General features: G+C 41.5%; 4 protein-coding genes across 5 annotated transcripts in view; all 4 read right to left on the bottom strand.

Moving 5' to 3' along the window:
• Positions 1-16,357: 16,357 nt before the first annotated feature.
• Positions 16,358-17,816, bottom strand: TTC32 (tetratricopeptide repeat domain 32). The gene is made up of 3 exons (XM_072333076.1): positions 17,584-17,816; positions 17,345-17,505; positions 16,358-16,657 (listed from the first exon to the last, which is right to left on the bottom strand). The coding sequence occupies exons 1-3, from the start codon at positions 17,706-17,708 to the stop codon at positions 16,530-16,532; spliced, it is 414 nt and encodes a 137-aa protein (XP_072189177.1). The 5' UTR covers positions 17,709-17,816; the 3' UTR covers positions 16,358-16,529.
• A 6-nt stretch (positions 17,817-17,822) lies between these two features.
• Positions 17,823-51,890, bottom strand: WDR35 (WD repeat domain 35). Of its 2 annotated transcripts, XM_072333074.1 has the most exons (29): positions 51,851-51,890; positions 51,630-51,718; positions 51,148-51,265; positions 50,217-50,288; positions 47,928-48,020; positions 46,517-46,645; positions 46,172-46,305; positions 45,501-45,666; positions 45,259-45,404; positions 43,711-43,836; positions 42,092-42,277; positions 41,319-41,351; positions 39,406-39,466; positions 32,877-33,021; positions 31,894-31,963; positions 31,112-31,165; positions 30,336-30,445; positions 29,287-29,497; positions 28,625-28,705; positions 28,364-28,500; positions 27,064-27,267; positions 25,155-25,301; positions 23,842-23,974; positions 22,803-22,913; positions 22,445-22,609; positions 20,961-21,095; positions 20,031-20,187; positions 19,063-19,303; positions 17,823-18,127 (listed from the first exon to the last, which is right to left on the bottom strand). In XM_072333074.1, exons 2-29 carry the CDS (start codon positions 51,651-51,653, stop codon positions 17,980-17,982), a joined length of 3,537 nt encoding a protein of 1,178 aa, XP_072189175.1. In that variant the 5' UTR covers positions 51,654-51,718; positions 51,851-51,890; the 3' UTR covers positions 17,823-17,979. The 2 variants fall into 2 exon arrangements, with proteins under 2 accessions (XP_072189175.1, XP_072189176.1); XM_072333075.1 differs by lacking the exon at positions 41,319-41,351.
• A 1,578-nt stretch (positions 51,891-53,468) lies between these two features.
• MATN3 (matrilin 3) lies at positions 53,469-64,986 on the bottom strand. Its single transcript, XM_072333073.1, has 8 exons — positions 64,865-64,986; positions 63,302-63,871; positions 60,840-60,962; positions 60,631-60,753; positions 58,972-59,094; positions 57,427-57,549; positions 54,960-55,067; positions 53,469-53,895 (listed from the first exon to the last, which is right to left on the bottom strand). Exons 1-8 carry the CDS (start codon positions 64,983-64,985, stop codon positions 53,840-53,842), a joined length of 1,347 nt encoding a protein of 448 aa, XP_072189174.1. The 5' UTR covers position 64,986; the 3' UTR covers positions 53,469-53,839.
• Positions 64,987-66,792: 1,806 nt separating this feature from the next.
• Positions 66,793-71,428, bottom strand: part of LAPTM4A (lysosomal protein transmembrane 4 alpha) — a 13,068-nt gene continuing 8,432 nt past the window's right edge. Inside the window, exons 3-7 of the mRNA XM_072331742.1 lie at positions 71,056-71,132; positions 70,849-70,971; positions 69,285-69,380; positions 68,078-68,176; positions 66,793-67,577 (exon numbers count right to left, since the gene is read on the bottom strand). Coding sequence (XP_072187843.1) covers positions 67,503-67,577; positions 68,078-68,176; positions 69,285-69,380; positions 70,849-70,971; positions 71,056-71,132 — 470 coding nt within the window. The 3' untranslated portion in view covers positions 66,793-67,502. The remainder of the gene's footprint in view (positions 67,578-68,077; positions 68,177-69,284; positions 69,381-70,848; positions 70,972-71,055; positions 71,133-71,428) is intronic.

Raw genomic sequence — 71,428 nt, 5'->3', positions numbered from 1 at the left:
GCTTGAAAAAGCAACATTTGCAGTGCGATTCTGGCAGATTATTTCCTGGCTTAATTTGTGTGGTAATGTGCCTGTTAACACATGCCTAGGGACATAGATCACACACATCTATTAGACCCAAATTTGCCTGGTGTAACTTTAGCCATCTGAAAGATAACGTCTGGTCTAAACTAGTTTATGCTTCCACAATAGTCAATGGAGAGAATCAGGCATCTCCGGAAGGTGATTCACTCCTTCCTAAAATATGTATAAAGTTTTTGCCTGGATTTCTAATTCCTAAATGTTAGTCAAAACTAAATGAACCTAGAAACAGAACATACCAGAGAAAAACCTTCTTATCTTGCCCACATATTTTCTGGCTTGTCCTGAAAGCCCCAGAGAGAAAATAAGGTAAAAACGTATGGGGAAATCTTACATTAACATGAACGAGGGGTGCACACTGTGTTGCACAGTGACCAAGATTTTCAGACTGAACATTTTTTCAGAAGGGTTTTGCCTTTGTTTGCTTTTCTGTAGATAAATGTATTTCCACGTCAGATAGAAGCATAGTCTATGGCTTCACGTTCAGCTCCTGTAAGACTGAAGGATCAAGAAGACCTTGTAATGGAGCTAGTCAAGAGTAACACAAAACAGCATTTGTAAAACAGATCTGAGCTACTTAAGTCAAACTAAAACCTCTGGCACTTTGGCTCTGTGAGGAGGCAAACAGGCTGTCATGATATAGTCAATGAAGGCATCTTCCCCTGATTAGCTGTACTGTAATACTGGGGCAGGGATACAACAGAGATTAGACACGAGACACAGGCTGTAATTACTGAGAAAAGGTCTCTGGCTCAGAAAGCATGTAAACTGCTTAAGACAGGGCCACATTTTGGAGGAACTTTCACAGTAGCTTTGTATTCATCCTTGTAAACACATCTTCAGTGCTCCTCCAACCACTCAGGTCTTCTTCAGTCCTCTCAGAAACAAGACACTGGGGTGCATGGCCCTGTGCAGCTGCTCCTGGCAGTGTACAAGCATGTCTTTCTACACAACTGCTGAATCTCCATTTTCCTTCCCAGGCAGATGAGCTGTTTTCACTGACTGTGAACATTAAGGTCTCCTCATTTGCAAGCATGAGGGCAGCCGTGACCTACACCTACCCTATGTATTGCTCCTACTCTTCCTGGGCCTCAAGAGAAATTGTGTGTGAAGAAAACTACATGGAGGTAAAAGTTCTCCCACTACAGGCTAAGCCACATCCAAGCTCTCTGCCAAGCACAGCAAGCTCCACAAACTCCCATCACAAGCTGGTTTTACTCCATGCACAGGATGCACACTGCTATTCAGCATAGGGTGCAATTGTGGATGCTTATCAATAAAACATTTACCTGCCACAGGTATTTGCATGCAGTGAAATTCAGTTAAGTATACAGATGCTGCAAGCTTGACCCTATACGAAAATCAGCAGTGAGGCAGCCTGACCTCTTCATGACAATAATTTCATGTTATAGAGTGCTGCAGCACAAACAAGAATGTTAGCCTTTTATATGAAATATTGAAATCTGGAACCCATTGCACCACACAATCCAGAGGACACCCCTTGTGAGCTAGAGCCTGCCTATTTCTAGATCTGGCTGTTCAACCTTCTACCAGCATTTCTGGGTGCCCAGCCTGCACGGGAAAGGGGAACCAGTTCTGTTAAAGCAAGTTGCCTGTTTCCCTGTACATTCAGCAAGGAAAACTAGATGCCTCTGGAAGTCTCTACAGTATGATTTAGTCCATGGCTTGCCAATTATGACACAGGACCTTTGATTTACCTGGTTATACACAAAGATATTCCTCCTTCTGTGCATGCACCACAAAAAATGCAATGGTTTTGACCTCCAGTTTAAGGTGACAGAACTGAAAGGAGTAAAGAATCCTTTAGGACGCACTTTAATTACCCGCAGAGAAGGCAACTTGCTCAATCCATACAGATAATGGAAATCTGAAAGCCCTCTCCCTGCCTGCCATGCCTGCAATAATGCTGAAGATTTGTTTGTTTCCAAATAATCACCTCTGTGTTCCCAGGTGTCAGTGAAGACCGATGTCCCTGCGGTTTCAAATGACTACACCGTAGCATGGATGTCAGCACTGCCAGAGGTATGAAGGAGTCTTTTCTAACAGCTTCTAGCCTTTTTCTTCTAGGTAACCTCGTGAGTAATGCTCGGGGCACAGCTCCCATCTCTGTCAAAAAAAGGGATGCAACAAAGACGTCACCAAGTACTCAAAAACACTCTCTAGTTTTCTTAAGAGTTCTAGATTGCAAAAAGACATTTAGGAGGGAGAGCAGAGCCATATGCTTCTTATGTTAGTGGAAATGAGTACAAAACAGACAAAGGTAGTTCTTCGTGCAATAGGTAGTGAATCTGTCAAACAGCTTGCCAAAAGATGTGGCTTCTAAAATCTTGCTTGGTGTCAAGGATAGCCTGGAAATGTTCATGTAGGAGAAATCCAATAGGACATACAAAGAAGCTACAGAAAGCCCAAGAGTCTCTGAGCTGAAAATAATTTGAGGCTGGAAAGTATTAGGGGGCAAATCTATGTTTGTTCTATTTTTCTTACCTTTCACTTTCTTTATATGCCCATTTTTCCTTTCGGTTACCCCTCCCCCCACACATGGATACCATTTGAGAAGGAGACCATTGTAGACCTCTACAGACATTCCTCTCATCTTTGACACAGGGTGGCCACTTTTGATAAAAGGTATTCTGTAACGTGACCACTGGACTGCTCCTATAACTGACAGACACAATGGCAATCATTTTAATAACCGTGCAGGCATTTTTCCCAATGGGATGTGAACAAGGCCACCAATAGAACTCTACAGATTTTTTTTTTATATATCAAGCATGTTTCTTGCCTGGGTGGGCCAGTTGTGTGCTAGTAATAAAACAGATACCATGACATCACAGCTATTTATTAGATTCTGGTAGGCTTTGATCTGATGCAGCTCATCTCTCTCTCTCTTGCAGACTCAGAATGTTGCATACCAGGTATGGCAACTGATGTTTGTTTCTCCATCAGGGAGAAAGAGAATACTGGTAAGCGATGCCGCAAGGCTGGGCTACAGCTTCAATAATACGCTTTCCCGAGTGTACCTCCGTGCTCCCTACCACAGCAATGAATCTGAAATCAGTGTGGTGAGTTACTGCTCTCACTTGGAAACAAAACCGTGCTCTTCCACTGCCTCCCTAGCACATCTGTTTGTCTTTTTTCATGCATCCCAACAGGTCGGCGGTGTAGATATGAACATGATCACTTCCACTTCCATGTATAGGCAGCGGTGGTTGCTTTTGCTGATTGACATGACTGTTTCCTGTCCTCTTGGTAAGGTTTTCTTCCTTGCTCACCAAAAATTACTACCTAAGTAGCTAGTAAGAAACACAGTCTGTTTGCCTGTAACCTACTCTGTAAGAAAAAAGGTTTGCAAGCCGCCCTCTGAACAGCATGAACTAAGAGTCCATGGCCTCAGTCCTGGACAAACATGTTTGTTCCCTGATGTGACACATTACTTGTGTTCCTCGTGCAGTTTTGGCCCTTAATCTAGTTTCTCAGACTCCCACATTAGAGCTGGAGTCAAATAAAATTGCTGCAGAAAGTCCAGGGAGAATTCCCTGTTCTAACCTCAGCACCTTTGGCTCTTCACTGTCACATAACTCCGTCCATGGATGAAGCTCTCTGTCTTTGGGACTCACTTAGTCCGCTTCTGTAGAGATGCAGAGCTAGTCTGTCTTTTTACAGAATAGGGGCATCTGCACCTCCTGTCTCTCAGCTCAATCTGAACAAACGATCTGATCAATCAGAGAGGAAGAAGGATATCTTAAACTGTCACAACCTTGAAGCCAATACTTTTAAGAAAAAATCCAAGCAAGTGGCTCTGTGTCCCATTCCTCTGCCAGTAAAGTAAAACTTTGGGACAAAAAAGACAACAGGACAGACAAGGGGGAGCATGACTGTCCGTAATTAAGAAACTAGTTGCTCATTTAGAACTGGTAATTGAAGTCTACTATGAGTGCCAGGGTTCTGATGGCAGAAAAGCTATCAGTTGGTAATATCCTACAAGGTGTTTCATTAGTGAAATCTGTAGAGGTGCTCTAGTGGAAAAGAGTCAGGGAAAACAACCACTGCTGAGGGAAGGCTCACTAGTAACTCCAACTGCCCGGCCTTCTAGGACTGTCTATCTAACTCAACAGATGGTACCAGCTTCACTGATACTACTCTAACATGGACTGTGCCAAGTGTTATCCCCACGTTAGTGCTTCAAGAATCCACCTTTTTGTCTAAAACCATTTTAATGGGTGTCGACGGCCAACATATAGTGAACCCAGACAAGAACAACTACTTATTGGAGCACAACAAGACACACATTGGAATAACTATCCCTATTGGAGCAGAAGGAGGAAAACTAAAGGTTAGTATGAACCTGTCACAGACTAATACATTTTAGATGGATGGTGCACCATGGAAAACATTTCCAAGCCACGTTCCAAAAAAGTGATTGCTGTTTAAAATTCTCAGATACAAGAAATACCAGAAGACCTAGATACTCCCTATCTGTGTCTCAAAAGCACTTTCTCAAAAGTATCTCTGATTAGAAAGTATGGTAGATGCAAGAGACTGTACTTTCCTGATAATGTCTATGCTAATAAATTAGAAGGGACTCCTGGGTACTGCAGTTCAGTCATCTACAGTATTACATTAAGATCTGGTCCTGGAATACTTCTGGCCCAGTCAATGAGCAGCTTCCCAGACAACATCCATGCAGCCAGCATGAGTTAACGTGGAACAGGGTTTACTGCCAGAACACAGTTCAGGCCCAGCCACTTGTTTTGGACATCCTAGTATAATCTATGTCAATCTATGGTTACAGGCACAGCAGCAGAGACCAAATAAATGTTAAAAGTAATAACGGAGCTGGCAGTATTCTCACAAGACTCTTTACTAGTTAAGTTATGAATGTGACAGTGATGTGACTTTGACTTATCCTCCTCAGCAGTTAACTTCTTGGTGTATCGGTGTATACTTACATCACCATGGGCACAGTAGCACCAGACACACTCAGTCTGAAGAGCTGCTGGAAGCGCTGATAAACTTTCCAAGCAAAATGGGACAGAATGAGAGACGCAACTGATTGCCCAGTGACAGCTAAAAAGGAAAACACATGCAAATACTAAACTTACTAAATTTACTGAGGGTGTCCCAACCCCTATACCGCCTTACTAAGAATCTCAGCAGCATGTGAGCCAAACATGGACCTGACAAATGGGGCAGGCAAAGAAACAAACAAGATCCCAACAGAGCAAAATCCATCCCAAAATTCCCTACAGTACTATTTTCTCTTTCATATGCAAGAACTTAAACCTTATTCCATCATCCTTTCACTGGGCCTTTGAGTATTAAGGCCTAATCACAGATTTTACCTCCTAGAGTTCTGTATCTGGTGGTGTATACGGAATCATTTACAGCATTGACTTGTTCTTGGAGCACACGTGGACAGATGCAGACTGGCAGACCACTAAGTATACTGTCATCAAATCCATCACTACACCATTCATGCCACAAATACCAACTGTTATCAACAGTAAGTCATTCTTCTCATTGACTTTCCTGGTCTCATCCTTCTGCTGCAATATATGTTGCTCCATTTGACCTTTGCCACATGTTGACGCTCACCAGAATGTTCTCAACTCCCATGTCCAATTTGCTAGCCAAACTCAAGATTCAAGGTATTAAAAAACAAAACAAACCTTTAGCACAAGTAAGTGTAATTTATCTCCTGTCTTTATGAGATGAAACGACAGTTTTAAGCTGCTGATAAGAACATTTCTGTCACTCTAACCACCAGGTTTTTTCTCCAAGAATAAAGATCTAGAGTAAAGGTGCTGCATTATGCAATGATCACCCTGAGGGGGAGAGCTGTCTGAAGCCAGTGTCCATGAACGGCATTTTCTCCCCAAACCAGCTTGCATTTGTTATGTGAAAAATACTGAAATTGTCATGTAAAACAGTGGTGCAGAAATGGTGGTGTTTTTTTAAGTGATATTTTCCAGTGCACTAAGGCACTAGCCATCTTTCAGAGATATTTGGATAACTGATACTTAAAAGAAAATAAATTTTAAAAGAGCCCCTTAGCATATATTATCATAGTTTCCCCCTATTTTATGCAGCTGAACTAGATTCTAGATTCCACGGCTGGAAAGTCATTGCATGTCATAGTGCACCTCTAGAAAGTTACCAAACCCGCTTTCTATGAGGTTGTATATATGTATGTATTTGTTGTTAATCTCCTGCAGCTTGAAGCAATTCTCATGTACTCAGAGTATTTCAGATCTGACTAGAATACAAACAGTCATTAATCAGAGCCATTAAAGAGATGGCTGTTGGCTAAGTTTCCTGGAACATGAATGGGAGGCCACCCCAACTGTCTTAGTTACTTGATCCACATCAGCAATAATTTGATGTTCTCTCCCTACAGATACTCTGCCAGAGGAAAAGATATTTAATGTTGCATTTGGACACTTTCTTCCTGATGTCTCTCTGGTGGCAATAACAATAGGAAACGTGCCATTTACCCTCAGAGAAGCACAGCGCCATGGGTATAACATTTATGAAACTCCTTTTTCTAATGGAACGAAAGAATTTATCTTGGAAGTCTCTTTTGATGATCCATATGTTCTAAAGGAGGTAAGATACAGTAGATCTCTGCTGCGTGGAGGAGGTAGGGCAGTCCTTTTGCTGAACAAATGCCTGTCTCTTATTAATCAACAACCATTCCTTTATCTTAAAGGTGTCAGTGATCCTGAACTCATCTGAATAAAGATTAGAGGTTTGCATGTTGCATGTTGCTCTCCCTAAACCTCTGGGAGAAACGCAGCATCAAGTGTAGCTAGATAGCATGAAATATGACTTCCTTTAGTGTCTGTCAGCACAGCTAATTTCCAAGCACAATGTTGAGCAGGAAGAGGTTTGTCAAATCTCTGTTAAATGCTGTCCCATGAAACAGGAGAGCCTTGGAAAAATAAATCAATTACTGCAATCCTGCAAACCAGCCATTACCAGCATCTAGCAACTCCTGAACCTGCTGTTTATGCAGAGCTATTTGCCTGTTGGCATGGGGCAAGCACCACACGGATAGGTACAGGCTGACTCAGGTTATTCTAACTGTAATTTTGTTCAGCTTCAGGCCATTTGTAATCTAAATGTTTGTGAAAAGCATAAACTTGCAGAGGGAATTCAGCCTCTCATTTTAGTGGGATGACGCTGAGCTGCACCTCTGCCACCTTTCTGACCAAATCACGCAGAGCCGCAATGCTATTTTCTGTTACAAGGAGCAACATTGTGAACACACGGGAAATAATTTCAGGCTGCAGTCAAACCACAGTTAAATTGCATTAAGGAGCAAAGGAAGCCAAAGCATTTCAGCAAAGCTAAGTACTTCTTTCAGGTTGAACAGCAGGTTTAGTTTCGGGGGCACATTTACCGAAATAAATGAGAATATTGAGGAATTTCTCATAACGTCTCCTCGTATCTTCTACCGTACCAATTAATCATTCTCCTGCGTTCAGACCACGGTAAAGATACGGATTTGGACCTCTACGTCCCTCTTTGAGCTGTTTCATTAGCAGGCTTCTGCTTCCATTTTCTGAGCAGCACTACATTCTCCATATTTATGTTTGGCCAACGGAGCTGTTGAATCCAGTCCAGATTTCTGAATAGTTTTAGGCCAACAGTTTTGGAGAAAAGCTGTTTGTTAGGGAGAGGAGAGTGCTAGAATGATTATTCAGTGCTGCTCAGGATATGCATCCCTGTCTGTGCTGGAAGCCATTGCTACCACAGCCTCATACTTCTCTCTCTTTCAGTATGTGAATAGAAATGAAACAAAATATACCCTCCTTGTTAACTACACTATAAGCGTGGGTCCGGAGATGATACCCTATTATCATTCTGCAGAGGTGGAATGTGTGATTGCTGATATCGGTAAGTTTTGCCACAATATTAAATGGTTTGCATCAACGGCACGGATCAGATTTTCATTGAACTCACAGAGGAGTTAGGCTGAGGATGAGAGCTTTTGGGAAAACCCCACCCTTCAATAGCTCATTATTGGTAACGAGGCCAACTTGCTGCTTTTCTGATGGCAGCTCTTCTGCATACTGGCAAGACAATCTGCTCTCGAGACACTGAGAGCTATAAAAACCAGTGTGTAAAAGCAGTTGGCTAGCAAACTCAGTGAACAAGATGCCTCGTAACTTGAACATACATCTACTGGCAAAACTTTCAGACATTGCTACGAGTTTCAGTTTGTCCTCAAATGCAATTCTGCCTCTGCATCCAGGACAAATGCAAATGACTCAAATAAATTGCTGTGAACTCCAAAGACAGCATTTCTATGAAGAGAAAATCATCTGCTAAGAGCTGTATTTAGCAGCTTATTGAAACAGCCAGGAGGTCCAGTTGGTATTTTTTCAAACTTACTAGATCTTGGATGTCCCAAAGGTGACAGAGTCTCTTCACTGTCCTGTTCCATTTTTGATGTAGCTCTGAGCTCAACCTAAAGAAGGCAGACCAAAAAAATGAATTTACATGCATAGTCCATCTTGTGTTACTGAATCAGGGAGCAATCTTGGCAGCAAGCTGGCGGGCCAGGCTAAAATATGAGGATTCCAGATCCTGCTGACTGTGAGCTGTACATCCGTAGCACAGCCAACAGACCATAAGTGATGCCAGTACACGTGTACTATGCTGCAGTGCCAGTGCAAAACTGAGAGATGGAGATCAGTGCCTGAGGCAAACCCTCATTCACTACTAACTCTTTATCCCACCTCCTCCCACAGAAATACCAGAAGCAATTGGTTACTGCGATGAAGAAAACCTCTATCTTGCCATTCCTGGTTTTGGCCTGCACCAGTACTGGAACCTGTATCTTGGTACCAAGCTTCTGAACAGGCACACTGCACGCACAAATGGGTACCTCGCAACTACCAATGCTACCCATCTGATCCTGCAGATACCTCTGTTTGCTGTGGGAGTCATCTATGAGGTACATGAAATGCCTAACAGCCTTCTTTAAAGCACATAGGACTGTTTGCCCATACAGGTACAGTCACAGTGGCACAGCCTGTAGTGTCACTGTGTAACAGGTACAGGAAAACCTGTAGAGGGAATGACTCTAAGCCAGAACAAGGAGGACAAGAGTTATCAATAGAGACTCTTGTTAATGTTAATGTTAATGTTAATGTTAATGTTAATGTTAATGTTAATGTTAATGTTAATGTTAATGTTAATGTTAATGTTAATGTTAATGCCATGTTTTACATGATCTGCAGTGCTGTCGCTAAAAGACATGCACCAAGTGCTCAAAGCAGATCACTCGGTGTTAACAGTAAGAAGAGGCAAAATGTCCCATCCACACAAAGCCAGAAAATGTATTTCAACACAGCTTCGATGCTCCTTTTAAAGGAATGTTTGGTTTCAGAAATGTTAAAATTGACGTGGTAGTAAATATCTGGAGCATTCTACAATAATCAGCCAAAATGTATCTCTCTTTGACAGTGACAAATTAATTCATAGCAGAAAACTCCTGCCTCCACGCTGTGTCAGGCTTGAGTTGTCACACTGACATAACTCTCATGACTTTTTGGTATTCAAATGGCACAAGCTAAAGAGCAGAATTTTGGACATATTCATCACGTGCCTTAACAGATCTCTCCCATCCTCTCCTTCACAGGAAGTGTCACTCCAGAAAATTAAAGCAAGGTTTGATGTTGCCCTAAGGAAAGTGAGAACCATGGAGACCTTACAGACATTCTCCGTTAGCTGCAATTTTAATTCCCCAGAATTTATACGTAAGTTGTAAAAATGACCAATCAACAAACAGGTCTGTACTTCTCCCCTTGCGTTTATAACCAACTCTGATTTTCTCAGTGTGCTACCCAGATGGTACTGTAATTATATCTGCTCAAATGAAGACAGTTCCTGGCATTGATATGAGTAGAACCCAACTAAGGGATAGCTCATGCAAGCCTAAAGACTATAACAAAGAACATGCCTTCTTCAAGTTCCATGTCACCACCTGTGGCACTTCAGTAAGGGTAAGTCAGTGGCCAGAACAAATACATCTTCTGCCTCTGTCTCTTCTGCATTTTCTCTTTTGTTTCCTTGTCCCAGAATCTGAAATGATTCAGTTTTTAACGAGCTTCGTATATGCACAGTTTGAAGGTGATCACATTGTTTACGAAAATGAAATCTCTTATGAGAAAGAGACTCTTCCAGGACAGAGCCAGCCGACAATCACAAGAGATCCAGACTACAGGTAGGAGCAGCAACTGCTCACTGACAACACAATTGGCAGTGGAAGGAGAACACATATATTACCCTTTTTCCTGTTATAGATTAACAGTCTTGTGCTACTATCGAGCAAAAGAGACGGTGATGCTTGGTGCCTTCATTAGCAAGCCCTCCGCATCACATCCCTCCAGCTCTGGTACAATAGTGCCAAGGTCAAATTCTGCAGGTAGGCAATTATCTTTCTTCTTTTAATTAACTTTTTACTTGGGTAGGTAGTGATAGGACAAGGGGGAATAGTTTTAAGTTCAAGGAGGGAAGGTTTAGATTAGATGTCAGGGGGAAGTTCTTCACAGAGAGAATGGTGATGTGTTGGATTAGGCTGCCCAGAGAGGCTGTGGATGCCCCATCACTGGAGGTGTCCAAGACCAAGTTGGATGCTCTGGCCCTGGGCAGCCTGGTCTAGTTCCAGATCTGGAGGTTGGTGGCCCTGCCTGAGGCAGGGGGGTTGGAATGGATGATCCGTTGGGGTATCTTCCAACCCAAGCCATTCTGTGATTCTATGATCTCCCCACAATTTGGAACTACTGTGACTTTTTTACTCCTAATCTGCTTTCTACTAAAGAACATCAGCAACATTTCCTTTTCTGCAGTACACAGAAGGATAAGACAAGCCCTGAATGTAGTTTCAAGAGTGTCCAAAAGTAAGTCGCCTTCAAAATAACAAAAACAGAAAAATTCCAAATATGCTTTGATCTAAATAAAATTCTACCCAACAACAAAATCTCCTTATGTTTTCTAAAGGTGAATCTTTCGTGGATTTCTATGAGCCCAATGTGGCAATACTCAAGCGACCCACAGAGCCTGTGTTTCTTGAGGTGGAGCTGAAAGATGAGAGCCCTGATGCTGAGTTATACCTGGATAACTGTTGGGTGACGGGGTCTCTAGATTTCAACAGCACCCCAAGGTGGAACATCACTGTGGATGGGCAAGTAGTAACTGAATGACCAATGCGTTCATCAGAGGAACTATGATTTCTTCTAGATCTTTTGATCTGTTCTCTCAAATAGGTGTGAGATTAATGGCAGTGAGTATGTTGCAGAGTTCTGCTCAGTAGCTGCTAGCTCTAGAGTGAGACACCCTTCTCATTTCAAAAGGCTGGCAGTAAGGACCCTGACACATCGACTGGAACAGGTAAGATTAAGTAAAAGGCTCATCCACCACTCATGGACCTAATGTGTAGTACTTCTTAAGATCAATGAAAAACCTAGCCAATTTAAGCACCTCAGACCTTAATACCTACCCAATGTCCAGCCTGAGTAGCCTGACTGGTGTGTAGGTTTCTTTTAGTTCTCTTCTCCCCTCTGCAACATGATTCCAGTGACTTGAAATTGGACTGTCTGGAATAAACAAAGAAGTTTGGTATGTAAATATGATCTTTATGTGGTGTTCTTGAGTTTTTATAGGGACGTATTCACAGCACTTCAACTGAAAATGTCTAGAACAGAAAACTCAACTTTCGCACCATAACATACAACTAGAATTTGAGCCCTGTTGTCTCTCACCTGCCCAGCCAGTCAGACATGTCCTCAGAAGCCAGCCCAGTAGGCAGGGAAGCAGAGACACGTGTGTCTGGCCTTACATTTTGGAGAATATGTTTTCCTTCAACACTGTAAGAAGAGCAAAGAAAACCTGGGACAGTCACCTGGGAGTGCATTGTTCCTCAGGTACCCAGTTGAGTTGATTCTAGCTCAAGTCGTGGCAGCACCACTGTCCGTGCAGCTTAAGCACATGATTTTTTGACTTGGCCTTTTTTTGAGCTGTTCAACTTGTGAACTTGCTAGAAATGAACATGATGCAATTCTGGCATGTGCTACTTCCTAAACGGGCAGCTGCATCTAGCACAAGATTGAGTTTCTGTCTAGCTTTGATACTCAGCCTCACCGCGGCTCATGAGGTTTTCACTTCTCTCGTCCCAGCCTCTCAGTTACCAAACTGCCTGAGGGCTTCTTTGACACCAAATCTGAAATTCAAAGCAGGTTCAGCTAGAAGGTGTCATATGCAAGTGCTCAGACAAACCTGAGCCTACTCAGCTGTAACTTCTGGAAAAGGCGAACAAAAGGCAAAACAGTGCTCTGCAGGAGGGATCTCATATGGACCAAATGGTTCTTCTTCTTCTCAGGTGTACGTGCACTGTTCAGTGGCAGTCTGCTCTGCTGCCAACACACTGCCTGGTGTTCCCTGCAGAGGACAGTGCAGCCCAAGCACAGAGAGGAACGGTAAGTGCTCAGGAGAAAAAGATCCATTGCGAAGCACTCCTGGCCTGAGGATTTCAAGGGATTTAGGACTCTTGATTTTGGCATCTGAAATGTCTTGAATGTGGATTCTGTAACATTACCTCCAGCTCATAGTTTAATACATTAGCACTGAAGTACAGCACTTATATGTTCTTGAAAAGATACACAAATATGTGTCATTCTCAGCCTTTCCAGGTCACAATTCAGCCCACCTCAAGGGTTATGTACTTGCTGGACCAGTCAGGATTGTTGAACCAGACCTAAGATGAAGCACATAAATTGAACTTGGTAAGAACACTTGGCTCTGTGTACTCACTTAGGTCACCATGTTTTGAGTCACACATCTTACATACCATGTCTTATGAGACCTTAAGTTTCTGGGACACTGTCTCCATCTTGGCTGTGCTACCTTTTCAAAAGCATTTGGGACAAGAACTTGGGAATAGGCAGAGTATGTGGTCTCCTGGCCTAAGCCTGAACCCATTAGTTCAGAAGAAGGAGAGCTACCTGCTAAGCAAAACACAAGTGGTACAGTTCTAGAGAAGGTGCCAGCAGTAAAGCAGGGCATGCTGAAGTCAGGCTGTAGAAGGCAGTTTTAGAAACCTGGAAGATGCTATTTTAGCATGTTTTCAACCAGACTGTCTTCAGCAGTCACTGGGATTCAACTGAAAGAAAATGGATTCAAAATATTAGATACGAAGAGCAACAAAACATCATTGCATCCAAATCCCCCCAGAATGTTAGAGCACACCCCATAGCTTCATCTGTCTTTGGAGGACCAGAGCTATTCACCGAGTGCTCCAGCTTCACTCATCACTTTGCTGTGTGTCTCCAACAGCACCCAAAGGCTCTGCTGTGCTGGCTACTCTAAACGAGCATCCAGACACTGAAGCTACCTCTCAGTGATTACAAAACTATCTTGCTTGAAGTGAAAAGTTCAGACTGTGGGACTCAGGACAGCTCTACAACACTGGAAAGCACTAAGGTCTGCCAACAGGATTAGCAAATGGTGTAACCTGTTGTCTCTCTGAAGTGACTACAAAAAGAAAACGTACCAGAAAATAACCCCAAGCTTCAAAATAACACTTCTTGCTTCTTCCAGCTGTCGAAATACGGACTTGTAGATCACGAAAATTATTCTTCCAGCTGTTGAAATATGGATTTGCAGATAACTAAATGTATTCCAATCCTGATTATGGCTGCTTCTTGAAGTGACTGCCAATTCCTCCATGTGAATGTAAAGTGAAAATCTGAAAAGTCAAATAAAAATACATACAAACTAATATAAGCACAGAACATCCCTTTGCTAGCTTGCAACAGCAACCGGCTGGTGTTCTACCATTGGCTCCAAAGAGGTAGGCAATCTGCTACTTAGGGCTTCCTCCACATGCAACACAATGTCATACCAGTTGTTTTTTATTACAATACTGCATTGATCTGGGTTTCTCTGAAACGTGTTAGTTCCCTGCTTTTCTCTCCCCTAACTCTACAAAATGAGGGAGAACAGAAGCTCTAAGACCAGGGAAAGGAACAACTCGCTTGATTATTTATTGTCTTTGTGCACAGAAAACATTCTTTAAGAGAATAATAAAATACAAAGGGTTATTTTCCAGAGATCGGGGACGGATCAGATATGTAATCACCTGTAACTCATTCTCAGTTAGCCTGCGCTAACTAAAGGTGGGACTGCAGCATGACTCTGTGTTCAACAGCAGCAAAGATTTGTCAATTGCATTGATGCCAATTCAGACTGACAACACACACAAGTGTGGTATATGTCTGGTGGGTTTGTGCAGCTCATGCAGCCTGATAGATGTGGATGCTCCTCTCCAGCAGCAGCCTGGCAGATGTGTTCCTTTCTGCTGTACATGCACTGCGCTCTGCTGTCCAGTTCTAGCACTGCACAGCCCAGCTGGCCTACCATGTGTTTTCTGAGGCAACACAGTCCCCATTCTTGGTGCTCACAGCAGCTCATCACTTTGTTTTCACCTAAAAAGCATTTTGAAATCTATAAACCAGGGCTGAAGGTTAAATACAGATGAGTGAACATGAACTCCCCTTTTCTCCATGCACAGGGGACACCACCTGGTTCCACGCAGATGAGAATCATAGAGTAGAATCATAGAATGGCCTGAGTTAAAAAGGACCTCAAAGATCACCTAGTTTCAACCCCCCTGCAAAGTGCAAGGTCACCAACCACCAGACCAGGCTGCCCAGAGCATCAGGTCCCCCGAGGTTCGCTCACTATGCATCTGTGCAGCGAGTAGAATAACCCAGATCATTTCCTTTTAACATGGGAAGCCAGGAAGGTGTCCAGCGTTGCTCCCTACTTGTGCAGCCAACACTTGGCCAGCAGGGAGATAGTTCCCTCCCTGGCAGGCTGGGAGGGGACAGCAGGAGGTGAGATGCACCAGCATTCCTATTTCCACAAACATTTCAGGTTCCCACATTTGCAGAGATGCAGCAGAGAAATTCCACACTTTGCTTGCCTCCTCCTGGTCTGGTTGCTCTTCTTGGCATACAAACTTCTTAGTGCTCAATCACAAGCATGCTGGGTTTATGCACTCAGTTTAGATTTGAGTGCATCCTTCCAATGCTGTGCTTTAGTGAAGCAGCCAGACCTTCCAGCACATGTGAAAGTTACAGATCCAGCCTCTACCTCAGACCTACACTAATGCACTAACACACAAAATGCATCCTCCTTCTATCAGTAGTTTCAAGTTTGGAATGTTGTATTTGCCTTTTCGAACCTCTGCCTTTCCCATAGGGGCCAGCACTGCTGTACAGCTGAGCTGGGTTGCACAAAGGCAAATGACCCTCCTTGTCCTCCATGCTGCACCTCACATGAAACACTTCTCAGACTGTTCCATGCCCTGGTTTGGCCTGCTAGCCTTCTGTCCTCTTTTCCTACCTTGCTGCAAAAGCAAGGAAAGGCCTTTGCAGCACAAAACAGGCGAGCTGTGTGACTCCTCCCCGTGTCTCAGCAGAAGGAAAATCAGGGTACTAGGAAAAAGCACAGGATGATGTTATTCTTTGCCATATCCTCTGAACAAGTAAGATCTTGGAGGCTGCTGTTTTCCTTCAGTACCTGGAACGTTCTGTAATGCATCAGGGAAGTCAAGTCATTTTTCTTAACTTAGGGTATCACCGGGTGAGAAGAGTTACTTGTTGCCAAATTAATCCCAGATATGGGGAACAAACCACACGGTGGGACTGCCAATGAAGGCTACACGAAGGTAAGAATCAACAGGCTTTGGAGAGTAGGTTTATAGGTAGGAACCCCAGGAAAGTGGCTGTGAATTAGTCCCAAACTCCTAGAGCCACTTTCCAAACTGTGAACAGTTAAATTACGCCATCAAACATCATATTTACTTAATTTGTCCACTGCAGCTGTTAGTCACTCACCCCAGAGCTGAAAGCAATCTTGGTATGACTGCTAGGGAACCGCAGAAAGAAGGCAAACAAGTTCAGAGACCGGCATCTGCTCCCATAATGTTTCCACCACTAACTGCACAGGCTTCAGGATCATCCACATCACCACAGGATGGAGAATCATCATTAGGATCATTTGCTTGGGACTAAAAAAATAGGTATGTTCTGTTGCTATCTGTACAGGAAATGTAAAAGTAGCTCTAGAAGAGAATGAACTTATAAAGAGCTGAACTCCTTATGAAAGGTACATCTGGTCTCTCCTAAAAATGTCTGCAGTTCTTCTTAATACAGAAACAAACAAACAAAAAAAACACCCCAATATCCAAAAATAGTTTATTTTTAAAATTCTAATACATTTTTAACTTATTTACCCAAGAAGGACGTTTCTCCAGTAGCGCACAGCGATCGTAAATAAATGATCTTGTTTCATCCATCAGTGACAAAGATCATTTAAGTGTTCAGTAAAATACGTCCCCACTATTAGCTGAGTTTTCAATAACCTCGCTTTTGTTTTGCTTCCTTGTCAAGAATAGCCTGCTTTAGACTTAATGCAGCATCTTCAAACTGTGGGTTCAGCTCTAAAACTTTCCTGAAATCCTTCATGGCCTCATCAAAGCATCCTGCCCAAAAAGGAAAACAACAAAAAAAACCAGCTGTTAACTGCACCTACATAAAACAGAAGAAGGGCTTCTAATCATAGAATCGCTGAGGTTGGAAAAGACTTCTAAGATCACCTTGTCCAACCAACCACCCATCCCCACTATGCCGACTAACCACGGCCCTCATTGCCATCTCCTCTGCTCCTGAGCACCTCCAGGGATGGTGAGTCCACCACCCCCTGTGTGGCAGCCTGTGCCAATGCATCCTCACCACTTCCTTAGAGTAACCGTTTCCTAATATCAGACCTAATATCAGAACCTCCCCTGCTGCAACCTGAGGCCATTCCCTCTCATCCCATCACTGTTACCTGGGAGAAGAGGCCGACCCCCACCTCGCTACACCCTCCTTTCAAGGAGCTGCAGAGGGCAGTAACGTCTCCCCTGAGCCTCCTCCATTCTAACAATCCCCGTTCCCAGCCGCAGCCCCATCACACTGTAGTTCAAACCCCGCATCTCCCCAGTGCTTCCCCGACTCGACAGCCTGCAGGCTCCCGCAGGTGCAGCTCTCCAGCCCGGGCTGCCGCTCTGACAGCACAGCCTCCTCCCGGCTCGGAGCAGGGCTGAGGGGTCGCGGTCGGGTCGCCCCGCCCGACTGTGGTCAGGCTGCCCCGGGTCACCCGTGGAGGCGGTGCGGGTGGGAGGCCGTACCCAGCCGGTAGAGCACCAGACCCCGGTTGTAGTAGGGCACCTCGAAGGCGGGCTGGCTCTGGATGGCGGCCGTGTAATCCTCCATAGCTGCGTCGAAGTCCACCCGGAGGTATTTGATCTGCCCGCGATTGTTGAGGGCGGTGGCGAGATCGCGGCCGGTTCTGCGCGGAGACAGAGCGGCCTTCAGAGCCGTGAGGGCGGCTGTTGCCCCGCATCCCCCCACCCCCCCTCCGCCGTACCCCGCGCCCCCCGCGATGAAGCGGCTGTACAGCTCCTCCGCCGCAGCCAACTGCCGCGCCGCCAACTGCGCGTGCGCCGCCGCCAGCAGCTCGGCCGTGCCGTCAGCCGCCATCTTGGGCAGCATGGCGGGCTGTGTGGGGACTTCCGGGGCGGGCACGTCACCTCAGGGGAGCCGCCCCCCCTTGTGTGGGGGTAGAGTTGCGTGATTCAGAAAGGAGGCTCAGTTCACAACTGGAAAAGAATGTTGTTACCTTAAGCCTTTAATACAGAGGAAAAAAGGTTATTTTAAAGCTGTTACTGTAACAGTAGCGCTGTCTGTGCCAGTTTTGAAACGTCATACGTAGAAAAATAATCATTTTAGAAGGTCTTTTTCTGAGCTGAAACAGATACCTCCGTTACGCTGAGCAGTGGCACAGAGGACAGAAGTTGTAATTGCTTCTTTCTTTGGCTTTCATACAGTGCTTACACACGCTGCACATCCAGAATCGATACTCCAGGATTGGGTCTCCTGTTGCAACACAGACAGGAAGCTTCCCATCTCCGCTGTTTTAGAAGACATAAAGGATAAAAAAGCATGGTTTTAAAACACTAAAATAAATTACAGATACTTAAAGAAGTTGTGCTTCTCTATTCAGATATGTGCTTCTTCCTTATTAGAAGCTACTGCGTCACATAGCAGTATATGGTTAGCACAGCTAAGTATGTAAATCTTCACACAGCAGAATGCACACCCATGAACCATGCAGCCAACAAATTAGGACCAGCTGATCCAATGGCTAAGAGAAAAGCAGTGATGGATATATAAAGGTAAGATCCAATTAACACCTGCACTACTACTGAGTTTATTCCTCTGAAAATAATGTAAAAGCTGTAAGTGAGATTCTGAAAAGTTAAAAATCCTACTCACTGAATGGATCAAATGGATTCACAAGCAATTTCTGTACTCATATATTCACACTTTTTTGTCAGTGACAGCATTTGGGGTACAATCACTCCAAATTACCTTAATGTGATTACCTTAATGGCACGAGATACCTTATAGTAAAGGTACTAAAACTTCTGTGCTCAGTCTATGTATATTTCAAATTAAGACACTTATATCCTTCTGACCAGTTCCTGGAACACCAACAATCTCAATTCTCTCTGCACATTTTCCTTCCCCAATTTACAATAGAACAGGCTGCCCAGAGTGGCTATGGATGGATTCTTGGAGGCATTCAAGGCCAGGTTGGATGGGGCCCTGGGCAGCCTGGTCTGGTATTAAATGTGGAGGTTGGCAGCACCACCTGTGGTGGGGGGGTTGGAGGTTGGTGATCCTTGAGGTCCCTTCCAACCCAAGCCATTCTATGATCCTTTGATTCTCTCAAATAAAGCAATTTTTTATCACATTTTCTATGAACTGGCTAACACCTGCCCCAACCAAAACAAAACCCAAAAAAACATTAATATTTGTATAGTATCATACACGTATAACCCACCTCTCGAGAACATCATCCAGATCAGTTTTTTTGTTGTTCTTCGGACTATGTCTTGTGAATATCTCTAAAGCAAGATCTTCATACTGCTGCCTTTGCTCCTGGCTAAGAGTTTCCAAGGATTCTAGTTTAACAAAGGCTTTTGAACAAGTATCAAATGCTCTGTTTGCACAAGCACAGACGGCCAAAAGAGAATAGATTTCAACTGCAGGGATGATGTCTTCATAATCTCTCAAATGAAGAGCTAAGAAATAAGAAAAAGAAAATCCAAGGGCATCATTACACATCTCCTGAGAAATGCAAGCTTCTTTATGCAACAGTCACTATGTGTTAGTATTTAGATTACTGTTAGTCCAGCAAATAATTCCACTGAGCAACATAAACCCAAGTCTTTTCAGTGATATCATAATATAGTCTGTATTCATAATTCGACATATTTCAAAAAATAAACAGCAATAAAGGAAAACCAAGCGGATTTGAATGGCAACTAAAAGAATCTTGTTGAGGTTGATGCACTTCCCCTCCCTCAAACACACTGAAATAAATCAATCAATAAATAAGCCACATGCCAGAAGTATTTGAAATGGACCTTCACGACTTGGAGAAAGTAGAGGGCACTGTTTATTTCTCTGACTCCCACAGACACCTTAAGAAGCTGTCTACAAGAATGTCCAACATGAATTGAAAGAAAGGACTTGGACAGAAAGAAAACAGTCAATAGGATATATAAAGAGACTGTCCAATTTAACCAGGTAATACTTGGGAAGTTACATTTCCGTTGTATCCAAAAAGAAACTTCCCAAGTATCTCGACTGCAGCCAGATTCAGCTACAGTTTGTTACGTGGCTCTGTTTTAAATCCCATGGATCTAGCAACAGTAGAAATACATATTCTGTATAAACAAAAGTATGCCCTGTGCTAGCCTGTAAAATTAGAGCAGTTTCTTTACATGCTTAGAAATGAAATCCTACCTGTTTTAAGTGCTGCATCTACAGAACCTTTATAGAGCTGTCTTTGTGCAAGTATGAAAAAATGGTAAGCTTCTGCTCCTCGCCAAGCATTGTCTGCAAAGCGATTGGTTGAAGAAAGGACATCTTCTTCCAGCAAACCCGCCAGAGCTGAAGCAGTCTGAAAACAAAGCAGTATCACAAGTCATTTTTATACAGAAAACAGATACAGCGGGAAGTGGTGATACATGAAAAGAACTTCTCTGTATTTGGTGATTATACCAACTGTTTGTGTTAACTGGGGAAAGTATAAATACATGGACCTGAAATGAATGCTGTTAGGCATTTTATACAGTGCATAAGGAGAACATATGGTGCAGATGTGTATAAATATATTCTGTGCGCATCTGCAGACTAGTACATACTTTGGATTAACACTGCATTTCAACACCAGATCTCTTAAAACTTTGTTTAAACTCTTTCATTTGTGCATACAAAGATGAAAGTACAAGAGTGAAAAAAAAACAACCATCCATTTGCTTCCCCCCCATAACTGGAATAGCCTCCCTGCTGAATTACAGCCAACCTCATCTAATCACTAAATCTCACTGTGGGATTGATAGTTATTCCTAAACATCACTAAAGTCAGATTCTCAAAGGAAAAGAAAAATCTGCATTTCTTAGCATGATTTCTGTTGTTACCATGAAAATCTCAAGAAGAACACATTAACCTCAGGCAGAAAAATACCCATTAGTAGAAGTTATTTAAATGTTTTCAAACAGTACATTCAATGGTTTGTTTTCGTGGTAAATTTGCCTTAAAGACATAAATAAAATCTCTGTTCTAGAAAGAGTGCTATTAAAAAATAACCTCACGTTAGGGCAGTTTTATATATTCTGACTGGGAGCACATAAGAGTAAACGCACAGAACTTAAGAAAGGAAAAGGCTCTACCTCTGAACCTTTAGCTTTTCCTCTTTGTTCATTTTGCATTTGCTCGTGGCATTGTTCCATAAGTAAAGCTGATAATACATAAAGCTTTTTAACTCGCAAAGGCTTTGTTCTTTTCTTTGCCTCTTCATCTGCAATCTGAAAAACCCAACATGAAGCAATTTATTGTAGATACATATATATATATAAATGGGAAAAATAACAGTTCGCTTGGACAGCTACACAATTCTACAAACATCAAAATTTATGCCAAAAACAATTTAGCGTTTGAATGTAATAAATTAGACTGCAAACAGAACTATAAATGAATGTCTAAGTGAAGAATGCACATCATTCTTTATTTATTTAGCTAACAACTACGTGAAGCCAGATATTCAGAAAGAATAAATCAGTGTAACCATTATGTCTGTTGACAATAGACAAATATTGTTCAGTGGTGTAGGTTAAGAAATACATTGCTTTCAATGAGAAAGATGCATTCTGAAAGTAACATACATAGACAAAAGTACATATTCACTATAAAAATTGCACATCATTCTTACAGATTTTATAAGCTATGCACACAATCTCTGCAAATAAACCAAATAGAGGAAAAATCTGCATCTTGAAAGCACAAAATCATTTTTTAATTGAAGAAAGAGATACCAAAATTTAACTGGTACTTTACAACATTATTATTCTTGAAAATGAAGAGATTAAACCACAATGTAGACAATTGCATCCAGGCTGGCTTGCTATACCCCTTCATGTAGACAAGGACCTTTTCTGAGGTACAGTTCATTTAAGTCAGAAGAGATGGCCTCAGGTCAGATGGTCTGTGTTCCAAAATTCTCTTCATCACTGGCTAAAGAGAGCATCTCTATCTTAAAAAATTACCCTGGATATCTTAAACTTTAGAAATGGATTCATCCTGTCAGTTCCTGTTTAAGCATAGAATCACAAGGTTGGAAAGGACCTACGAGATCATCTAGTCCAACCATCCTCCCTTTACCATACTTACAGAAACCCACTAAACCATATCTGGTAACTCCTCATTCAGACACCTCTTAAACACTGACAGGGACTGTGACTCCACCACCTCCCTGGGCAGCCATTCCAGTGCCTGACCACTCTGAGAGAAAAAGTTCTTTCTTATGTCTAGTCTAAACTTCATCTGGTACAACTTGCAGCCATTCCTTCAGGTCCTGTTTGTTGCCTGGGAGAAGAGGCCCTCCTCATTACAACCTCCCTTCAGGAAGCTGTAGAGTGCAATGAGGTCTACCCTGAGCTTCCTCTTCTCCAGGCTAAACAATCCCAGCTCCCTCAGCCGCTCTTCATAAGACTTGTGCTCCAGACCCCTCACCAGTTTCATTGCCCTTTCCTGGACGAATGATACAATCTTGTACATTTTTTACAGCAGGATAACCCCAAGAAAATAAACAGCATGGAAATAACTGAGGTATTGGACTAGCTTTTGATACCTGATATAAAAATAAAATCTGCAATACCTTGAACATGAGCTTAGCAGCCTCGAAGAAATAATTGGCTTTACGATAGAGTTCTATTGCATCAAAGATTTTATTCTTTTCCAGTAAATGAGCTGGGTATCTTGCTAACAAGGATCCAATCTCTTTCATATTGTGATTTTTAGCCAGCTCCACAGCTTTATTCCACTAGAAATGAAAGCAAACATAAAAGATCAACCTACATTTTTCAATACACCCTGAGAACAAGCTTTCTAATGAATAATTTGCAACAGCTGTGCACAATTCTTCATTTCTATTTAGAATGACTGTGTTGTACAATTCAAATATGGTTAACTGGTATTGTGGTATTGCTAAAGCACATCAACAACTGTTGTCCCACCTGGTTAAGATGTACACAGGTATCTAATGCATCTTTTGGTCGATTACATTTCAGAAAGGCTGAAACAGCTTGTTCACACATCCCCACTCTTACAAACATATGAGCTATATCCTGAAAAGAAAGCAACAGCACGACATTAAATTAATTTCCATGTTCTTACTGCACTGCATGGAAACTACAACAGGTTTAGTTTTGTTTAGTTTAATTCCAAACTTTGGATAAGAAATTTTCTAATTAAATCATACCAGAAGGACTGTGTTCTTACTGTGTTTCGTCTACTTCACAAAGCTTTGCAATTACAGATTAAATAGAAAATGCAGTATCTTGCTTTATTACAGCTACTGAAAGTGACATTAAGTCAGGGTGTTTTACATTTTTCAAGCATTGTGGAGTAATGAATCATACTATAGCTTTAAATTAGCCATTGCACAGCAGGTCACGAACTTAGAATCACAGAATCACCAAGGTTGGAAAAGACCTAAAAGATCATTCAGTCCAACTGTTCACCTGTTACCAATTGCTCCCACTAAACCATGGCCCTCAACACAACATCCAGTCATTCCTTGAATACATGTTGTGTTGAGGGACTTCCTTCGTTTCAGCAAAGTATCTCCAGTTTTCATTGCACGTCAGCATTTCTACCAGAGTTACCATGTGAGAAGTTAAACCAGGAAGAATTTGAGGGGGAAAAAATAGCGTAGCTTTGATGACAAAATGAAAGCTTAAGTATCCATCCACAGGGAGTGAATTTTTAGATAAGTATAGCTATTTTAGAGACAAATGCCAGCAAAATGTAACTTTGCAGTGTGACCACAGAGCCTGATGACCAATAAGATCTATCTGTGGAAGTGGCCAATAATGAAAAGTAAGAATGATGGAGAATGAAAACAGTAGTATTTCAGATCAACACCAAAGTAGAATCATTATGTTTAAGTAGATCATATATACCGCATTCCTTGTTTTGCTTCTTCCCAAGATGGGATACTATAAATAAACAGTTGAGCATAAGACAGTGAAAAAAGAAATACTTCTCGCTTACAGGGAGTAACTTATTATTCTCTGGAAGTGAGTTAACCAGATTCTCTAGTCCTTGGTAGTCCTCTAGCATGTAGTAACACTCAGCTAAACGCTCCTGGTTTCGTCCTTGCTCATAATACTCTACAGCATTTGACCTAATAAGGAAAAAACATAAATGTGATATAATCAGACATACAGACACAAGCCAAACTTCAAACTGGGTAAGCCTTTTGTGTCTGTAAATTTAAAATGACCTTTTGAGTGGGTGACTTTGCTCAAGATCCTTAGTAACTGCAATTTCTCTCTGTTTCTAAAATGCACGACATGTTTCGCTTTTCAGAAACCACAATACTGAAGCAGCAGTAAGATTCATTTTCTGACTAGGATAGGGTTAGGATGTCAATGAACCTGAAAATCGAATTCCCACACCTGCACAGATAATGCCTGATAGTCAACAGCAGCTCAGAACAAACCTGAAAGTTGAGTACCTCTGTACATTAAAATGTGAGCACTAAGATCTCCAAAACCACCCCCCTCAAGTTGCCTAAATTATCTAGAAATAAACTTACAGAATCTATTTACAAGTTTTTAACTAATTTGGGACAAAGACTTTGTGGTAGTGCATTTTGCATAACTGTAATAAGTAGTGGAGCTGTGGAGTGGAGTGGAGCTGTGGATGAGGCAGAATGTTCTGGATGCTTACAGTACACCTAAGCTTAAAAAGTAACAAGAACAGTATATGAAAGTCTAATTGTCATTTATTAACTACTGAGACACCACTTCTGGCTCAGCTACATCCCCCACTGCAAAAAGCATTTTGGAGAAACACCATCTGCATTCATGAGTACCCAGCTTTGGAAATGTCTGGAGACACAGCCAGGTCAGGCAGACCTCTGGATGCCCAGATCTGAGAAGGTCCAGAATCTGCCTCAGATTTTAAGTGTTCTAGAAAATCTCTGTGTTTGAAACTCACTGTTATTTAGTACCTTTTGCCTGTTTGTCTGTTTTTTAATATTCCATATCCATGCTAGTATCTCTGTCTACATCAGGTCTTTCTTTTTGTTTTCCCTCCCTTCCTCCATCCCTTCTTTGAAGTGACCAGATTTCCGGCAATACTGCCTTTTTTTTTTTTTCCTTCATTCTTCAGACAGTTGATCAACAGCTCTCAAATGTAAAGGCTGTGATGGAATCATGGAGGTCAGAGTTAAATCTCGTCATTACAAAATCATCCAACGTATTACTCTGACTTTCCTGATATCTGCCCCTTCTCATAAAGCAAGTCCTGTCATCAGCTTTACCATTTCCTTTGCATTTTCCTTCCCCTACAGAACATACCATTTCTGACGGTCTGCAAAATAATCTCCAATAGCATTGTGTGCTTGTTCGAGAAGGGCATCGTCTGAGTCACCTGAGCCAGTTTTCAGTAGCTGCAGTACACGAAACCAATCTCCCAGTTTTATCCGCAGTCCAATGGCAAGATCTCTGGTATAAGCAGAAAACAGCAGGAAAAGACAATAAAATAGCTAACAAAAAATCTTGAGGGTCCAAAAATATTTTCACATTCATAACCCATACCACAGGTATCGCAGTGATACCTCGTGCAACTTCAACTATATTCCAAGTAAATAAATGAGCTCAAGAGAGCTCACAGATTACATCATACAAATACACTTTCCTATCAGTCATACTACTGCATGAAGTACAATGACTTAGCAGTTGGCAATGCAATTGCCAAATTTCAGGTCTCCTCTTGCTCCATATACCTTTCATCTTTGCTGTTGAAAAGCAGAAGGGAAGGGGGGAAGGAATGTGAATGATGAAGGATGACACGTAATAAGGCTCATTTCAAAGACTCAGTTCAAAATGACTCTGAAAGGAGAAAGACTTGGGAGTGAGTCCTTTTCATTCTTCATGCATATTTATGTGACCCACTCTGCATCTGTCTAGCACATTTCTCCTACCATGTAACACTAAAACTTTTTTTGTGTGAAAATGCAGTAATTCTTCATGTGGATAGAAAATAAGTGGGAAAGGTGCATAAACCCCATTTTAAAACACTCTAAATTTACCAGTGAGTTGAAGAATGGGACACCAAGTCAGCGCAGGCTGTTAAGGAAAAACCTCTATCAAAAATATTGCATTTGAAATATGTATTTCAGCCTAATCATGGTAGGTCTTCATCAAGAATTTTCTAATGGTGAACAGACACATGGGGCAATACAGAATTCTTGTAGCTGGAGAAATCAGTAAAATAAACAAATAAGGTCTGCCTTTGCCTCCTACAATCCGATATTAATCAAGTACCTCCTCAGGCACACATCAAGGAATACGTCATTGCTGGAAATCAGCATTTCTGGGCAAGTAAAGTACTTACAAGACATTCCACCTCTCCAAAACAACATACGTTCATGGGCTTGCTATATGAAAACCTTTCCATTACTAGGATCTAACATGCACTTTCCTCTAGCTTTTGCTTTTTCTCCTTCTCCATTTCATACTGGGGAAGAGGGACGTTCCTCATTCTTACATCATAAAAGAAGAATGACATTTTCCTTCAACATTCCCTTTTCTTTTTTTCATGACTTCATTAATCAAAGTTTAAACATTTCTTGTATTCAGAAGTGATTCATGTGCCTCTTCATGTCTGACCATCACCTACAGGCTGCATCACACAACTGTTGCTTCTTACATAAAAAGGACAGTGAGGAATACAGTGGTAAACCCAGTTACTAAGCAGTAATTTATATTTTTCAGTAAAACTGTCACTTAGTTTTGTCCTTGTTTTCATTCCTCAGCAAAAATTCTGCTGGCCCACAGTCCTTTCTGTCTCTCCTAAGATTAAAGTTAATTAGAAACTTCATTGTTTGTATATGTAATTCGAAAGAATGCGTGCTTGGCAACTAGCTAAGAGCAACAATACATAAATTAAATACTAGTTTTAAGACTTTTATTTGTATTTTTGGATTCCTAGATGAAACTTCTGCAAAATATTTTCTAAAACCATCTAGAAAAAAACAGCACTACCTTAGAGCAGCTCACAATTTTCAGACCAATGTGCTGGTTCACATAAGGAATTGCTTACATATCAATATACCAAATTTATTCCTGTCTGATTTTGTTCTATCTTTCCAGCAACTGCTGAAGAGTCCTCAGTGCTAAACCAGCCATTCCTTATAAGGGTGAGTGTTTGTTTTCCAAGACATTTTTTTCTTTATTTGCTGCTGAGATGACAACATGCAATTACCTTCTGTCCATATCCAGATACATTCTTTCAGCTTCTTCAAATCTGCTGAAATAGGCTGCCACTTCTGCTTGTTTCATTGACTCGCTCTGCAGGTTGCCGAGACGCTTCACAAATTTAATACCTGGATAATCCTTGCAGCGCACAAAAGCTTGTTCAGCAGTCTGCAGATCTAACTTCTGAAGGGCAGCTTCAGCCAGGAGACGCCTGTGTGAAAAACAAATACAACACATAGAAAAGCAGCTATAAATTAAATGTCTCATCAGAAATAGTTGAGGGAACTGGGATTGTTCAGTCTGGAACAGAGGCAGCTTAGGGTAGACCTTATCACTCTCTACAATTGCCTTAAAGAAGCCTGGAGCGAGGTGGGTGCCAGCCTTTTATCCCAAGTAACAGCAATAGTATGAGAGACAATGGCCTCAAGACAATGCCAGGGCAGGTTCAGGTTGGGTATAAGAAAATATTTCTTCTCCAAAGCAGTGTTGAGGCATTGGAACAGACTGCTCAGGAAGGTGTCATCATCCCTGGAGGCATTCAAGAACCATGGAGATGTGGCACTGAGGGCATGGTGGTGATAGGTCTGTGGTTGGACTAGATGATCTTAGAGGTCTCTTCCAACCTTAATGATTCTATTATTCTAACACCTGAGATATGGGACATTAACTAGATTTCCAGAACTGTTTTCACATGTTTATTCTTACAAGTTTGCTGTGCAGGATTTAAATTCAGTTTAATAGTCAAGTTTAAATAGTTAAACTTACTTAACAAAGTTATTTTCCTCAGATTATTTCATTTTGAAAGAATATAAGAAATTAGGATTGATGCGCCCTCCCCATTCTCACTTCTTTCCTTTACAGCCTGCCCTAAATAGTCCATGGTTAGTAATGCATGCTTAGGAGGAAAGACCTCTTTCTTGCCTTCTAGAAAAACATACCACACAGCCTGAAAACATACTAATTCCACAAGAGGCAGTGAGCCAGGCTTGCAGGGGGACTGCAAGGTTCTCTTCAGGTCTTACATCAGCACTATAAAATGCCTTTGTAGATGATTCAGCTACAATGTAAAGACATTCCCCTTTAGAACAAGAGGCCCTCAGACTGCAGCTGAGTACTGTTACTACTTATTATTATTTTCTTTTATTTTTAATAATGATTCTCATTAAATTGTAAGCTGGTTGGCTGCTCTCACTTTGAGGTTTTTTTCAGTTGGAAAGCCAGATCAGTTTGAATAAGAAGACTACAAAAGAAAGAAAACATTTAAACAAAGAAAGTTGGCTTATTGTGAGATTTTTGTTTTATTTTACCAAAGTCTGGGATGTGGATTATCTTCTATGAATTGGGAAGATTCCTCAATCCCAACTTCTTCAATCAGTGCTCGACTGTCTCGTAACGATCGAATCTCAAAATTGATGATGTAATCTTTGTTAGGACGTTCAGGATTCTGGCATAATGGATAAAGAAATACAACTTTATTCTGTTGTGTTTACTTTCACCCATCAATGATTCAACTGTTCAGATCACTGAGACACCAGCTACTCCTACAAAATAAAATTAATTAAACTTACCTTTAGTATTTCATCCAGAAGAACAGATTTGATTTCTAAATCTTCAAAATTGCAAATATATCCTGAAGTTTGTATAGGTTCCTTAAAGTAAAACAGTTAAAAGGGAATTAACTTGCATTCCAATTACATTCTAAACAAATCTATTAATGTATGTGAAGAGACTTTTCCCTCTTGTCCCAACTAGGATTTGACTGCTTTTCCAAGAGGAAATAAAGACTAAAAGCAGTGGTGTTACTGACCATCTCATATGCACAGACATAATTTAAAATCATGCTTTTTATAACCAGATTACGAGGAAAAGATAAAAGAGCAACATCCAGACTTGCCCAAACCACGCACTACAAATAACTGTATTAGAATTGGGTTTACTGTTTCTAAAGAACATTATTATTTTCAGGAGCATAATTTGTATAAGTGGAAGAATAGGATAGCTAGCATTTTTTAATCTTTGCAGGTCTGATAGTTTATTTCACACTTTTACATCTTAAACAAGACCCTCACACCAGAGTTGACGAGATATTGAGACATCCAGTTATTTATTTATATGAGGCTTATTGATATCAAAATACTTAACTAAACTGCATGCATAAATATAATTCTGTTCAACACAGAGCCATTAGCTTAGAGTGAATTTGTAAACTGAGTAATTTGTTTACATTTACCTCTGGATCCAAGTTTCTGAAAACATACATTCTTGTTTTCTCCATCACTGCAAACAAATCTGGATTATCTTTGGCCCATTTCATATCCCAGACATCTTTGCGTTCCAGTTTGAGCTGCTCGCCAATCACTTGCTGTCCATTACTGCTTATTACTCGTGCATCCAAGTCAAAGAAGGTCAAAACACCTGAAAGGTCTATGATAGCAACACGGCTACAGAACAGGGGAGGGAAAAAAAAAGAGTAACAAAGGAACTGGTCAGCCAAATAACACTACTCAAAGCTGCACTTCTGAAATACATCTCCTGAACTGGCACACTCAGGCCAAATTTCCCTCTAGAGCAATTCCTTGGCTTCAGCAAGATGCCCACGATTTTCATTTATCTGTACAGCAGAGAGAGACTAGAAACATGGAAAAGAGGTTTTCATCTTCTCCTACCAGATCTGGCCCTGGACTCTGCCAACCTGTGCCTGTTTTTTATCCAGCATTCTGAAGATGCTTAGCACTTCAGATAAAAAGTTTAGTAAAATACAGATCCAGCTCCTGACTAAACTGTTTTCTTGACAGAGCCTAACATTAAAAATTTAACCTATATATGCTTTTCATTATTTACTAGGAGGCAGATTCTTAAATTAAAAATACAGTGCAATGATCCAGAGTGTTCACCCCTAAAACAGGATTTCTAATATTACTACTAAGGATATTATTATTATAAGATAATAGTACATATAATCCAATGAATCTTCAACATCATTTATAATACAGGGAAAATACAATTTCTAAAGGGTTACGTTTGAAAATGTACAGTTACGTACATTATCAGTGTGTTTCCTTAAATACAGACCTTAAAGACTGTAGTACACAAGGAAGCTTTAGCAACTCAGCCGCTTAAAGTAGTCTGACCAGTAAGAAATAAAGAAACCACTAATAGCCAATAAAATAAGTAATTTATACTGAGGTAAAACTAGTGCACAATTACTAATATTTTCAGCAAATGTAGTGGTTTAGCATAAAATCATTTGTCTTTGTTAGAAGCAGACCTATAACTCACCTGGAGTTGCAATTCAAAGACAGCTGATGTGCCCGACAATTCAGGGTGTACTTCTGCATTATGCCAACATTAGGAAGACTGTATCTGTGAATAGTGCCGGATTCTCTTCCCTAGAGAAAAGCATTTTTGTTTTAAATTTTCTATGAATAAACAGCTTAACAAGGTTTTCTTGTTCTTGGATGAGTGGCTGAATAGATGTGAGAAGAGGGAACGTCATCACCCTGGAGTTCTTAGTTCTGCTATTTAAAGAAAATAATTTCTTAAGATGCTACAAATTTAAGCAGATCTTTAACAAGATGTTAAAACATAGTCATGTGAAACAGCACAGTCAGGTTATTTTATCTACTGCTGAAGCCTTATTTTGGAAGGTAGGCAATAGTTTTAAAGGCAGCCCAGACATCATTCCTTTCCTTTTTTTCCCCATACCCAAGTCAGAAAGATCCTCCTTGCCTTTCACATCTTTGACTCTTTTTGTGTATGTATACACTGTAAACAGAAAAGCAGATTTGGCTGGAAGAGTTAGAAAGATTTGACCACTGTAACAAGCATTACTGTATCAACTAATGACTTTCACACTTTCTCCATCTGTTTTCTTTCCTGCGTCTCAGTGTTTTTGTCTAATTCACTCAAAAGATATTAAAAATAAATAAATAAATCACTGGAGTAGGAGAATGGGAAAACATTTTAAATATGACTGCTCATGACTTAACACTGTGCAGGAGTCCTGACTATAAGAGCAAGTGGCAATTAGAAGTTGTTTTAATCCCCTGACTTACCACAAGTAGGATCTTATCGGATGCTGTTATTGCACAAATTGGATCTCTTGTTCCCTGAAAGCACACAAACAACATCAACACTCGTTTTAATACTGCAATAAGAATGAACCTCTACAGGAAAAAACAAAACAAAACAAACTTATGCTTAAATATCCAAGAATGCTGCCAAGTGATTAAACAAAAAGGGGCTATCAAACTTTGTCACTGTACAATAAATGGATGGTTTACGATATTAGTAGCCTTTGGTATGGGAAACATGGTAACAATAAGAGCTTCCTTTCTTCTCCTGTCCCTCTGTCCAGGAAAAAAATAAATAAAAGTATCAGATGTTTAACAGAAAACACAAGAAGGCAACTATTGCTCACTTGTGAGGCCTGTAATTAATTTCAGGCCTATCAATCCATGTATTCGCATCCACGCTTTCATAAAGTGAAACAGGCCAAAAAATACTAGGATCCATTGCAAGCACTGAGTTTCAACAACACGCTTATACTTCATTGAAGGAGCTCCTTCTGGGGCCCATTATTTCTCCAGAATAGAGAATACACCTTTTCCCTAAATTCTATACGGTTTGATGTACATTTCTAGTAATACATAATGATACAATAACATTTTACTAACCAGAAGCAACATAACATTTTTGTACAAAGGGTAGAAGTAAAAGAAAATAAAAAGACCACTTCCATTAATGAAAACTTAAGCAAATACATACAGCAATGCCAGCTACTACTCTTTCAAGCTACCAGTGATACCATAATAAACAAGTTAAAAAGAATGCTCACTTCAACAGCTTTACTGTAATCAAGGTGTCCACCTCCAGATCCCAAAGGAGTGTCATCAATATGATAAATCCTGTAGAGAAGGAGGGAGAAAAAGTGACTCTGAAGAAAGGGTCATTTTTGATAGGATACAGGTACTTTCAGTCTATGGAGAAGGAGCCACTGTAACCAGAAAAAACAGTATAAAAGCTAAGCCTGTTCTTGTGTTCCAGTAGTGCTCCTCCCAGTAACCCTGCTTTGAGTTGATACAGATATGGTACTTGATTTCACCTTCACTAGGCTGGTGTCCATAATGATCTACAGTCTTTCATTCTGCAACAAGAAGATCCTGCAAATGACCAATCTGTCTCCTTTCAAATACTCCTATCTTTTCCACATGCTCTTTTCCACACTGTTTCATTATCACATCCACAAAACTTATGTATTACTACATTCAAAACTTTATCAAAACTCTTCTGCCTTAAAAAGTAGCATTAGAAAGAGGAAGTTAATGTAACTATGTTAACATAACACACAGGAAGGGATTATTTTGCATGGGCAGATGATGATAACTTTGATTTGTTTAGTTTGAGAGAACAGGCCATACAGGATTAGAGGCCAAAGATATAGTAGGACACAAATGTATTCAGAGAATAGCTGGACAGAATATGCCCTACCAGCCACTGACACAGAAGTGTTGGTTAAAGTCATCAGAGTGAATGTAGTTGCTGAGAAATTAAGGGTACAGAGAAGGCAAAAAGCCACACATGTATCAGACATGCAGCTCTGTAAAAGAGGCATTCACAGGTCACTAACAGTGACAGTAAGCAGAAAACTGATCGAAAAACAGTCTAAGAGAACTGTGCATTTGTCATGAAAAACCACACTTCACAATTTTGAGTATGAAAACAATAATGAGGAGTTTATATTTTAGGTATGGGAAAATCCACCCTTATCAAAATCATATTGATGCAAAAGAAAGTACATAAAAAAGCCTGGAGACAAACCTTTCCCTGCCTTCTTTTCTGGTCCGTGCTACCTGATTAATCTCCATTGCTGTGAGCTTCTTGGCGACGCGGTATTGCCAGATGTAAAATGCTTCTTTCGAAGCTGCTATCACATGCGTTTTGGTCATTGTGACAAACAGCGGCCCTGTTACGAAATCCAAATGGTTGTAAAATTAGAGCAGCAAGCACTGAACTCGATACTAACTTGCCACTTTTGTTTCCAAATGTGTGAAACCAAATGAAGAACTTCTTTCAAGGCGTTGCTCTTATAATTAATACTTTCTCCCCATTATTCCAGCAGCTTTCCTTCTCCTTAATGTAAGTCCAACTCCCCTGCAATGAACAGAGACACCACAGCTAGATCAGGTAGCCCAGGGCCCTATCCAGCCTTGCCCTGAATGTCTCCATGGACAGGGCATCCAGCCTAACACCAGGTAACTTGTTCCAGTGCCTCACCACACTCACTGTAAAAGGTTTTTTCCCTTTATCTAACCTAAATCTGCCCTCTTTAAGCTTGAAGCCAGTTTCCCTTGTTCTGTCGCCACAGACCCTGCTAGAGACTGTCCCCTTCTTTCCTGTAGCATCCATTCAGATACTGAAAGGTATCCAGATATCACTGCATAGAGAAAGCAGAGGTCCTGTTTTATTTTAACCTTAAAACCATTTAGAATGCACAGCTAAAGGCAATGTCTCATTCCTGCTGCCAATGTTTGTGGACATACACACTCCAAACATTGCATTACCCTTTGTACTACACTGTCTTGGTTGTATTATGTCTTTTTCTTTCACATTTTATTTCCGAAAATCTGAATCCGCACATAAAACACATGGAAAAAAATCAGAAATCAACAAATAAATCCCTCAGTGTCTTCAAACTTGATGCTTTAATCAGCATGCCAGCAGACAAGCTGAGCTAATTCCATTTTACAGCCCTGTCTGTTAGTGAATGGTGCTGCAGATAACACGGTGTAAGAACACAATCCAATTGTTTTACAATTAATCTCTTCACTTCTTCCTTACATTAGCACAAGATGGAACTCTGGGGGGTGCTATAGGCCTGCTGTAAGGTAGAATAGTACTACGATGGACAGATTGGTGAAGACTGGTTGAACAGACTTTATTTCTCTGAAACCAAGAGGATTATGATGAGCTACTAACAGCCGTTTAATACTTTTTAGTATAAATGTCAGTACTGGATGAGAAGGCTTAGAGGTGATGTTTAACGTGTGAGTATTAGCATAGATACAGCAGTTGTTTACATTTCATGAAATCAATGTATTTCATTTGCTTATAATGTAATAATTAGTTTTGTGCTCACACATGAAGAATACAGTCTCAGGTTCAATAAATTCATAAATTATGTGTATTTGTTGTAATCCTCTTATTAACCTGCAGCTGTATCCATCGAAACAACCAAAACTGAGCTGCTTCCCACCCAACAAACCCTCACACTTCCCTGGCAATTTTAATCAGCTCTAGGAGAAGCTTGGCCACACAGTAAATTGGATCAGTTTGCTGATTGATCTGGTCGAAAACTAACCCCAAAATTAAATAAATAAAAGATTAGTTTAAGTTGGATTAAATAATCACAAATGATGGAGCTAACATAAAGAGGAGAGCAGGAATGAGAAGATAACATGACGGGCATGAACCTTCTCTTCTTTGCAACAGCAGGGCAATTGGAGTTGGGGTTTATATCAAATGGGAAAACACAGGGAGAAGAGTAACATACACAGCATAGAGAGTTATCAGGATCAGACTGATACAAACAAACATCTGGGAGAGATGCATCTGTACGTGAGATGTTGGCTGCATAACAGCATAGCTTCAAAAGAAAAGGATGCCCCGCTGTTATGGCTTCGTGATTTTTGATTACTGGTATCCCACATCATAACATCATGTAGTGCACTGGGAGTTCAAGTGTTAATGCTCCAGTTCCAGGTACCTGTCTGGAAGAGAAGAAGAACTACATTCCCCATGGGGGTTCTGGGGTCAGAGAGGAGACAGACAGAACTCCTGGCAAGGTCACCTGATTGGGCTTTTCGTCGCTCTTCTCCTTCACCTTTCCTCGCTGCTGCCCGTCCCAACTGCGCACATCACTTCAGTATTACTAATGCCTACAGCTTTCAGATACTCTCTCATTATACTTGATATATTAGCTTCAATTCTATTTACACTGTATTATAGTGTGTTATCTTGCCTTTTGATACCATATTTAGTAAATTAGTTTGTTTCTCCTCTGATTTTTTAATTATTTTTAATTAAATGTTAATGTTAATTAAATGCTCTTTTTAATTATTTTGGGGTCCCCTGTTTCCCTTTTCTTTTCGCAAAATCCCTCCACCCCATTAGTCATAGAACCAGGCTGAACCAGCCCATAAACTATTGACACCCACTCTCTCCATGTTTGGGTTGACACAGAGGCAGGGAAGGAAGGAATGGTATACATCCTTTGTGGGAAGGGAAAGATGCTTATTTCAGTTCTCTCATGCTGAGGAAGATCTAGAATCCCTTTCTAGGCAGTTAGTCTAACTACTTAGTTTCCTATTATTCCTATTACTTCATTTTAACAGCATTTACCCTTTGGAACCATCAGTCCCCTCTAAAGAATTTGTACTCTTAGTTGTAGAGAAATGCAAGCACCTTAAGTCAGAAGCAGGCAAGGTAATTGGATACTCCTCTGCACAGCATTTCTACTACACAGCAGCTTTCCATGCTGGGTGCAGACTTCTTCAATTCTGTAGTCCCTCCCATTGATTTTGGATGGCTAACTTCAGTATTAAGGTCCTGCTTTTTCAGAATTTGAAAATATGTATGAACAGCATTTAGACAGGTGCCTTAATTTTCACTAACAAAATACTTAAAGGGATAAAACACACTATGCCATCAAAACAACAGCAACATATAAAAGAATAATCCTCTAAGCTTTCTTTGCCCCTTCTTTCTCTTCCTCACTCTTTCATCGTAATACCTCCTCCCTGAAGGAAAGAAGCTTTATTTTTTAGTACCCAAGAAACAGAAAACACCTGCTTTCATGTCTAATCTTCTGACAAAAATAGTAGATAGAAAAGACACTTGATCCGTGACTGTATTACTTTGCTGCATGAAAAAGCTGAGACACTTTTTAGTGCCTGAAATAGGATACAGAAACACAAGAGACAAGTAATCCCACTTAAATCTGATGGAAAGGAAGTGATCTGACAGAGACAGGGATGAATAAATTCTGTTTTCACATAAACCTGTCACATCTGCAATATCCAAAGAAACCGTAACTAACTTAGTCCAAAGAATAACATCTACCTAACTTCACAGTTTGATTAAAATGTCTCTGGAGGTGTTAGCTCACAAAGAGAAGGAAATCGTCAGGCAAGAGCAGGAACAGCTGAACTGCACACGGAAGAGCTGACAGTCCAGCACACTGAGGAACTCCAAAATTCAGTTATAGTTCACTTGAAATAATCAGCTGTAAATAAAAGCAATTCAAGTGCTGCTTCAGCCACCACTACTGAGGTAGTAAGGAGGGAGGCAAGACAGATGGCTGATGTCCCATACCCATCAGTGAGGCATTTGGACAATGCCCTCAACAACACGCCTTAACTTTTGGCCAGCCCCAAAGTGGTCCGGCAGTGGAACTGGAAGGTCCCTTCCAACTGAACTTTTCTATCACAACACAGTCCTGACTCCATCAGCTCTCTGCCTTTAGCCCACCTATGTGCTGATCAGGCTGTTCCGTGCATTACACTGGGCATTAGTACACACATGAAAGATGGTAACATAACAATGTCAGTGCTTCTATGCACAGGTAAGGTGATATAACCCAGTCTGAGTGATATTTTCTTAGCAGATACCATCTGTTGTCTTTCCATTGAAAAGATATTATAAAACAAGGTATCTGACCATCTGTAATTTGTATTTAGTTACTCACAAAAGGACTTTGACAGAAAGCCTGCAAGCCTATGTTGGTTAATTTTTCAGTAGGATGGGATATAATGCCAGACAATGAAGAGAAAATCAATTTGAAGGCTAGCAAACATTAGCTGCCCTACGAACACAGCAAACAAAGGAAAAAGATGCGTTAGACAAAATAAACAGGAAAATTAGGTAGAGCTTTAAGGTGTAACCATCCCTCAGTGCCTACAGGCAAACATGAGAAATCTAATGACGTAATTTAAAAACCAAGAGAATAAAGGGAATAATCAGTAGTTTTTGTGAACTCATCTTAAGCTACTGGTTTAGAGCCCAGCAATGTCAGATTTGCAGTTCCAGAGGAAGAAATGAACACTGCGTGATTTCAGTTACTCTGTCATTACAAAATTAGTATTGCTTTGTAAAAATAATTTTACAAACCGTTAGAAAAATTAACAATGCACAGATGTTGTGTTTTAACACACGTTCTCAGATGCATCCTTGGAACACTCTGTCAACTACTTAACATCCTTATTAGAAATCTTTCTTCTTTGGCACCAGTTTCCTACCAGGCTGCAGCCCTGGAGTCCTATAGGATACCAAAGACTCACGAAATAAATGTTTATGCTCTGTAGGGCTCTGGGTGTTTGCTACTCTAGCAAGAGACACTCTGGCAAAAGCAAAGTTACTGCCTGTTCAGTATGTAATAACTGACAAAGTCACTCAGAAAAACGTAGCTCAGACTCACGGTAGTCAAAAGTGCTCACTTACAGCCTCCAAGGATTTACAAGGTCTCCCCTCTGTACTGATCTCAGCAAGGCAAGCCAGCTGCTTAAGTTCAGCACCCTGTAAAACTGGAACAACTGCACCTCTTCCTGCCATGAAGCACCAACTGTGATAAATAGCATGATATACTGTATATAAAGACCCTGACTATATACAAAGATCATAGAATCACAGAATCATAGAATCACAAGGTTGGAAAGGACCTACAAGATCATCTAGTCCAACCGTCCTCCTATTCCCATTGCTGCCACAAGCTACTAAACCACATCTCGTAGCTCCTCATCCAGATGCCTCTTGAACACTGCCAGGGACGGTGACTCCACCACCTCCCTGGGCAGCCATTCCAGTGCCTGACCACTCACACATATCTATATATTACAAGATCAGTTTGTGCAAGGAAATATTTCAAGTTATTCTATAAAGCTGTATCTTCAAAGGTTACAACAAAGGAAAGTAACTATGATAAAACCAGCATGTAATATAATCCAAAAATGTTTCATTTACAGATGTTGGGTTCTCACTCTCACCTGCGATCTCTAAGTTTGGTTAACCAACTTTAAAGGAGCCTTAAGGGAGTCACATTTAAAAAAAAGAAGTTGTATCTTTGGCTGTGTTTACCATACACTAATGAAAGACTTGCTTGTTACATTTGAAGTACCAAGACTACAAAAATTCTTTGGGACTCAAGAATGCAAATAATCCCAACCTCAAATATTCGCCCTCCTATGAAGATGAAGGCTCTAAAACCTAAGATTTTCACACATGAAGATTGTGAGCCTATGCACCACATTCATCAACTGACACTGAAAGAAAGCAGACCATGGAAAACTTAGTTAAGCTAAAGGAATGAGAGAAGTTTATTTCCTATTGTTTCTTCTCTTTAAGACAATTCAAATGCAGTTGCAATAACATCATCTTCTCTTAAATTAAATGGCATTTCTCCTTAGCTGTTTTTAGTCACCGAAGAAAATGGCTTTCTTTTTTAGAGTCAGTTCTAGGAGACAGGTATTAACGGGGAAAAGCAAAAACCGCTACCTTAATTTTACTTAATTACATTATAAACAATCAGAGATAGATTTAGAAAGCTTGCAAGCAGAACACCAGAAAATGAAAAGGAAAAACTTTAAAAGGAGAGTTAGAGATGCACACACAAAGCTCATTTTGATTGTTTGAGTGGGATCCATCTCATCTAATTGTAGACAACTCTAACAGAGTTGAGCACATTCGAGCTGGTTGCCCTGAGCTTCTTTGTAGCCAACACAGAGCAAATAGGCCTCTTCTGGGAATCATTCTCTGAACTTATTTTAGATGCCAGCTGCAGAAATGAGATTAAATGTGGCCTATAAGTCCCCAGTTCTTCTCCCCCCCACCTCAGACTCACCTATTAAGTGAAGTCCTAGAGACTGATAAACAGTAAGCAATGCAGCCAGCTGATGGTAGGTGGGAGAGGCAGGGAAGGGACAACAACTTCTACACACGACCACATAATCAGACTTCAGTGCTCAGCCATTTTTGTTTGGTTTTCTTCCCTCTGACCACTGTAAAATTTGTGTATTGAATTCCTTGGTCATTTTATTCCTGAAGATTCCAACATACCACCACTCATGTAACAAGTGGCAACAGAGAATCGAATTGATGAACAAAAATTATGAGGCTAAAAAGTACCACAATATTTCATATTCCATAGTACAAGTCAGTCACTTATTAGAGCAGGACAGTCTACACTTCAATTGTGATCTACAATATAGGACATGAATATTGCAATATGTTATTTGACTCACAGCTGACTTCCTATTACGACGACCAAAAAGCTGAACAGGTGTCACAAGGTGCTTACCAATATCGATGTATTTTGGGTCCAAGGGAGTGCCAATAGAATTGCAGAGAACCAGCACATACTGTAAGGAAATAAAAGTGTTATTAATACTACCTTTTTCTGTAAGTTAGTAAGCTGCACAAGGCTTTCAGTGAAGGCATATCTCATAGCCCACATTTCACACAATCTAACGCTGAACAGCAACAGAAAACAGGAAGACCACGGCTGCAGAAAATACAAAGATGTTTAAGCATGATAGCAATGGCGTATTTGCTTATTAACACTGTAGATGAAGCCAAGCAGAAAACAGGAAGGTGATCAGCTGTTTTAAGCAGATAAACAAATCTATCAGACAGAATACATTAGGTAGGACGTACTAACAGTGGGATCCACAGATAAGATGCTGATGAGACAGCCAGTCTCACCCCCTGCTTTGGAGAGCACAAACTGCACTCAGCATGACAGACACACCACTATTTTCTGATCAACTCTTCTCTAGTTGTTCAAGCATGGGATAATGTGAGAAATGGCAGCAGGCCCCTAACTCCCAGAGATGTATGGGCTCTTGTTCTATTCTTAGGAAAACCTACTTGATCTGGAACCTCCTGAGGGCTGCCTCCAGGGGGCAACTGGGAGTGAGGCTATTCCTCCACAATGCTCTAACACAGATGTCACAAAACAGACAGGTTTTGTAAGTTTTGCCCTTCTTGTAATTCTACTCTGGAAAGCTTTAATCAGTACCGATAACTCAGGCTGGTCTGTTAAACTCAGGAAGATTTAAAGAAGAAAGAAAGAAGAGACATCAACATTTAATTGGTTGCCTCCAAGCACCAACGCATGTACTTTTCCAGATGTAAATCAAGGATTAAATAGCTTTATCATGATTACACAGGGAAATAAGAATGTTTTGAATAAGAAATGTGGAAATTAAATAGTAATTTCTACTGCAGGCTCTTTAGATTCAAAGAACAGCTTTGCTAGACATTGAATCACTCAAGAGCTGGCATCCTGACTCCCCCCAGGTAATGGAAAACTGTTAGTTGATCATTAGTTCTTTCACTTCCTAACCAATTCATGTAATTGAGATAGCAGACCACTAGAGCTGTACAGTTTCCCCCTATATGTGGCCTCTGCAGAAGCCCCTATCTGACATTTTAACCTCTCTAACTGTATAATGTTTGTTCCTGCTATATTTATATTAATTCTTCTTCAGCCCTCACTCTATTTGATTTCTCTTTTATGCTCTTTTTACTTGTTTCTGAGACTCTAAATCAGTCTACCTGAGACTACCGAGGAGTACTGGAGTGACAGTATCCAAGACAGACGGCATGAGCAACACAGCATGGCGGGGTAAGGACCAAGGACTTTGCATTGTCCCATTCCATGGAGCAGAAAGCTCACGGTGGTTATCAAAATCGAGTTCTTCATGACTTACTGATACTGACTTCCTCTCACAATACAACAGTTCCTGCCAAAATTCAGCTTGTTTGCCCCAGCAGCTACTGCTATACATTCTGCGCTCCTGAAATCACAATTCCATCCATTGAAATCTATTGCAGAATAGGTGTGTTTTTCAGAAAGCACCTCTAATGAATGAACTGCTATCAAAAGGATAAGCTTGTCTGCTTCAGTTCCTAAAATCTGCCTCCCACCTAGCATTAATAATTCGACTGCAGCCATTCAGAAAGAATTGAAAGAAAAATACTATTATGTAATTTTCAGGTGATAAATCCCATCTCTTATTTATCCTCCAGAAAGTTACACTAAATCTCACCACTCTTTATCTCACATTTTTAAAATGCAACCCAGAAAATCTCATTACTTTGTACTTAATTTCACCAAATGTCTCTGTTCACATATATCATATCTTCAGATCGTATCACAGCACACCATCTATTGCACACTACAACACAGCAGCACCAAGACATCTTTACCGTTGCACCAATTGACTCCATCTCATGTTCCTCCTTTGTAAGCAATGCAAGTGATACAGAAGATAATTCAGAAATGAATCCAATAAGAAAAACTGTGTGACAGTAATATTAATGTTAACTGAATGCATATTAACCAAAGAATACGTCTATCATATAATCTATCACCAAAATTAAGAAGGTTGCAATAAATAATGCATTTATATCATCCAAAAACTGTCCCTTTCTTACATTTCATTTTTCCATTTCCAACTGATTAAGTAAGTCTTAATGTTCTGGTCTTCTACATTTTGTTCATCTGTGGAAAAATATGTCCAAAGAAACAGTAATCCTGAAGTCTGTGGCCTTCATGAAGTTCTTAGTGGCATTAATTAAAGGCAGTTAGTAGGTTCTCAACATTTATCTGGCATTTTGGTTGGTTTCTTAGCTTCATTGGGGTCCATTGCATTCATAGAGTAGAATCACAAGGTTGGAAAGGACTTACAAGATCATCTAGTCCAACCTTACTCCCTTTACCATACCTACAGAAAAGCACTAAACCGTATCTCCTAGCTCCCTATCCAGATGCCAAATAAACCATTTAAACATGGAGCCTGTTCAGTGCCCTTCCATCAAAGGACAGTTAATGACACACACTGAAAAATATTCAGGATGATTATTTCATTTGTAAAGCTCTGACAGATTATTTATATAAAACACTGAAAGATTATTTCATTTGTAAAGTGCTGACACATGCACTACAGTGTTTCAAATGACATTTACAAAAAAGTCCTTACCTGAGGTTGATCTTCATCTGCTTTGGTTGCTAACACACAGAAGTCTCCATAGGTTGTGATGGACATCAGACTCTTGACATATTTCACATACTTCTCGTTGTTTTTTGTGTCCCAGAAAACAACACAATACTCTGGACGGTCAGGTCGGGTGTACGCATAAACCACAGTATTGGAGCAGTAACCCCACTGCCGAGAGAAACAACTCTGAGAAATTCTACCAGAAATGGGACTAAGTCAATATACATTCTTTCATGAATGTGTTTACTTCATATCGGCACATAATACAATCACTATTCAATGTTCTTTACCTGTCATGTGATGAACTTGTTTATAAAAAGAATGGGAAGAGAGCCCTGGTAATACCTTATTTCCATACTGTTAACATGTAAAAAGCTGCCTTCCCATCACCAGAAACTGACCCAATCAGAACTGGAGAATCATTCTCAAAATGAGAATAAACTTTATTCCATGTTTCTTCTTTATTCAGAGAGAGCAGAAATACTTACTGTGATGATGGCTTTTACCATGACAATGCTTTCCTTGACAAGTGATTTGGAAACACAACATCTGTTTCCCAATGGAAGATAATAAACACCTTAAACAGTGCACTTCCGGCAGCAGTCCAAATAAGCAATTATATTACAGCACTGAAGTAACTTCTATCCCCCTTCTTCTGTATTAGTAGCATGAGAAAAGCCCTCTCATCCCCCCAGAAGAAGCATTGATATAGAACAAGGAGGAAAAAAGGCAAAAAGAGAAATAGAACATTCAAACACTATAAAAATTATGAAGATTTTTTTAAATTGCATTCAACAAAAATGTAGAAGTTAATAGAAAGCCTTTCCGAACCAGAAACTGAAAACACCTCTGAAAGGGAGGTGAGGCTGATAAGCAAACAAGATATAGAGAACCACTTCTGGATGACAACAGCACTGACCTGGTACAGAGGAAGTATTTCTAGTATGCTTCAATAAACACTGACCCAACCAAGCTAATAGCATGGAACAACTCCAGAAGGAAAGAGTGAAAGTGAACCCATGGCACAACCGTGAGATTTCTGTTCTTCACACCCTGGTCTCCTCACAGTTTTAGTGTTGGAAGACTGTTTTGCGGTGGGAATAAAATGTATTGATTATAGAATGCTCTCCTTATCATTAACTAGGTCTGTATCCAAGCTTTGCCTTTGGAAAGCCACAAAGCAATTCAAGAGAGAGCTCAGCAATGAGATCACAACTGGTGAACGCACTACGTGATGTTCCAGTGCTCTACTATTGCTTCTGTTTGTGAAGCTGTGTAAATGTGCCCATAGAAACTAATCACATAGTTAAAAAAACAAATAAGCATATAAAAAAGAGTCTGTAATACCATAATTTGGGTCTCTCCTTTACAGTGTTTACAGGATGGAAAAAACTATTTCCTGCCCAATGAAAAGAAAATCTGTCAGTATAAAAAAAAAACTACTGTATTTTTCATTTTCTATGAATCAATTCTGCATCCTCTCCAATGAGCTCAGAAATCCATTTATCACCTCACTATCCTTTTATCCTGTATTTAAGCATCATCTTCTTCGGCTTTCAACTAAATCTGCTAGTCAAATTAAGTGCCACATAACCACTTACCTTGTAATCTGGCCGAATGTTTGCAAAATATATGTAAGAATCAACAGCTAGTGCAATTTTCAGTCCACCTCCCTCCCAAGACAAGGCTGATATCTGCTTGCCAGGAACTTTCAGCGTGCGCAAGTGCTTGTTTAAAAACAAGAGAAGAAAAATATACTGAATATCATAGGAAGACTGCCCTGAAGTACATAAACAACAGTGCTGCTGGTTGATGAAATACAAGCGGATACACCTTCTCTAGAGTACCCTATAATAATTCCCCAATTGACATACACATGCTAGCAAGGTTTGACAATTTGTTATGCACTATAATAAATCATGCATCATTTTTTTCTATTTTCTTTTGCTCTCTTCAGAAAGAGAAATGTTTAATTTACAGACTACATTTTAAAACCTGGAAAAAATTAAACAATAGAGAATGACAGACTATTTTTCCTTACGTATGGTAATCTGAACCACCTTTACTATTTCAATTACTATTCAACAGCATTGATAACTGACATGACTCAGATTTCACTGTTACTGGCAGTAAGTGTATAAATTATATTAGCCAGCTGACCTTTAACTACAGCCAATAGGTCGGGGAGATATTTTTATTCATTTAAACTATGTCAAGGGTGTAAACTGAATCAGCTGCATTGGTACACGATCTGCAGTGAGGCAATGGATGTTTTCTTTGTCTCTATACCTCCTTCCCCTTCCAAAAAGTCTAAGAAAAGCCCTTAGATGTGAATCTATAATTTAAGAGCTCACAAACTTCCCTTTTTATGAATATCATTTTATGGCACCTTGATTGAAGAATAAATTAAATAAAAATTAACGTTTCTGAAAACACAGCCATTGTCCCACAGACCGTTTGTTTGTGGGAAACTTTCTGGTTGCAAAGTATAGATATGGATGTAATAAAGGACACCTCTACTCTTTAATGTAACACTTGGCTTACATAAAATACACCTCTTTAGGGAGCAGAGCACTGATACTTGTGCTTTCATCTAGCCTTCCTTCTGAAAGTATGACTTCACGCCTAAAGAAACCACTGTCAATAAGCTTACATAATATAGTGCCTAGTTCATGGGTTTGATCAGTTACTGTAGCCAGCTGTAAATCCAGGACTGGTTACACACTATTCACAGCAGACACCATCTTCCAAAAGGTTAACCCACAACTTGACTATCACAACCAGCACAAAACCAACCTAATACCCAGGCTGACTGTTGACTTTAAACTCTAGATACAAACACCTGTTTCTAGAGGTCTGGAGACCCCTAGGTCTTACACAGTGGAGAAAGACAAGTAAGTCCAGATTTGATACATACATACTAGGTTAACATCCTAGCTGCTGCCTAAGCATTCAAAATTGCTCACTGACTCTAGGAGGAAATTCTTTACTCAGAAAGTGTGAGGCCCTGGCACAGCTGCACAGAGAAACTGGGGATGCCCCATCTCTGGAGGTATTTAAGGTCGGGTGAAGACTTGAGAAACCCACACAGAAAAAAATACACTAAAATAAAGCAAATGGAGGTTGCATTAGTGTATTAAATATTTTACCTCACCAAATGGAGTGTAGAACTGCACAACATTTACATCTTTATCTGGAGATGTTCCTTTTAGGGAGCCTGCCAGTGCCAATACGCTTCCACAGTGGTTCCACTGAATACACACTATATTCATACCAGTGTCAATCAAAACAGGATCTAGGTTTTGAAAAACACATATTGAAAATCTAAAGATTAGTAGACATTTTAGGTCAATAAGAGCTCAGTACTTAGCATCCCACGTTCTGTACTTACTGTGGTCATTCTCATCTCTCATGATCTGGCATCTTCCATTTTCATAACAGACAGCAAGACAAGGACAATCTGGTTCAACGTAGCCTTCTGTACCATGGTACCAATGTATTCCAGCAATGCGGAAAGTTCCCGTTAAGTTCACCAAACAACTCAGCTTCATTTTCACCTAGGCAAGAATGGTTAAGTACGGAAAGTCATGTATAACTCTCTGTGTAGAGGAACAATTTATATCTACACAGAGAGCTTGCAAGAGACCGGATATATGTACGCAAGACTGTTCTCCTGAGCCAAGGAAAAAACTGGCATAAAAATTTAAGAGTTTGAAAGAACTCTTTATTCAATGTTGGATCAGACATATGAGAACGCATCTTTTAATTACAAAGAAGTATTTCGGTTCTGGCATTTTTACTCTTTGAAAAGTATCCTAGAAAATAAACACATACACACAAAAGCCACTCACTACCACAATAGAACTTTGCAAAAAAATAAAACTTTTTGTTATTATTTTCATTACAAAATTGAAACTGCATAAATCCTGCATTAAAATGTTACAAAGAACATTGTCCCTAACTGAACTCCTCCAACTAAATGAGTATAAAATAACCTAAAGAGGAAATAAATGTTTATGTGCATTACATTTAATACTTTTATGACAACAAATATGAACTTACAATGAAGTTTCCATTACTGTCATAAATGTGGACTTCTCCATTTGCCATTCCAAAGAGCAAGACTTTGCTATCAGAGGACCAGGCCACATGGCACAGGTGTGTACCTTTCAAGTCTTTACCCCAGATGCGGTTGCCTGTAACAGAGCACTGATTGTACTTCATAACCATACCACAGAACTAAAGAAAGGATGCAATCCCATACAAAAACCAAAGCTGCTAAAGAATTTAAGCAACAACTTTTAAAGTTAAACTATTAATTGTAATTATATAGAGAAAGAGTTACTATGCACATACTTCTGGAAAATGAAAGCAATCTAACAAGACAACAATTAGCAAAGCTTTTACCATCCACAGATCCAACAATCACAGCTCCATCTTCATACACAATACAAATCTTCTGCCCATCAGCATTCCAGCTCATGCTTCGAACAACAGATTTATTTCTGTTGTTTATCATCTCTTCAAACCAAGAACCTATTAGTAATGAATCAAAAATTGAGTTACACTTCTGATCTAATAATCCTCTCGTCAATTCAAGACTAATCACCAAATTTAAAGAATAAAACTACCTTCAATTAAAGGATATTCAAATAGGATACCAATGAGATGCTAATGACATTTCTTAACAATATAATTTCAAGAAGATGCTAAAAACAAATACAACATAATACAGAAACAGAAGAAGTTTATTAAAATTACCAATGAATCAACGTAGAGATTCAATGAAATGGAAAAATATTTGAAGTGCCTGCTTTTAATCAAAAATGAGATACAAGTTAATGTGACTCTGAAAAGCAATAAAGAGATGTAGAAATATTCTGTTTTGGAAATAAATTAAAGAGAACCTTGTTCCAATCTTTTAGTGAAACTTCAGAACGACTACAGCACTATGTGAAACCCAGTGTTTTGGTGTGGTTTTCTTATTCCCAAAAAGATACAAATAAGAAATAAGAGAGGGATGCCAAAGTTTGAGAGGGGCCCAATAGGAAGGAATCTACGCTTAGATAACTTCAAGACTCCAAAATATAGAGGGAAATAAACAGAAGAAACAAGAAAATCAAAGAAACAACTGTCACTGATAAAATTAAGTACTAATTAATTTAGAGATTCTTCTCCCAAACTAGAATCACAGAATGGCCTGGGTTGAAAAGAACCACAGTGATCATCTAGTGTCAACCCCCCCTGCTATGTGCAGGGTCACCAACCACCAGACCAGGCTGCCCAGAGCCACATCCAGCCTGGCCTTGAATGCCTCCAAGGATGGGGCATCCACAACCTCCTTGGGCAACCTGTTCCAGTGCATCACCACCCTCTGGGTGAAAAACTTTCTCCTAATATTTAACCTAAACCTTCCCTGTCGTTAAGACTGTTAAGACCGTTCCCCCTCATCCTATCACTATCCACCCTCCTAAACAGCCATTAAACTAAAGGAGATTACTCGTGTGCTTTTATTTATTGTACAGAATGCTATTCTTCTCCAAGGAAATAAAGTAAAAGACATTTAAAATAAGACATTTGGAGAGCTTTACCAAGCAAATGGCTAAAAGTTGGTATCTTTTCCTTAAACAACTCTGCAGGACAAACACCTTTTTATAAGCAGCGCTATAAAAATTCAGACAATTACAATAAAAACTTGAAAAATGTTTTAAACCTATTTTGACTTTTTCAGAAGTCTGAAAAAGAATTATTAAAATCGCTAGAAAAGATTCCCCACCATATGGATTATTATCCAATCGCGAAGTTGTCTGCGGAGTACCTTTATATATGATCCACACAATGATGAGCCCGTTTTGATCGCTGGTTGTTAATTTGTGGTACTGTTCATTCCAGGTCACCACCTGCACAGAACCTAGAAAATTACAGACTTCTTGTGTTTATGTCATTTAAAGAAGTTAATGGAAAGCATGACATATAAATTGATTTCCCTGGAGTTCACAGAAATTTCTACTGCTGACACTGATTTCATTTTAGACATTCTTCTGTACCATTCCTTTCCTCTTCCAAAATTCTGCTAAGTGCCTCCCTTTGCTCCTTTAATCGCCAACCTCAGCAACTCCTTCTCCAAATTCTAGCCAAAATATTGTTTCAGTATGCAAAACCCAAATCATACTTCGGTACTTTCTGACTGTCTCAGGGATATCTGGGAACTTGACAAAACTTTACTGTCATAAGTAGGCTTTTTGGTGCTCTTTTCTTTTTCCTCTTCATAGAAATAGTTTGATCCTCAGTAGTGCTGTAGGTTTAAAAGCAAACATCCCTCCTGCTTACCAAAAAGCACATTTTCCACACTACTTCAGACCTTCGGGTCTCACAGAGGAACCTCCTTGCAAATGTTTAATTTGACACACAGAATCTTAGAATGACCTCAGTTGAAAAGGACCACAATGATCACCTGGTTTCAACCCCCTGCTCTGTGCAGGGTCGCCAACCACCAGGCCAGGCTTCCCAGAGCCACATCCACATCCAGCCTGGCCTTGAATGCCTCCAGGGATGGTGCATCCACAGCCTGCCTGGGCAACCTGTTCCCATGAGTCACCACCCTCTGTGTGGAAAAATTCCTCCTAAGATCTAACCTAAATCTCCCCTGTCTCAGTTTAAGACCATTCCCCCGTATCCTATAATCTTCAAACAGTTTCTAATATTAGTTCATATCAGTCTAATACTGGATATGAATTTGATCACTTCAAGCATCACACTAATTCAGTTCTTCATCGGTGGTTATCCATTTCCTCTTTATCCTTTCTATTTCTCTTTATTTCAGTCATAAGCTTTACTGACAATCAAAGATATACTGAGTGAAGTGTAAATGTAACCTATTTCAGAATCAAAGACATCAATTTAAACAGCATACATAAATTCTTCAAAATTAACTTTTCTAACTTACTTAATTAGGCCCCTAAGATAAACTGCTATCAAGTTTCAAAGACAAAGCTTCATAAAGAGATCATTTCTCCATCTAAGGATTTCAGCATCCCCTTCTTATCTCACTGTCCATAGATAATGGCTATTGATCATGTAAGACTCCAATTCCTCCCTCATTTCCCTGCATTCAGTTTCTACTTTCAAGCACTTTATCCTTCCGTAACCTGTTCTCTAACCTCTCTGAACTCCATCAGCTGTAGCCAACATACATCCTATGATTTGTCAACAAACAGGAAATGAAGACAAATATTTAAGAGAGTGATGAGATTTACTAAACTAACTGTGACTCCTTTAGAAAGCATTAAGCTACCACAACACGTAGCATCTTCCACTTCAATATAAATCAAAACACCTTTCCCTGAATAATGAATAATTAATTTCCAAGGAATTAAGAAAAAGTCAAAACTGAAGCAATAAAAAATTAGGCTGTAAGGTGAAAGTTCACAGGCCTAACTATGAAGAACTCACGAACAAACTTTAAGCATTAGAGTCAGGCTTGGTTAGTGCAGCATGCATTCTGCATCATGTGTAGCATACCAGCCAGAAGAACAGGGCTGACAGATCAGTTTGATTCTTAACCCAGTAATTCAACAACAGATCGTGAAAGATTAACTCTAGGTATTTCATCAGGTACCTTAACAGAAAGTAGATAGCCAAGCTGTTACATGTCTGATTATAATACTGTTATCTTTATTTAGGACTTTGTAATTAAAGCTTTGAGAAAAAATACTCCAAACATTTTCCCAAATCTTGTATTTTTTATCATAATTATAGTGGAACCCCAGGATCACAGCCTGAACCAATGGGTGAGCTATGTGAGTACATGAGTGCCTGGAGTGGCAGTGGGGAGGGGAAGGGGGGTCTGGAGCCACCCTACTTCCTTGCAATCTGAATCTGCATGGGTTCCCCCTTCCCCCTGCAGCACAACTGTATGAATGGGGAAGGGTCACATTCCTCAGCTCGTCCCTTTCTCCAAACTGTTATCGGGAGGGGTGAGTTAATTCCTTTTTGATATCTTTTCCTACAGAGTCTATTTGTCAAAGAAAGACTCTGTCATTGCCCACATTTGCTCTACAGTAATTAAAGAAAAACAAACAAACATAAAACACCCAAGAAGACTTACCGCTATGACCTTCAAGATTCTGATTCATAGAAAGATTGCTAGGAGCTGCCAGTCCCTTTATTTTTGCTTCATCTAAAAATAACAAAAAAACCCATAAAATAAACCTAGCAAAGTAAAGTTATTACTGTCTGTAACAGTACTTCAGTTCTAATGAGCATTTATATAAATGAAATTATAAAGGCGTATCTGTAGGATGGATTTTTCCAGCCCACAGTTCAACGTGTTTGTCATCCAAATCCAGACTGGTCATTATGCTTGAGGAACTTTCAGGGAAACCAAACAAAATAAAAAGAAAAACCTATGAAAAGAAAACCATAAAGAAGTATATAAGAATCGAAGAATCCATCAGAATTCACTTTTTCTCTGAACACGTTTAACTCACTTCAAAGAAATACACAACTTTCTTGCTAGAATAATGCAGATTGTAGAAAACGTTTAAAAATAGGGAAGAAATAATGAAATTCATTTCAAAACAAACAAATTATTAAATCATAGAATGGCCTGGGTTGAAAAGGACCACAATGATCATGTAGTTTCAACCCCACTGCTATGTGCAGGGTCACCAACCACCAGACCAGGCTGCCCAGAGCCACATCTATGTATAAAAATGTCTATATTAAAATAACAAAAATGAAACTTATGCTCAGAAAGAAGATGCGCTGGAAGTTCAGTGCGTGTAAAGCTCAATAAATGACAAGCGTGCCACGTAAGGCAATCCAAAGAAAAACAGTGGAAAATGGCAGTGCTTCTAATGCGAATATATAACCATCTGCAATAGATTTAAAACATATGCAGTGTTGTCAAGTAACTTCTGTAGAGGGCTGTGCTTTCTGAATTTTGAACTGCAGTGCATTCTATTCTTTTAAAAAAGATATATATATACATATATATATTTAAAAGATATATATATATATATTTAACTGTGAATTACCTGTCTGTGTTTCTAACTTTAAAACTTTCAGCAATCCATCCTCTCCACCGCAGGCTATGAAGCCTTCATCCTTGTTCCAGGAAATACATCTTAATCGGACGTTACCGGGGATTGCAATCTGAAAACAAAACGTGTTTTATTTGTACGCGGTAGCAAAGAACCTTTTATTTAACGTTAGAATATTCTAAGAAGGCCTCAAAATACCTACAGGGACACCTCCTTCTAGACCTGGTTGCTCACAGCCTCATCCAGGCTGACTTAGAATGCTTACAAGTAGGGGGCATTCACAGACTCGCTGGGCAACCCGTTTCAGTGCCTCACCGCTCTCACAGTAAAGAATTCATGCACAGCTGCTGAGAGGACAGCCGAGCCGAACCCGAACCGAACCCGAACCGAACCCGAACCCCCTCAGGGCCCCCCGCGTCGCCGCTCTCTGGGAGCCCCGTGAGCCGCCCGCCGCCCCCTCCGTAGGCCGGCAGCACCTTCTTGCACAAGTAGATGAACATCCCGGGAGCAGCAGGCACGGCTCGGCCCGCTCCGAACAGCGGCTCGGCCCGCTCCGAACAGCGGCTCGGCCCGCTCCGAACAGCGGCTCGGCCCGCTCCGAACAGCGGCTCGGCCCGCTCCGAACAGCGGCTCGGCCCGCTCCGAACAGCGGCTCGGCCCGCTCCGAACAGCGGCTCGGCCCGCTCCGAACAGCGACACACCGCCACAGGCCTGTGGAAACCTCTTTGGTTGCCTTGGCAACCGCCGCCGGAAGCGCTCTCTTGGCGCTTACCTTCTACGTCCGGGACAGCAGCGCACCGTCCCGCTGCGGCCGTAGTGATGGCGCTGAGTCGGTATCTGGGCTCGGTGTGTTAAAGGTGTAAGGGAGCCCTTCAGACAGAGATGGGTGCTGGGTTATTTTTCATAGCAGTTCCCTGCACTGAAGTTATGCGGCCTCAGTAGTTAAAATGATATAACTACTCATCCATAAAACAAGAATATCTGTATTTAAAATGAAGGTTTAGGAATTCACTCAATAGGACACGCTCTTACGTCTTGTTTCCTTTACAAAAAAACATTTGCTCATATCACCTTGGATTTTTATCCAGTGCTTACAAAGTGAGATGAGACAAACGCTCAGAGGAATTAAATGTTAGATACTATCATCTGCAAGGTGGAATAGCATTATGAATGCACATGGAACAAAGCTGGTCCAGCTGACAGCTTGTGAGGCAGATCTGGCCCCCGGGACAATTTTCCACTACCATATAAAATCATGCATCTCATTTGACAGCCAGCCCTGGTGTAAGTAGGATTACTGTAATACGCTCCCAGCTGACACAAAGCTGACAAGTCTTGCATGAGATTCACAACCAGTTTGCGGACTCATTTTCAGTTCTTGCTGAAGTTTTGTCCCCTGTTCATCTCTGCTATTTCGAATTTCATTCCAACTTAACATTATTGGACAGACATCCCTGAAGGCTCTCTCATATATACAGCCTTTCATTCTGTTGTACTATTTCAGAACACAAGTACGTGAGAGATTAGGATGAAGCACACCGTGTTTTCATCCCACCGAACGATCTTCAGCTTTTCACCCTTCTGTTTTACCTACATTACCATTAACAAGGTGAACCTCTATCCAACAGCATTCACTCAAAAATCACACACGCTAAGTGAACTCCAGTCCTCTGACTTTCCTTGAAATAGTTTGTATCTACTAAGCACAGGGTGTGACATGAGCACCGGTGTTGTTACAGCACGTCCTTGGCACACCAACTACCAGTTTAATACTTTGTGTAATTAAATATCGTTTTAGAACCGTTTGCATGATTGCACACGCAAGTGTGCAGAATAAGTGGATTTTCTTTGACGGAACATGTTTTGTTGTGCAGGCCCAACTGAGACCAGTAGGCCCGGGAGAGCTTGTGGAATGACAACAGCAGAGGTTGATTGCTTGCATAACTCTTACAAGGTAAAAACCTTAAAGTGGAGCAGATATTTTACCCAAGTGCAGAACCTTGAAATGACCGTTAAGTCTTCTACAGACATTAGCAAGGAGTCAGAGGTTTCAAAGTCAAACTGTTCATTTCCCAGCTGTGTGACTCAGGAGCAGTGTTTAATGATGCAGATTTCTGCCATTTATGCCTCTTTAATCGTTGAGCTTTTGTTTCCTCGTCTTGTTAAACTATTCTGTAACACACATACTTTAAGTGGTGTTAAAAAAAACAAACACTTCCAACATCAGTGTGCTTGATCATACTTTATTTTATCAAAATAAGTTACAAGACCCTAGATTACTTTCCCTTTTAATGGACAGATTCCATAGGCACACTTACACTCTGCCTTGCCATTTCACAGCTTTATATGAGTGAATACTGTACCCATTCTTTTTTTTTTTCCTTGTATTTCTTTTAAATAAGACAATAAAAAATGCAGTTACTGCAGAACAGAAATACCTGCTGTACTCCTTACAGTACAGATCAAAGCAGGAATAGGTGGCTTTATGGTTACAAAATGAATGTACATGAAGACCCTCAGGGTCACTGTACTTTCAAGACCGTTGTCTTCCTGAAGCCTTGTTGACACTTGCCAGTAATAACAACCAACTGCTCTTCTGTAAGCTGCGCAACAAAATAAAGCTTGCTGAACACAATAAAAAGAACTGCTTATGAAAGATCATCTTGAAGGTGGGTAGGATGCTGGCTCAGACAACCTGCTGTCTGTCTTGATAGGCTTGCAGCTTCTGAGACACTTCATCTAGTGGTCAGGTGTTAAGGGTGATATAATAAGTCGCTACCAGGTTTGGTTTATTTATAATATTTCTCAGTTACTGCATTTCACACAGAAAAACTGCCAATATCTACCTCTGATGTCGTGGGCTGACATCATAAAATGGGAGGTGTTACTTTTGGAGCAGCCCTCATATTTTAATCCAAGGAAAAATCAGATTTCTTTCCAAAGCAGATGTATTCAATTCAAGGGACCCTAAGAGAAGAGGGATTTACCCTTAAAGCTATAAAAATAACTCTGAATTTATTCAAGAGCTGGGAAACTCTTGTGTCCATGGTAGTGGACTTCATTAATCAGTACAAACATTAATACAGAAAACTCATTAGTATCCTGCTTTGATTAATCCAAAGCATCCCCCTCTTTGTTGATTCTGAATCCCTAGTTATCAGAATGACAACCACAGGCCCAGTCCTCCCCTGCGTTCACTCCTACTTGAACAAGAGCTCCTTTCACAGAAAAACAAGCATGCGGTCTCAGAAGTTTCCAGTGCTGCAGACCTACCACAACCCTTGGTAAACTGTCACTGCCATCAACCACTCTCCCTTTTAAAGACTGTGCCTTCTGCTGAATCACAGCTTGTCCAACTTCCCGTCAGTAGCTCTTGTCGTTCCATCTGAGGGCATTTATTCCAGCATTCGAGTTTGCTACCACACCACAGAATTCACCACTTGCTGGCTCTGAAGGGCCCTCAGAAATGTTGGGACATACACAAGCTACTAATAGGAGTGCTGTAATGTGAGCATGTGCCGTCAACATCACCTTAAAGAATTACAAACAGAGCAACATTTGATGTCCCACATAGTGAATATAGTCCAGGTGACCTGGGAGTGCTCATTTTATCTGTACCTTTTTAGGAAAACCCTTCAGGGAAATGTGAAAACATAACAGTATTTGCAGCACCCACGATTTCACTCCCTAACACTTGTACAGTCAAGCAATGCTTTCCTTTATGAGGTGGGTACCCCCCTGGCTTCCACCAAATCAGCTACCTTTAAAATAGCAGGAAAGAGAAGAACACATAAGAAAAAGGATATGTTTTGTGGACAGAGCTTCGAGGCGTGAGGTGACTGAATCCTGCAGTGCAGCTATGGCTTCACACTTACAGGCCTCTTCATTTGTTACAAGACTGCTTGTGGTGGCTCCTAAGGGAGAAAACGGTGTTTAGAAAACTGTTGGAAATATTTAAAAGCCAGGAAAAGGCAGAGGGAGTTGAAACCAGACTGTGAGACTGCAGCACAGGGCAGGTGGGAAGGAGAGGTGACATAGATGGAGGCAGTCTTGTAGCTGGAGGCACACATGTCCTACCTCAAGGAGCAGGAAAAGCAAGAGGGAGCTCAGCTCTGACTGAGAAGGAGGCAGAGCTGGGAGCTGGCCTGCCTACCCATATCCTCTTGAGCTCTGTAAATCAGACCATTATTGAGTAAAGCATAGAGGCCCTACCATGGGGTTAAGGACCAACCAGCCTCCTCCCATCAGCTGTAGTCATTAGACCGGTTCTCCCTCTCATCCAGAATATCCCCTACCCCAGAAGTTAGGGCACACTGGGAAGTGCTACCTGTCAAACCTGGAACACGATGCCATTTGGGGTGTCTATGACACTTTGCTCACGGCCATTCTTCAGGAACAGCTCTTCACACTGTATTCTTTCCTTGATGTAGAAGGTAATGCCTCCTCCCTTCCTTCCTCGCCTGCCAATAGCTTGTAGCCATTGATAGCCACATTCCAATTGTGGGAATCATCCCACCAGGTTTCAGTAATGGCAACTACATTGTGTTTTTCCAGTGGTACAGTAACTTCAAACTCCTCCAAGCTGCATGCATTGGTGTAGAGGCAGTTCAGTTGAGCAGCTGGACTTGTCGCCTTCTTGGTGGATAACTCCTTAATAACCTTTCAAGCATTTACCTGTAGTCTCCCTGTTGCCTTCATCATCATAAGATGCACCAGGTTGAAGGCTCCTGCTAGCACCTTGTCCCTTCACTTAGCTATGCCATCCTGCACCTTGTTGTGGGCAGGCTCACTATCACCCTCTTCCTGCTTCAAACCAGTCTCTCAGCCATTTATTTATCAGATGGCTTTTCCTGGACCTCTCATTATCCCTCCTTGCCACCAAAGGGATAAAGGAAAACACCACCTGTTCTCCTACACCATCCACTAACCACCCCAGTTCCCTGAAGCCCCTCAGGCTTCTCTCAGTGACATCATCAATGCCAGCCTGAGCTATCAGTAAGGGATGGACATTATTTTATAACATTTATAACACGTTAACATCTAGAACAAAGTTCTACTTTATTCTTTTCAGTTCTCTCCCCAATTCCAGCAGGAAGGGATGGGGGGAAAGTGAGTGAACAACAGTACGAGAGCTCAGCCACCTGCCACGTCAAACCACCACAGCTTGCAGAGGCACTGACAGCAGATTATTCGTATGATTCTTTTTTTCCCCCCGGCTGTATAAGTGCAAAGCTCATCAACGCTAAACAAATTATGAGAGCATTTTAGCAATAGAACGGTGTCACTGTTTACCATGCCACTGAGCTTTCCATTCTGCAAGGAAACTGATGGCTGCTTGAATTACAAAAAAAGACCAAAATACTGAATTTCAGAAGTTTGTTCTTTCGGTGTTTCGCTGAAAAGGAAATCTGTAAATAGATTCATTTCCAGCAGTGCAGAAAATCATTTGTCTCGGAGCCAGTGTTGAAACTGGTGTCTCCTTGATTCCACTGAACACGTATTTGTTCAGTTCCCTTTTCTGGACCCTCCTTATGGCCAATGTACAAAGAAGAGCTGTTCAGAATTCAGCTGGAGGAAGGCCAGTTCAAAATATCACACCAGCATGGTTGGTTTCCCATTGACTGCCAGTGAAGTTTGTGTGTTTGCATTTAAATTCTCCAGTGGCAAATACAGATCCTCTTTGGATTATGTCTGCTTTAACCAAATTACTTTTCCGTATGGCAACTCTCCAAGAGTATCCTGGAATCCTCTGCAGAGCTCTGAAGAAATTCAGAGTCTTCCAGCATTTGATATTCAAAATATTGGGCAATTCTACTGCTCGTGGGATGCCCAACAGATCACACAAAGCATGCTAGGGTGGTGTTCTTACACTGTACTTATGTTTTAAGTTCAGACCTACAAAAAACTACTGTTTTTGCAGATAGCGTTTGGCAATATCCACCTCTTCTATGCTTTGCTCTTACATCGATCTTCAACCACTTCATGCAATGTCCAATTATCTGAGCAGCTGTAGATCAGACAAGGTTCCACTTGAGGTCCCTATCAACCCAACTTATGATTCCACATCAAGTGCTGCAGAGGCTCTGCAAACAGGGTTTGCTGACTACAGAGCAATAAAGGATGAAATGTCAGGTTACAAGCACTGCTAGGCATGAAGCACTTTATATATCCAAATGCTGAAAGAGGAGAGGGCAGAGTGACAGAGTTGTTAGAGCACTTCACTGATTAGGTGGGGAGAGCATGGAGGGACAGGAGACAGCAATCTGGCCTTACTTGAGCAAGTCTTCTTGTCTGGATTCAGGACGTAGCCTTGATAGCAGTCGCATGTATAGAACAGATCGTCTCTCACACAGACCTGCTGGCAGTCGTGCCTTCCAGGTGCACACATGTCAACGGCTAAGAAAGACATTGGAGAAGAACATTCAAATATACCCCTACTTCAGACTGTGTATTTGGCATTAGCAATTCCCTTTTGCCACCGTATCCACATTTGGATTCAAACCAGGACATTTTTATTACACCTCAACAGGCTGTTAGCCACAGCAGGGCACACAGAGTGTGTCTTTGTCTGTCAGCATCACAAAGTCAATATGGCTTTGGTAACTCCAGCAACACTCTTCTTTCGTTGTAACAGATTGCGAAAGGAACTGAACTAGCAGTGACGGAATTACAAAATAATGATCCAAAGGAATTTTGAGGAACAAATAGCTGGATTTTAAGAGAGCATTTGGCATTATTTCAGCTCTAATTAGATAAGACGGTGTTTTACGGAGTGAAAAGACCATAATCAGAGGAGTATACAAGGCTGCTCAAAAACAGAACGACGTGGCAACCGCTGCCAGTTACAAAGTGGGTACTTGATGTGTGAGAAAGACGTCTTCTGCCAAATCTAACACGTCAACTCCAAAAGAGCAAGTCGAGGAGTTCCTATATTTGGATATCTCAGCGGTAAGGAGGCTCTGCAAGGCAAAAGTAACTGAAGACAGAAAGAAAGAAGGAGAGACAGCAAGATAACAAGCAAGGGAGCACGAAAAGAGCCCCTCCAGGATCTATGCTATTTTTGTTATATCAGGAAGACTCAGACAGTTGAGAAATCACAAGCAGCTTGCTGCAAAATGAGATTGAAGAGGGAAAAGAATGAGAAAAGCAAGTACGCTGGACAAATACTCTGAAATTTGAGTCTGCACAGGGATAATCACTGCTATGAAAGGAGATTCAGGACTGGATTCATAAAATGGATGCCTCTCTACATTTGTATTTCCTCACGGATGTTTATTGCCACTATATAATACCAGTTGAGAGTTAATCTTTGGAGCTGTATTTACAAAATCAGTTCCTGAACTACGCAGGAAGAAATATTAAGGAGTTTGCTTCAAGATGTGAAAGCTATGAATTAATCAGAGAGATTTCCCTAGGAATTTCCTGGGATTGTAAACATGCATTTGTCACAGCAAGTGTAGTAAGGAAAGAGACTATGACAGAAGTGGAAAAAAGGATCTTGCATTAATAAATCATCATTGAGACATTTAAGAAAAATGAAGAGTGAAGTTTAAACACTAATGGAGTGAAAATGACACAGAATACATGTTAATCTGTATGTATTATGTATTTCTGTATGTCCCTACATACAAACAGAATCTATGCTCCTATTCTCCACAAAAGACCAGCACTGGGAAATACTTTCTCTGCAGTCGTATTGTGCTTTTAGGAGTTGTACAGCAACTCCTGAATCACTATCAGAAAAAGAATGTACATTAACCTGACTTAGAAGAGTACGTGTTTTTAGCTGAACATAGCTTTTCCTTGGCCAAGTCTTACCTGAGCAAGTCTTCTTATCCGGATTCAGAGTGAATCCCTCAAAGCAGTCACAGCTGTAGGACCCACCGTTTCTCCGACAGACTTGGGCACAGTCATGCCTTCCAGGTGCACACATGTCCATGGCTGCCATGACCATGTTTTAGAGAAGAAAGCAATTAATCCTCCCCCAGACACTCAAGCACTTACTTCAACATTTACAAACACAACTTAATCAGGATTCAAAATGAGATTCAACCAGCGCCCTGTGTACCATGTTATTTTATTATGCTGCAAATAACCGGATGCAGTTCCTAATTATTTAATGCGGGAGGCAGATATCTGAGCTCCAAGATTGCTGCACCACATAGAATCATAGAACTATCATTCAGATGAAATTCTTGTCCAAAAAAAACCCTCAAAAGACAACCCCCCCCAAAAAAAAAACTTTTCTTCCTCCAATCTCACACAGTTTGATTTTCACATGCAATTTTGACTGCCCTATGACAGATGAAGCTAAAGCACCATACTGAGATGAGCAATAACCTGCCGTGTTGCTGTTAAGTGAAAGAGTGATTATGTGCTCTCTGAGGGAGGGAGGCACTTACCAGGCTCAAAACTTCTGGATCTAAAGGAACAACTCTTCAACTCTTTGACAGGGTAGATAATAGCAGGACAAGGGGAAATGGTTTTAAGTTGAAGGACAGAAGATTTAGGTTGGATATCAGGAAAGTTCTTTACTGAAGTAGTGAGGTGCTGGAGCAGCTGCCCAGAGAGGCTGTGGATGCCCCATCCCTGGAGGTGTTCAAGGCCAGGCTGGATGGGGCTCTGGGCAGCCTGGCCTAGTATTGGATATGGAGGTTGGTGGCCCTGCCTGTGGCAGGGGAGTTGGAGCTTCATGATCCTTGAGGTCCCTTCCAACTCAGGCCATTCTATGATTCTGTGATTCTATGACAACTCCAGAAAAAATATTTGGGGAAAAAAAGTTTTCCTAATAGATTAACTTTTCAGGGTGACAAGTCAAGGACTAGGAAAGGAAGAAGCCACTTTGGGTATAAGACTGGGGCTGCTGTACTGTGTAGCACTGCATAGCCTATGAACAGCAAGCCTTAAAAATTAAAATCAAATTAAAAAACCGGTTTTTGACAGGGCTACGTGAAAATGGACAGGTTTTAACTCCTATACAGAATCATAAAGGTTGGAATAGACCACCAAGATCACCATGTCCAACCGACCACCCACCCCCACCATACCCACTAACCACAGCCCTCACTCCCACATCTCCACACTTCTTGAACACCTTCAGGGATGGTGACCTGCACACCCCTGGGCAGCCTGTCCCAATGCATAACCTTCTTCTTCGGGAGAAATTTTTTCCTAATATCCAACCAGTGGCATTCACTCTGCGGTGGAGACACAGAGCTGGTCGACACGTCTGGTATAGGTTCCTCCTCTCCCAGGGTCAGTGTTTAGGAAGTACCATGAAGACTGTACAGTGGTAGGTAAGTGATGAAATACTTCTTTGTTGTTGTTGTTTTAAGTGTGCACTTCTATTGATATTGGAACTAAGGGGAAGGGTTTCAAGAGCTCACATCTACAAACAATTTTTCTACCAGAAGCAATGAAGAAAATACGCTCGTATATCGTTGAGTTTCATATACTAACACAGCCTTTAATTCCTACCTGAGCAAGTCTTCTTATCTGGGTTCAGGGTGTAGCCTTCAAAGCATTCACAGACATAGGATCCGTTGTTACTCACACAGATCTGATCGCATTCATGCCTCCCAGGTGCACACGCATCCACAGCTGCAAAAGGAACATTTTTAAATAGGTTTCTATTTGGAATCATCTCAGAAATGACAAGAGTAGTATTTTTACTAAAGGAGTGATACCTGAACAAGTTCTCTTATCTGGGTTCAGAGTGAAGCCTTCATAGCAATCGCAGAGGTAGGATCCGCCGTTACTCACGCAGACCTGCTCACAGTCATGGGTCCCAAGTGCACATGTATTCACAGCTACAGAGGGCATTTTCAGAATAAGCATTTCATTCATCTCAGGGAAAGAAACACTCACTGACATTTTATGCCTGGTCTTGTACTCTTTGCTGCATTAGAAGTAAGAAATCTCAGCGCTGCATCACCTTCACAGCAGTTACAAGCATCACTCACAACGCTGTATGGCCTTTTAGAAAGAGGCTGTGAATGACACTGAAGTAGCTCCCCACAGAAAGATCTGCAAAAGGAGTGCCATTGGGAGAGAGGGGCTTTGAGCATTTTGGAACATGGGTTTTGGCAATAGGGGGGAAGGCTACGAGTGAATTCTTACTTTGAGAGCTGACACCTAAAGCAATGTTTTGATTAGAAGCAATGAAGATAACTCAGAAAAAATACACCCATGTCTCAATGAGCTACATATATTAAATGAAATGTGACAGCACAATAAAATTAACTACAGTGCAATAAAAAGAGCATCAAGAGTAGGAAGAAAAGGAAAGTAATTCAGGGGTGCTAGGAGAACAAAACATCAGGGATAAAAAGCATCCAAACAATGCTGCCCTGTATAGGAAGGCCAGATATTCACTTCAACTTAGATGATCTTTAAATGACTGTATGTAGATTAGACGGAAAGGGGGAGAAGAGAAGGAGCAGGAAAAAGAAGAGGTGATGGAAAAAGGGGGAAGAAAATAATAAATAAGTATGTTTGAATCATCTAATGTGAGTTAACATTCCCATTTTCTAAACGTGGAAGATTTAGGTGTCTCCTAATAAGGCTGATTGAAAGTGTGCTGTGTTGCTCCCTTGGCAAACACCATCTCGAACTAAGCCAGTGCCTTTTCATTCTGTTATGACCTTGGGAATAAGTGAATTCATCTCAGTGACTTATGAACAAAATCTGTGGGTGATATTTTCAAACACAACTGAGAAGCTCAAACGGTCAGATTTTTGTGGCAGGAAAGGCAAGTTTCCACTGACCTTGACACCAACTCAAGGAGATTTTCCATCTTTGGGATGGTCTCACACTGAATGATGCTCTCAATGCATCAAGGACCTGATCCTGGCCAACTCTTTCACCCCTGAACATTAGTTTTCTTGTTTTCAGTTCACCCCACAAACAATCTTGTTTGGCTTGGCCAACGCAAAGAACCTCCTAATCGTCACTGGTGAGTCCAAATTTCTGGCTGTCCAGCGTGTAGTTGGAAAAGACCCAGTTCACCCACACTGTCTTACAAGACCGTCTTAGATTCACTTGGCTTATAAGAGCCTTTTGAAAAGTTATTCACTTTACCCCAGTCTCATCCATAAGCCCCAGCTAACTTCATGCAGGAAACTCAGAGTTACACTGAGAGTATATACGAGTCAGCTCTCTTTGGTAAATCCTCCAGCTTAGCAGAAGTGTAACTCCTGTGCCTCAGCACGGTAAGAGGTAATTTTAAGAACAAGCAATTTTTCTTTGGTGCTATGAAAAGCCTCACTTTGTCTAGAACATAGGTGGAAAATTAATGCTATTTTCACAGCACTCGTACCTGCCCAGCCAGGGGGGAACTTGTATCTTCTAGCTGTTAGGGAGAAGATGTGGTCACAACAGCAACACAGCACGATGTCAAGCCAAACCTCAAGCATTTCCTATATTAATTACTGGGCAAAGTGTCCTGCCTACAGATGGTCCCACATATTTATGTCCTATCTAGAGAAAGAAGTCTATTCACTCCAAATGTATTCAGAAGGTACAATGTGCATTTTTAATAGGGCTCTGAAGTAATGAAGTAACACACTCTTGTCAGCCCAGTCCCCAAAGCAATGGCTGCTACCTTAATTCAGTGTTCCTTACACTTGACCTTATCCATTTCTTGTTGGAAACTTATTTTACAAGGCATTTCCTTTGAATTTTACTTGAAAAATCTGCTACATGCATGCCTTTTTATTTAACAAGAAGTCTTTTGTACGTGACAAGGCTATTTACAGGCAATCCTGAATACTCCAGATATACCACAGGCTTTGGTCAATGACAGTAGCAGCCCACTCTGGCCTAGCATTACTAGTATCTAGCCCACGCCATATATACATCCAGCCCCAAGTGCTGCTGAAGCAGTTCTGTGTCAAAATCAAGAGGGAGAGGAACATGGAACCATGAAATCAGCCCTGTTCCTCACATGCTAAGGTCACTATTCAAAATGAAAGGTCATTACTTGGCCTCCACTGAATAGAAGGGTTGGTTTGTTTGCCCAACCAGTGGCAAAGGAAAGATGTAAATGCGATACATAACACTCCTCAAAAACTTCTTTCTTAGGGAGCAGAACCACAGCAGGAGCCAAAAGGAGCCCAATTACACTGCCCTCTTGGCCTGACCACCTTACCACAGAACGTCTCTCGGAACTTGGCTGTCAGCTTCTCGATCACACCGTAGGTCTCCACATAAAAGACGTGTTCATCCAGAGGCTCGCTGGCCATTATCCTCAGGGACTGCATGTCAGCACGGCCTACCCCCACCGCGTAGATCTCAATGCCAGCCGCGCGGGCATTTGCCGCCACATTTTCAACCTGGTCTTGCGGCCGTCCATCTGTCACAACAATGACCACCTTGGGGATATTTAAGTTGGCTGGCCGGGTACCCATCTCCTCAGTGAAGACTTCATCCACGGCAGCTTGGATGGCAAGGCCAGTCATGGTGCCAGCAGACAGGGGTTGAATGTGAGACACGGCCTCCTTCATAGAGGCTTTATCAAAGTAGGTCCGGAGGGGAAACTCTACCTTGACAGTGCTGGCGTAATTCATGACTGCCACGCGGGTGGTTCTTTCACCAACATCCAGAGTATCGATCATTTTGGACAAAAAGATTTTCACTTTCTCAAACTCTTCGGGTCGGACGCTGCGGGAGCTGTCGATGATGAAGACGAGGTCGAGGGGACGGTTCTTGCAGGCAGTGTCTGTCAGGAGGGAAGGACAGCCCTTCAATCTATCAGAGCTGGGTAGACCAGAGCTCCCAGCACAATGACAGCTGCAATGGCAATGTGTTCATACCAAATGAATATGGGCACCTACATTACCAAGGGAGAGGCCTAAGGTTACAGCAAGCAACGTGTGAAATTCTTAAATACTCATTTAATACAACTAAAAGCTTCTAAGCGTTAAAAAATACACCCAAGCCCACAAAACGTCAATCTATTACTGATATAAGCAGCTGCATAGACATGTTGCAGCCTATACAGAAGAGTAGCAATGATATGCAGCTGAGTAATGGTCAGAAATTATTTCTTGTGTGTAATTCCCAAACCAAAGTACATAACAAGATGAAATCAAGAGGCAGATGATGCTGTAATAAATATTGCTGTTGCTGCTTTAGAGCTCCCATAGCAGAAAAAAAGAACAGTACGTTAGTACATGCACTTGTCTCTGAAGATATGAAAGAAAGAGGCATACAGTGTTCAACCTAGAAAGGAAAAGGACAAACGTGAGGTTTGCAGGTAAAAGAATCGTTCATCTCTGATAAGGGAACAACATTTTTCAGCAGCCAACTCCTTCTGGGTCTGAGAGAAGCTCTGGGAAGTCAGTGGGTAGAGATCAGGTTATAGGGGGAAAAGGGAAAAGGAGAGGAAGGAAAGAAGGGGGAATCACATCATGTAAAGTTGGAAGAGACCCTTGGAGCTCAGCTGATCCAAGCAGTTGACACTTGTGTCTAAGTGCACGTTGTCCTCAGACAGCTGCAGCTGAGATGTCCTCGGGACCCAGCTTTCCAGCAGTCACTCCCAGCAGCCGGCATGCAGCAAGCCCCGGAGGAACCCAGGGCAGCGGGAGCCCGCGCAGCAGCGAGCAAAGCATGCAGCGAGCGGTACGCAGCACCCCCAGCAGCGGCAGCCGGGCACGGCGCAGCGGGCAGCGGGCAGCTCCAGGCGGCGGCGCGGGACAGCAGCGCACGGTACCTGCCGCTCCGTGCCTCCCCAGCGGCTGCCGGCGCAAGCGGCGTGGGACGCCGTGCGTGGCGGGCAGCAGCAGGAGGAGCAGAGCCAGGCAGCAGCCCAACGTTCCGGGCGCCCGCCGCATGGTGCCGCCTGCTGCCGCCTGCCCGCCGCCGCGCCGCCTTTAAAGACCGCTGCCCCCGCCCGCCCCACGGGCGCGCAGCCTCGGAGGGAAGGGCTGCGGGGTGAGACGGCTCGGCGCTCCCAGCGGAGGGGATGGAGGGCTGAGCTCGGCGTTGTCGCTGAAACGATTCGTACAGCTCCGCTAACTCCAGCTCCAAACGAGCGCCTCCAAGGCAGCGTTTGCGAAGAATACGAGGGAAGGCTCACGGGCGATCTGCGAGGCACACAAACCCGCCTTTGTTTTCAGTTCTAACCCCGGCTGCACTGTCCGGTAGCCAGTTTCGGGGCGGGCGGCACAAGCTTCGGCTTAACACGCGACTTAAGGCACAGGACTGCAACCATTCAGTGGCAGCGGGCAGCTCGCTGCCGTGCAGAGCCACAGGACACGTGCAGGACTGCCAGAGCTCATCTCCCTTGACCTCTGGAAGAACAGTTACCTGTGATGGGGAACAGAAACCAGCACAGCCTCCACCTCACCAGCAACAGCCCTTGGCATTAATTAGTCACTTCAGCCTCTTACCTTTTGACACTGGAAGAGGACATCTGCAAAGCCTACAGGCAGCAGCACAAGAGCCACACCACCACCATTAAGAGAAAGCTGCCAATCTCAACCCCCTACATGAATCCATGTGATTCAGTTAAAGACCGTTCTGCTTGCACACATTCTTTACAGTTTCCCTGTGGATGGGGTGGTTACACATTGGAACAGCTTGCTGAATGGAGTCCGCGCACCTGGAGGCATTTAAGAGATGTGGAGGTGGCACTAAGGGAAATGGTTTAGTGGCAGGACTCTGCAGGTCGGGCTGATGGTTGGACTTGATGGTCTTGAAGGTCTCTTCAAACTGAATGGACCAATTCTTTCAGCTATCCTCCAAAAACTCTTTATTTTAGTGGCCTTCACTCCTAAAGAATCCCCCTTTCTGGAGTTCAACCTACAGAGCTCTCAAGAACTCAAAACTGAGTGCATTTAAGGACACAGGTGTGCAAAGGATAACTGGAGAGGCAGGGTGCCGAAGAGCAGCACAGGGCATCCACGCACTCTTGCAGTGCAAGGTGCTCTCATGGATGGCATTTTAGGTAGACGTTAAGCAACCTAGTGGTGATATGTGGGAATGACCAAACAAACAAAGCAACAGCAACAGCAAAGCAACAGGAAGCAGGAATTCATTGCAGCTGATGGGAATAACCAACAGCCTGCACGCCCCAGCAGCAAGAATCCTTTTCCCTACTTTAATCACAGATCCCTTTCGTCTGCCATGGTAGGAAGCCATTTGCTCTTCAGAGGTATTAAATGAGAACAATGTATTTTATCTGTTATCACAAAGGAGGAAGAATAGGAAGATTGCCATTTCTTTTGTTTAAAAGGAGAACAGTATTGAATGTATGGCATCCGCCCAACAGCTTTGGACATTTTCCAGTGCAAGTACTGCTTTAATCCCACTGGGTGTCTGTCCTGCTCTTAACATCTGACCTTATCAGGCATCAAATTTGCCCAAAGGTCTGGAAGCTTCAAGTACAATTCCCTTAACTCAGCTTATATAAGTAGCAAGCAGACAAACAAAAGGCAACTGAGTAGTTCAACTGCAACACAAGCTTAGATACTGAAGGGAATCCATGCTTCCTATACAGAGGACTTCTGATGGATCAACCACTGAACAACACCGTTCTAAGTCAGCCCCATACAGGCAGAGCTCAGTGAACCCAACCTGCAGGGCACCAAAATACTTCAGAATTAAGAAAAAGAAAGGTAGACCAATCCAGGCTACTGGTAAACATTTCATAAAAGATTTATTTAAGTATCATTTATCACAAAGATGAAAATACGTATAAGATTAGGAGCATGCAACCATCATCTACATTTCTATTTATTCCCTTGCATTGACAGCACATTTGTAATACAAGTCCTGTGCCAACCTCACCTTCTTCCTGAAAATACTACGTTTCAGGACATCGGATAAACAAAAAACCCCACAGTAAGGTAACATATGAGAAAAGTGCAAAGTAAAAAATAAAACCAAACCTCATGTATATACCACATTCAAACCCCTCCCCCTCCAAAAACTGAATAAAGGCAAACTGCCACCTCGCTGCCGCACGGATTGTCTTTACGATCTACTTTACCAAAACAATTAATATAAATTAAGGGCGCAGTCCTGCAGACACTCATGTTTGTAGCTAACCTGAATCACAGATGGGCTCAGTTGGTGTTAGGAAAAGCCACTGGTTAGTCACGCGCAGAAGTTCCTGCAGTATAAGGCCCTAAGGCAATAAAATGTTTAAAAAGCATTAAGGAGAACAAAAATTAAAGCAAACAAAATCACTCCCAGATGAGTTTTTGCTTAGTAAGTTTCTATCAAACGTTTTTAAAACGGTTTGCTCCTAAAGTCCTGAATACTTCTATTACTTAAGCAGTTCTGCAAGATTGAAAGACAAAACCCCCAAGGAGCTGGTACAGGTGTGAACGACCGTACAGGGCGCTTCAGGCAGGTATGTAGGGAGGTGGAGGCTCCTTCTCAGGCATCTTCACTGCCATTTCATAAGTTGGCAGAACGTACTGAAGGGAAGACATTTGGAAGAGATTAATGCACAAGGCTGAGGGAACAGAAAGCCCACAGAGTGAAAATACCTACACACACCCCACTGCAATTTATTTCTCTGTTGTGGGCGAATATAAGAACCTAGTGATGCTTCCAATGAGCTAATGACAAAACGAAAGGTGCACGAGCAGTTTACTGCTGCACCGAACCTGACCCTAGGCCATTAGTTTCACCCCACTGCCTCTTGGTTTTGCAAGCAGCAGAGAAGGCTTTGATAAGTGCAATCAAAAAGTTCCCCTCAATTACAAGAAAACCCATCAGATTTCTCCCTGTAAATCCCTCCTGTTTATGCGCTGTGAGGACACAACACCAATCTACCTTAAACAAGTTAAAGCAGCTGATGTTAATCCTCCCAGCCCTTGTTCAGAAATCTGGACATGACACGCAAACAGGGATGTAGTGCTTTTCTACTCTTAAGTTAACACCTGATTCCCGTCACACAGAAAAGAGGCTTTACCTGTGGAGGTGCTTCAAAAGCAGGGTACACTGCTATCTCTGGCAAATTTCTGTTGCTGATGTATTTATAGCAGTTCCATACACAGTTGATTAGATAAGCCTGAAAGAGAGATTTCTCTTTTTAAAGACCTCATATATATATATATTTATTAGCTGATTCAAAAACTAGATGCTAGATAACTTTTGTATGACAAAAAGGAGCGTATCTCAATGTCAATCACCATATAGATACACACATGAGGGATGCTGCTTATGAACAGGTTTAGTCCTGTTCAACCTTGCTGTCACAATGACTCAGGACAGGATGAACCCCACAGACCTTAGCAAAGGAATTCACCATCTAATCAGTTCATCTGTGTGCCTCAGGACTGCTAGTCAAATTGATCCCTAACTGGCTTACCCTTCTGTGGATCTCAGTCCAAATTTGCTTGCAGGAGAAGGACAGGCCAACAGCACAATCCCACCTACCCAAATTCATGTTATTATTTGTCTAACTACACGTGCAGAAGAGGGCATGAACACACAGCCTGAGGCACCAAGGAAAGGACAGCACAGCAGAGCAGCCTGATATTAAGCTAACATCAGCTGCTGCAGAAAAACAAAGCAACAAAGCATGCTCTGATGACAGTATCATCATCATAGTATCATAGTATCATGCGAGTTGGAAGGGACCTTAGAGATCATCGAGTCCAACTCCCGGGTTTCGAGCCCCCTGTGTAGCGAAGCGGCACTTCTACCCCTGCGCCACAGGGGGGGGATTCGAACCCGGGCCCTCCAGTGCCGCAGGCAGCAGCTTAAACCACTGCGCCACTGGGGGCACACAGTACTTCACTTTTATTATTATCTTTATATTTCTTGCACCCCTATGTATTATGATTTTCAAAGTTTTATCTAATTAACTTGTATGCAATAATTCAATATTATTTCATAAGCATATCTATAAATATTATTTCCACATATGCAAAACAATGGCATGTGGAGGCTTTGTGCATTCCTGCTCCCCACTCAGTGAGGTGCAAATAGGCCCCACTGCAGGCAGCACACGAATTAATGGGAGACAACAGTACACCTCATGTATGATTGAAGTCGTATTGTAACTGAACAGGTCAGTAACTGCACTCAAAGTTAATTCAATATATCTGTATAGATTGATAGTATGTGGACAGAGCAGCTCATGAAATGGTCATGAGCTCAGAATTGTAACTTACCTTTAAAATGATAAATAAAGCAAAGAACACCAGAACGATAAACAGAAGACAGCTGGAATCCAATGAAAGAAGATCATCTTTGTAAGGGAAATCCGGCTAGTTAAAAAAAAAGAAAATAGGGGGTTTAGAGAGAAATGGAGGAGATGAGCACAAACAGCACATTTACAAATATCACACACCCGCACTTCACACCAAGTTCAGAGCCTTGCCTGAAATACCCTCTCGTAATTTATTCTCTCCTACCTGCAAGGAAGCAACATACTTTCTGCAAGGAAGCAATGTACTTTCTGCAAGCCATTTCCTCAATCCTGTACTAGTACAGATATCCACAAAATTTCCTTTTGAGCAACTGCAGCACAGCATTCATACAGGTCCTTTACTTGAGAGGCCCTTACTGACTTAATACTAATAACCTCTTACCAATCCAACCAGTTATGTTATGTGTGCAAAGCAGAAAGCAAGAAGAGTTGACCCCAAACTTCAGAAGAGGAGCCAAAACACACCAAGGAGCTCCTACAAATTTCAGTCTCTTCTCCCCTGACCACACTAACAAGGCTTCTCTCCAACGCTCATTCTTCTTTTGAGAAGACTTTTTAAACACCTGCTTGCACTGATCTGAACACCAGCCAGAAACAGCTTGTGATCCAAGTCAATGGCTGGTATATCCTACCCACTGCATCTTTTCACAGTTAAACATAAGCAGCATGAATGAACATTCTGCTGCTGTTTCCTCAAAGTCTTTCTGCAGAATGAGAACAGGATGTTAAGAAAGAACCCTCAGAACGTCAGGTCCCATCCTATGACGTCACAGATTCTGCATCCGTCAGTCTTGCCCTGTATGAACTCTTATCCTTCCCGCTCACCCCAACCAAATAAGTGCTGACATTTTTATTCTGCAGTAGCAAATTTACCAAAGAACCACATTATTCAGCTTGCAAAAATCTTTGTGTCCAGAGCAAATTAAGCACAAACAGCTTAAACCAACATCTCCCTTTACAGATGCTTCTCCCCTAGCATTCCATTTAGGGAGCAATTACACCTCCAGTCCTTCCACTTCTGCTAAGATCTCATGCTCACAACCACTTTGTCATTCCCTGTGGCTGCTGCAGTCTAAGTTACTCAAGCAGCTACAAGGTCACAGAATCGTTTGAGCTGGAAGGGAGCTCTCAAGGCCATCTAGTGCAACTGCCCTGCAATGAACAGGGACACCTACAGGTCCGTCAGTGCTCACATCCAGCCTGACCTTGGGCATCTCCAGACATGGGGCATCCATTAAATCTCCAGGCAACCTGTGCCAGTGCTTCACTACTCTGACTGTAAGAAAACAACTTCTCACTCTCCCTTCCTTTAGTTTGAGATCACTGCCCTTTGTCCTACCACAACAGACCCTGCTAAAAAGCCCGTCCCCTTCTTTCTTACAGCCCCCCTTTAGATAATGGAAGGTAACTATCAGGTCCTCCCCAGAGCCTTCTCTGTGAAAAATAATTCTAGCTCTTGTAGCACTTATCAAACCAAAGTTCAGCTTCAGATGAAAAATACTAATGTGAGCTGGACAAACACTTACCAACTGATCCAAGTAATCCTTGATTCTTGGCAAATAGGTTAGGGAACTGATTGCAACCAGACAACTGACCACAAAGTCAAAGAGCTGGTAACAGAAAAATGGGATCAGCCAGCCTACACGGTGCTGGGAAAGAAAAAAACAACCCATAAGATATTCAGGTAAAAATTCAAATAGCAACTTTAAAATGTAGACTGCAAGTATACTTACAGCGATTGCACCGTACACCATCATTGCACTGATTGTGAACATGAGGAGGGAGATAGCAAATAGAACACAGGCATTTTCTGCATTAAAAGAAAAAACAATTTAGAGTCAATCATTACTTCATGTTACCACACGATATCCATATGTAACCATGATTTCCCTCTCAACTGTTTTATCTACACAAACTGGAAGCTGCAGATTTGAGTAACTCAGTTCTCCACTAAAGGGAAAAGGTCTGGCTCAAGAAAACCAGCTGGCAACTGGAAAAGGCTCTGCCTTAATCAAAAGCCTGCATGAAGCTCAGACATACCAATCAGAAACCTGACCTAGTATAATTGTAACGCAGCATAACAATGCTTATTTGCAATATGTCAGT

The sequence above is a fragment of the Excalfactoria chinensis genome, chromosome 3, assembly GCF_039878825.1.
Source record: "Excalfactoria chinensis isolate bCotChi1 chromosome 3, bCotChi1.hap2, whole genome shotgun sequence".
NCBI classification, from domain to species: Eukaryota; Metazoa; Chordata; class Aves; order Galliformes; family Phasianidae; genus Excalfactoria; species Excalfactoria chinensis.
This window is presented reverse-complemented; position numbering and strand designations above follow the sequence as displayed.

Excerpts from the sequence above, each read along its gene's own strand:
- TTC32 (XM_072333076.1), bottom strand. The coding sequence starts at position 17,708 with ATGCTGCCCAAGATGGCGGCTGACGGCACGGCCGAGCTGCTGGCGGCG. Across the intron at positions 17,506-17,583 it reads TTCATCGCGGGGGGCGCGGG|AACCGGCCGCGATCTCGCCA; the intron begins GTACGGCGGAGG and ends GTCTCCGCGCAG. Across the intron at positions 16,658-17,344 it reads TCTGGTGCTCTACCGGCTGG|GATGCTTTGATGAGGCCATG; the intron begins GTACGGCCTCCC and ends CTTTTTGGGCAG.
- WDR35 (XM_072333074.1), bottom strand. The coding sequence starts at position 51,653 with ATGTTCATCTACTTGTGCAAGAAG. Across the intron at positions 41,352-42,091 it reads CAGATGAAGATCAACCTCAG|GAGGAACATGAGATGGAGTC; the intron begins GTAAGGACTTTT and ends TTGCTTACAAAG. Across the intron at positions 39,467-41,318 it reads TGGAGTCAATTGGTGCAACG|TATGTGCTGGTTCTCTGCAA; the intron begins GTAAAGATGTCT and ends ATTTCCTTACAG.
- MATN3 (XM_072333073.1), bottom strand. The coding sequence starts at position 64,985 with ATGCGGCGGGCGCCCGGAACGTTGGGCTGCTGCCTGGCTCTGCTCCTC. Across the intron at positions 59,095-60,630 it reads AGATAAGAAGACTTGCTCAG|CCATGGACATGTGTGCACCT; the intron begins GTAGGAATTAAA and ends TGGTCATGGCAG. Across the intron at positions 55,068-57,426 it reads AGACAAGAAGACTTGCTCAA|GAGCCACCACAAGCAGTCTT; the intron begins GTAAGGCCAGAT and ends TTTCTCCCTTAG.